At 43.9% G+C, this 72,089-nt stretch overlaps 1 protein-coding gene across 1 annotated transcript; it reads left to right on the top strand.

Annotated features, from left to right (window-relative positions):
- The first annotated feature begins 13,828 nt into the window (after positions 1-13,828).
- CHIC2 (cysteine rich hydrophobic domain 2) lies at positions 13,829-57,316 on the top strand. Its single transcript, XM_088475271.1, has 6 exons — positions 13,829-14,111; positions 29,925-29,979; positions 30,116-30,271; positions 51,838-51,894; positions 52,061-52,120; positions 54,708-57,316. The coding sequence occupies exons 1-6, from the start codon at positions 13,990-13,992 to the stop codon at positions 54,756-54,758; spliced, it is 501 nt and encodes a 166-aa protein (XP_088331397.1). The 5' UTR covers positions 13,829-13,989; the 3' UTR covers positions 54,759-57,316.
- The last annotated feature ends 14,773 nt before the right edge of the window (positions 57,317-72,089 follow it).

The raw sequence follows: 72,089 nt of genomic DNA, 5'->3' as shown, positions 1-72,089 counted from the left end.
TTTCCCGAAAATTCTTGCCTGCTGAAAGGAACTATGCTATCGGTGACCAAGAACTGCTTGCTATAAAATTATCACTTGAGGAATGGCATTACCTCTTAGAGGGCTCAGTACCCAATCACCATCTACACCGATCATAAAAATCTGCTATATCTAAAGTCTGCAAATTGTTTGAATCCTCGACAGGCTAGATGGGCGATGTTCTTTTCAAGATTCAACTTTAAGCTTGCCTATCATCCAGGGTCTCAAAATAGCAAGGCCTACGCTCTCTCCTGTTCCATGGAGGGTGATCTTGAGTCTTTCCCAGAACAGCCTCATCCGATCTTAGATCCCACTATTTTTTCCACTATTAATGTGACCCCGATTCCACCTGTCGGATAAACATTCGTTGCTCTTCATCTCCACAAGAAGTTACTACAGTGGACTCATGCTTCCCAGTTCTCTGGTCACTTGGGATTGGACAAGACTCTTGAATTTATCCAGCAGTCCTATTGGTGGCCCTCAATGAAAGGGGACGTTAGGTCTTATGTATCATCATGTGTCAAGTGTGCCCAGCATAAGGTACACCGACAAGCTCCACTCAGACAGCTCCAGCCACTAGCTGTTCTCAGACAGCTCCAGCCACTAGCTATTCCGTTTACACCATGGACCCACTTGTCAATGGATTTTATCACCGATCTTCCTCCATCTTGAGGCCACAACAGTCTGGGTTATCATGGACCGATTTTCCAAAATGGCCCATTCCGTACCTCTTACTGGGCTTCCGTCCGCACCCCTACTTGCCCAGAACTTTATAAAAGAGATCTTCAGACTTCACTGCTTTCCACAAGAGATCATCTCCGACAGAGGAGTACAGTTTGTGGCGAAGTTCTGGGGTTCACTCTGTTCAGCCCTTCAAGTGAAACTCCAATTCTCCACCGCATATCATCCCCAGACCAATGGTCAGACCGAAATGGTCAATCAGGACCTGAAACAGTTCCTTCGTACTTTTATCTCCTCCTCCCAAGATGACTGGATTGAGCTTCTCCCTTGGGCCAAATTCGCTCACAACAACCATTACCACACATCCACCAACTCAACTCCTTTTCTTACAGTATTTGGTCATCATCCTCGGGTTCCAGATTTCTCTCTTCTCCCAGCATTGGATGTGCCTGCCGCCAAGATGTCTCTTCAGCGGTTCTCCAACATCTGGAAAAAGGTTTGTTCTGCTCTGACTAAAACCTCAACCCGGTACAAGAAAATTGCTGACCACAAAAGACGAGCGGTTCCAAGTCTTCAAACTGGAGATATGGTCTGGCTTTCTACTCGAAACCTAAGACTCAGAGTGCCCTCAATGAAATTTGCCCCACGTTATATTGGTCCATTTCCAATCATCAGAGTCCTGAACCTCATGGCTTATAAGCTAAAGCTGCTTCTGTTTCTTCGCATTCCTAATTCATTCCACATTTCTCTTCTGAAACCATTGGTCTTGAACAGATTCCAGAAGGCTCTTCCTAAAGCTTCTAGTGTTCAAACTCAGCAAGGAGAGGAGTTCGAAGTTGATAGAATATTAGATTCCCGTTGTTGTTACAACCGTCTTCAATACCTCATCGACTGGAAAAGTTATGGTCCGGAAGAACGCATATGGATAAATGCTTCCGATGTCCATGCGCCCCGTCTAGTCAAGGCATTCCATATGAAGTCCCCTCACAAACCAAGAAAGTGTCCGGTGGCCACTCATGAAGAAGGGGGTACTGCCACAAGCCACCATGGGAACCTCTGCATCAGGCCCTCTGCTTACCTGTCCAGGCGCTGTCCTGCAGCACTCCGGCTCCCCGGCTGGTCGCTGCCTTCTCTGCACCTGCTCCTGTGTGGCCACTGTCTTCTCCACTCCCCACCGGCACCTGCACTCTGTCTCCCTCAGCTGGGCTCTCTTCCATGAGTGCTCCTGCCGCACTCCCAGTACAGATGGGCGCAGCCATCTTGGGCCTGAACACATGATGCTGTCTCCACCAATGGAGCAGCTCACCCTCTGGACCTGGCCAGTCAGCATCCAGTACCTGGTATAAAGGGACCTCCTGTCCCATTAGCAAATTGCCAGTGCAACTAGTTTCTTAGTTTACTAAGTGAGCCTTCCCACTGTGCTCCATAGGCGTTTGTTGCTATTCAGCTTAGTATTCACCTTACGGCTACCCAGCCGCTCCAAGTAGCTTCCGAGCTACCACCGTCACCTTACGGCTACCCAGCCGCTCCAAGTAGCGTCCGAGCTACCACCGTCACCTTACAGCTACCCAGCCGCTCCAAGTAGCGTCCGAGCTACCACCGTCACCTTACGGCTATGCAGCGGCTCCAAGTAGCGTCCGACCTACCACCGTCACCTTACGGCTACCCAGCCGCTCCAAGTAGCGTCCATGCTACCACCAACTCCATACAGCTCCCTAGCCGCACCAAGTAGCTTCCATGCTACCACCTCACGGCTTCTCAGCCGCTCCAAGCAGTCCGTACTGCCACCTCGCCCCTCACGGCTTCTCAGCCGCTCCAAGCAGTCCATACTGCCACCTCACCCCTAACGGCTTCTCAGCTGCTCCAAGCAGTCCGTACTGCCACCTCTCACCTCACGGCATCTTAGCCGCTCCAAGCAGTCCGTACTGCCACCTCTCACCTCACGGCTTCTCAGCCGCTCCAAGCAGCCCATACTGCCACCCGTCACCTAGCAGCTGCCCAGTTGCATCAAGCAGTCTCCGAGTTGAACCAAACTCTCCACCAGTCTTCTGTATCCTCTCATGTGGAGAAACTTCATAAAACCAAGTCTCCTCCAGAGAGCACTTGAGTTGAGTAATCCAGGTCCAAGGCCCAGTCTGGGAACACAGCCTCAAAATCCCACGATTGTGACAAGGATGTTAGAAAGTATCAGTCCGTTGTACTCTGTCTTATGCGGACCTTCTAGCCTTGCCCAAGTCACAGTGTAAATGAACATTAAAGGACCATTTCTGGTTTTATACCTGTTTCATTGTAAGAAAACTGTTTTGCATTTATGGTTTCTGGGCCTGATTCAGACCCGCTCGCGAGCACTGAGCACTCGCAAGCGGGTCGATGTTGGCCAAGTGCGCATGCACACAACGGAGGCGGCTCCGTCGTGTGCATGCGCAAGACCCGAATAATGAAGGCCAAGCCGTCATTACGGGTCTCGCACCAAAGGGGGCGTGCTGTCGATGGTGATTGACAGCACGCCCCCTTTGATGGGCGTGCCGGGGGCGTGGCTGCCCAGACGGAGGCGTTCCCATGGGAACGCCAACCGTCTGGGGCCGGCCCCACTGACATCACTAGAGAGCCAAAAGCACTCCAGGGCTTGCGGCAGACGAGACCCTACCACAAGGGTCTAGACGCAAGTCCGATGGTCGCGATGGTCTTGACCATCGCGACCATCATTTTGGCCACTCGCTATAGCTGTGGGTGGTCACTCACAGCTATGCGAATGGCCAGGAGGCCGCTCGTAAAATCAGAGGGACAGCCCTGATTCAGAGCAAGCGCTCTGTCAGAGCGTCCGACTCTGAATCAGGGCCACTGTGCATGAATTTGTCATCACCATTTTTATTCAATGGGCATTGAGACTTTTTTTTCTCATACGAGATTCCAAATAATATTTTCCTGTTTTTGTGTACTTAAAGTATCCACATGTCAGATTGGCATTGATTTTTGTAATGTTACATTTAAGCCATATATATGTTTCTTACCGTAACTCTGAAAACATTAAGTTGCAAAGGAGTAAAATTTACGGAAATGTGTAAGCTCCTAATCTTTGTGCGGATAGAACTGGGTGTTTAGTAGTGAGTGTTGGATATAATTTTGGAATGATTTTAAGATATTTTTTATACAAGTGGTTTTGCTTTTAATATTAACCCTTACGCACACAGAGGTCACGCATTTTCAAGTGAGGCTTGCCTTGACAGAATGCAGGTACAGTTTTTGTTTGACTGAAATGCTTGTCAATAGAGCCTATTTTTTTCTTAGCAGTTCTGTTGTGACCAACTAGAGGAAACTTGGACTTATGTTATGTTCCAACCATTGATGCCATACCTGATGATTATGATGATGATGATATTATTGCCATGACCTTGATCCAATTAATGTTTAATTCTTAAAATTCTTTTTAGTTTCCACAGACACTGAGGGCAGAATGTACGAATGGCATAATGTAGTCTAACCTCCGAAAACTTTCGGAGGTTTGACCACCTTCCCTATATGTATCAAGCTCAAGAAAGCAAAACTTCCAGGAGCTTGTACCCGATAGGCAACGCCATCTATAGATGGCGTTGCCTAATAGATGCCTACGAGATGCCTATCCTGAGAGAGATCTAATAGGATCCCTCCCAGAATCCTCCCTGGCTCTCACATGTGCTGGCTGATGGCCATGCATGCACAGTAGGACTCCTATGTCATAAACCCGGAAGTCATGACACCATAAAAGACAGCTCTTAGTGGCGTTAGATGCGGGTGCCAAACTCCAGAATGATTCACAATCCAATCCTGGCAGCCCTGCAAGCCCTATAGAAACCTATGGAGGTTGCAGCTGCTTTCGGAAATGGACGGACCGCAGCAGATGTCAGAGATAACTGCTGTGATTCCTCCATAGTACATTTCCTCCATAGTACATCAAGGGGATACTTAATATTTGCAGGTATCCCCAAAAAATTGATGTTTCCATGATATATGATGCAAATATTTAATGATAAATAGGCCTCTTAGTGTGAAATTGGACTATTGTACCTACATGTACAATTAAATAAGGGACTGGACACTTGAAATATTAAAACACCTAAAATTATAATATGGTGTGCTTGTATTTTTGGAGCTTTATATATTTCACTGTGGAGGACAAATGGGCTCTTCCACTGCATATACATCAAAACTACAGAGGGTGGTTCCCATTTGTTACCCACAGCAAGCCCTAATTAAAAAACAAATACAAAAAAATAATTTTCTCCATCGGTACTGATTACTGGTGGGGCATTTGCTCTAGAGCATTGCATGCATGGGATATCGTGATGTTCATTAAAAAACAAGGGGTTTATGTATCAAGCCTTGGACAGAGAAAAAATGAAGAGAGATAAAGTACCAACCAATCAGCTCCTAACTGTCAATTTACAGGCTTTGTTTGAAAAATGACAGGAGCTGATTGGTTGGTACTTTATCTCTCTCCAGTTTATTTCTCTGCAAGGCTCAGTACATCTACCCCCAAGTTAACATCAGATGTGACCACACCAGGATGGGCTTTCCCTGACATGGTCACATCTGATGCAACCAGTCAGAAACGCCCACTAGACGGCTGTGGGACAGTGTGGGGGGCGGCCGGTGTTCCAAGAAATGGGGGCGTGTCTGCCCCATTTTCCACGAGTGGCAAGGCCAGGGACTGCATCAACCGTCAGTGTCCTGGGCTCGCATGCCACCCAGCCTGAGTAAGCTGAGGCGGCCAGCCTGAGTAAGCTGACTCAGCTGGCTGGCGCCCACCATAGCGACCATTGACCACCGATGGTCACGATAGTGATCCCAGCCTGCGACCTCCATCGCAATGCTGGCATTGCAAATGCAGCAGCCCAGCATTGCAGCAGCCCAGCCCAGCTTGGGCGGCCAGCCAGCTTACTCAGGCTGGCTGGCATGGGAGCCCAGGACACTGCGACGGTTGATGCAGTCCCTGGCCTTGCAGCTCATGGAAAACAGTCATACACCTATTGCTGCATTTGCATAATAGCAAAGACGTACAATAATTACAAAGCTGCCTGTGTGCGGAGAGCCAGCTCCATGTTCAGTAACAGGACACTGAGCGGACGGGGCAGGAGCAGCACAGACAGACCTCAGCACCAGCCGGGATCAAAGTGTAGCGTAAGCGGATCTCTGTGCTATCCTGGATAGGCACTGGAGCGGTAAGAAAGAGGTTTTGATAGTCCGGAGGGTGACAGCACACCCCGCTTGATGGGTGGCCTCAGGACACCTCTTGTGGAAACTTGGCATGGAACGACTCAACTGAGGAGTGTGAATGTCAGAGGCAAAAGTCCAGGAACGTTCTTCTGGGCTGTAGCCCTTCCACATGTATTGTTAATTGTTACATGAGGATGTTAAATATTTAAATGCCCCAGTGTATGTGTAGCTTCTGATTTAAAATTTTGGTCTAAGCAAGTTCGCTCAGGATGTCTTCCAGTGTCTAGAACTACACTGATCTGAAGGCACAGGCTGACATGTACCAGTAGGGGGCAGGCAGAGCTCCAACAGAAGAGCAGTGAGTCGGAGGATCAACTGTCATACTGCACCTGCACTGTTAACCCGTGCTTGACTATAAAGAAAATATGAGTGAAGACATTTATTATGAATAAGTTGAGCCAATCCTGAGCTAAGGTTACAATACACTGATGCAATGTTCAATCAAGCTCTCATCTGCTTGGAGGACAAAATTCAACAGATGGTAGGCACGAGTCTGCATCAGCTAGGGCTTCCAACTGCTGACAGAAGTAACACTTCCAGTCTTAGTAAAGACATGTTACATTAAACAGGTGATAATGTTGCACAGTTGCAGAGATTTGTAACAGAAAATGCGCCCAGGCTGGTGTAACTGGAGGTATTGTCTTTCTAGATGCTCCAGGGGGAACAGGAAAAACAGTCCTCCTAAATCTAATCTTGGCCAAAGTTCGTAGCCAAAAAGCAGATTGCAACTGCAGTTGCCTCCTCCAGTATTGCAGCAACATTTCTTATACAACATTGTTTATACCTCAGTGTTGAGGTAACAGTGTCTAAATACTCTTTATGAATGGATAGATAGGTCTTTTACAGGATCAGTTATAAACGAGAACAAATTAAAAAATGAAGGCTGGAGATGGACTTCAAGGACTATTGCATCTAGTATAGGGCAGATGTACGTCCGTGCTGCTGCTGCTGATGATCAGTAGCACATGGAACAGTGAGCACACCGCAAGATGCGTACAATTCTGCATACGAGTTTACATATGATTTCTATGTAAGCAGGGGCTGTGCTACAATATGCAAAAGCCACAGGAGTAATCTTGTGTAAATAATTCACTGCAGAACCAGCATCGGATCACTTGCATGACCATCGGATAGCTGAGTAACCCTCAGGTTATGCAGGACTAGCTGGGATCCCCGGCGTTGCCCGGGTTGAAGACTGGACCTTAAAGTACACCTGCATGCTAACAATGGGGTAACTACCATGGGTGCAAGAGGTGAGGCTGCTATGGTGTCCGAGCTACCTCTGTGGCTCGCCGCTCCCCCTGTTTCCACTCATGCACACAATGTGGCCTGGTCCAGTCAGGGTCACTGAGGGGGGCCTGGGTGGCACTGGTATTGATTTGGTGCTGGCCAGCCAGCTGATTACAGATGGGGCACCGGCAGGCAGTCATGGAGAGACAACGTGAGGCAATCAGAGCTCGCAGACTGGCAGCCAATCAGCAGTGGCAGCTCCTGATTGGCTGCAGGTCTGCAAGCTCCAATTGGCTCGCGACCAGCGCCAGATTCAGATTGCACCATTGCTGTCTGTCCATGGCTGCCACTGCCTGCCGGTGTGCCAACTGTAATTAGCTGGGGTCAGCCCCAAATCCACACCTGCTGGCTGCTGATGGCACACAGGGGGAGGTAAGAAACTGCTGGAGGGAGACAAGGAGGTGAGTTGCTGGGGGGCATAATGTGTAAGGGGAAATACTGTGTGGCATAATGTTATAAGGGGCATTACTGTGTGGCAAAATGTGTAAGAGGCACCACTATTGTGTTGAATAAAGTGTTATATGGGGCACTACTACTACATGGCATAATCTGTAAGGGCCATTACTGTGTAGTGTAAGGGGCATTACTGTGTGGCATAATGTATAAGGGGAAATACTACTGCATAGCATGATGTGTAAAAGGGATACTACTTTGTAGCATAACCTGAATGACCTCTGGAGGAGGTCCCTTTTAAGATCTTGCTATGTGGCCTCAAAGTTCTAGTTTCGCCCTTGCATGCAAACACAGAGGGCTGACTAATATATATGGTCACTTCAAAAAGGACTAACTCTGGATTTTATATGAATTTGCATGCGGCATATAGTTTGACACTTGCTCAGACTGTGAGGTTAAAAGGATACTTTTGTAGCTTTCACACAGGTTTTTGGTTCAAACCTAGGCAAAAACTTAATCCTGGTCAAACTACACCACCATGCCAAATTTGGTGGAGCAAGGTCCAAAACTCTGGCCGTGCATAAAGGACAAACAGACAGACGCGCTTTCTTGCTTATTTATATAGATGTATGGTGGAATCACACTGCAGAGGCTAGGAAATCTGCGTCAGAAGACGCACATCCTGTCCTCGGCACACCATGAAAATGTGTTAGACATTCAGACCATATCGACATTCTGGAGTCGACAGTCTGAATTTCAGTCAGCCTGCAGGTTGGCCAAAAAAGGGATGCCTCCTTGAAGAGCATAACATTGGCATTGTGTCTATTTCTGAATAAGACCCTATGTCCAATACTGCAATGCCAGAATATTACATTATATTATATTTCAATAAATAAAACATATTTTGGCTTTAATACTGCCCTGTATTTAGCCATAAATTCATGAATGCAGTATGTAGGCTACTGTTACAAAGTACACAATTTATATGTAATATATTGCATTCAGAACAAATCTAGTAAATAAAAAAGTAATTCAATTTTAAAATCTAAACAAACTGATGCTATCAAAAAAGTGACGGAACAAGTAACAAAAGCTGAGCATGTCTTATAAAACTATGTAGAAAACAAATATTTAAATACTAGCGAACTGCAGGCTAAGACCGAATGACTGGAGAATCATGCTTATTTCATTAGAGAGTCGCAGTATTAAGAGCATTAGCCTCTGGAGTAAAGGTCTTTCTTACAAGTGAAAGAGGTACAATTACCCTCATTGAGAAGTTGATTTGTTCTCTGGTTGCTATTTTATTCTTTATGTAAGCCTCTGCATTTCTGAATGAATAAAAGCACATGCCAAGTATTTCAGGTCAGTTTCAGCTTATAATCACGTACAGGAAGGCAATGAATCCATCTTAGTTGCCTATTATGGGTAAAATTACCATTTATTTTTGTAAATAATTAGAATTTTAAATTTATAATGCACAATGTATTACATTGTTATTGCTGGAGTGCCATCATATTGCAAATGTATTTTACAGTTGTTTTATTATTTTCCATTAACTCACATATTTTACATAAAGAGTTCACTTCCTGCTGAAAAATACCTATAATACCTACACTATCTAATGTACCCAACCAGCTGGCCATTTAGGAGCACCGAAAATTGCAGCATTAGAAATTCTATCACAGTAATTTACTGATAAAAGTTTGCCAGGGAGGCTGAGCAATGCTTTGTCAGGTCACATATGTATACTGCATTGGAAGACTGAAAATAAAAGTAATATATTTTGAAAGAAAAAAAAAGATTTATTTTAATAATAAATGTTTACTTTTTCTGCAGGGGTCCTCTGCTATAGCAATCCTGTGATAGCAATGACAACATTCCAGCTGTAAATGTACCGCTGGTCCTTATTAAATAATTAAAGCATGGGGAGCTATCACCAAAAGTAGGCAGTGAAGGCAATTGCCAGAGATATCGCCAGCTGTGGGCTTCCCTATTGTAAATAGACCATGAGTTCCTCACAGTTCATTAAGATAGACACTTATATATAATATTTTTTTAAACTGTTCAACAAACCATTTGCTCTTCCAATTCATGCAGGATTTTGTCCTATTGTCAATCATACAAACGAATTATTCTTCCACTCCACTTTTTATTAATTATACATCCTTTATTCAATACACCTCTTAACATCCCCTAGCTTTACTTCCCTTGTGACTTTGTACTTGATAGACTTCCTGCCTTCTTTCGTGGGTAGCTAAGTCAGGGGTAGGCAACCCTTGACACTAGTGCCACAATGTGGCACTTGAGGATGTTCTGAATGGCACCTGCGGGGTCAGAAACACTCTCCTACTGAGCGTGCTGCATCTCCCCTCCTGCTTCACCTCGTTCCCTCACAGAGGAGACTAGTCCCAAAGAACCAAAGTGTGTCCTGCATACCCAGCAAAGCCTGGGCCCCTGGTGAGTAAACCTTATCACAGTTGGGGCCTGATTCAGAGCCACTCACTGCGGCGCATGCGCAGACCAGAAACATTGAGCCGCTTGTGAGCGCTATGCGCTTGCGAGCGGCTCTGAATGAGGCCCTTAGTCCTGCTCAGAAACAAAATTCTGAACCACGTTTCTGTTTCCAGGCTACAAATTATCAACATAACCTGAGCAAACTAGCTTCAAAATATGAATAGGAAAGCCACTAACCTTTTTGTTTTTACCTATCTATTATGCTTACTGATGGTGGCACTCCTTGTAAAGCTGAACATCTGGCACCTAGAGAGAAAAACGTTTCCAACCTTTGCTTTAAGTTTAAGCAATCAAACAGCAAGCTATTGCACTCACCTCAATTCAGTTGTTGTTTCTTACGCTTTATCTTACCTTTGTTTTTTATTTACAGCTTTACCCTTTATTTAGCCCAAACACCACTGTGGGAGACAATGGCTGTTCGTTCTTTTCTTTTTTATTCCATTAAACCAAAGGTTTAATGGAAAGCCAGAAATACTATATTAATTTAAGGACGGATTTTTGTCACCCAGCCCTGACTTTCCCACACTACTATCCCACACATGTAACATAGAAGATACATATTTCATCCCATAATGAATGTTTCCATCATGGTTTAAGGTCTAATCCTTGTCATACCATACCTCCCAACCAAGGCCGTAACCAGGCTGGTGCCACCTGTGCCTTGGCACAGGGCACCGCAGGGCAGGGGGCGCTGTTTGGGCCTGTCAATTTTCCTGTTTATTATCATTCTCACTTGTAGCTTCCTCTCCTTTTATCCCCAGCATCTCCTGGCCTCCCCTATCTCTTCCCTGATCCTTCCCCATGAGGCCATGGCCCTTTTTCAGGTGCACTATCTTATGTCCCAATTTAAAAAATGGGGGCGCCAATGCTCTCTCTGACACAGGACACCAAAAAGTCTAGTTACGGTTCTGCTCCCAACAGAGTTGATTTACAAGGAGGGACACAAGGAGGGGGTGTGGTCGACCCCAGATAGGGTGTGTGTCTCCCCTTCTTCTGCCAAGGGATTGTGCCTTGTGTTTCAAAAGAGCTGGGCCACCCTTACTCCAACCCGTTCCCTAGAAACATATCTTCAAATTGGGACTGTTCCACCTAAATCGGGACAGTTTGGAGGAATTCCATGCAAGTCATTTGATTCATTTGGATATTGTTGTGGTTATGTTGAGGCAGAGCCGTAACTAGACTTTTTGGTGCCCTGTGCCAGAAAAAAAAGCATTGGAGCCCCCCTCAATTTTCAAAGGGACATAATGCACCCAAAAAAGGGCCACGGCTTCATGGGGAAGGGCCAGGGAAGATATAGGAGAGGTCAGGAGATGCTGGGGATGAAATAAGAGGAAGCTACAAGCAAAAATGATAATAAACAGAAATTTGACAGGCCCAAACAGCGCCCCCTGACCTGTGGTGCCCTGTGCGATGGCACCGGCTTTACTACCCTAGCTATGGCCCTGTGTTGAGGTAACACACATAGAAAAGGGATCCTTGACAAAGGCCTAGTAAGGCCGAAACACGTTGGAGAGGCACAACATCCACACCTTGTACTCATACTAACTAATAACCCTGGAAAGGTATCTAAGTCTCCTCAGCAGCAGACCGAGTGGAGCCGCTGCTATACACACTGAGCCCAGGTGCCGCTTGATCTCGACACCCAGAAGTCTCGCGTACAGGCAGTGTACCAGCATCGCATCCAGCAAGGCTAAGGAGGTGCAGACGCCGACAGATACACAGGATAGCGGACACAGGACCACAAGGAGTTGTGCACAGAGGACGCAGAGGGTAACCGAGTGCACCTGGGGGACACGGGACGCCGCCCCACCAGAACACTACCTGCTATACCTTGCATACAGGACAGTGTAAGCTTAGACCAACCAAGAGACACACGACCCCCAGGAAGACATTTTTCACATGCCAACATTTAATAATAACCAGTATATTTCTGCATTCATTTCTCTCCCACTGACTCTTTAACCACTTTTGCGCAGGGGACACAATATTATGGTACAATAAAACTGACCCCCAGGACTCACAAATGCAAACATATATGTCCACATATGAATTCATGGCTATATGACTCATACAGGGGTATTCAATTTGGAGCGAAAAGTCAGTTTTTGCGATAATTTTGCACCAATTACGTCATTTTCGCTGGTTTTGGTTTTACACCGTATTCAATTTCAAAGACTTTTCACAGGTTCGAAAAAAAACAGGGATAACTTTTCATCACTGAATAGGTGGCGAAAAAAAGTGCAGAATTGGGTTTAGGGGTGCAGGCTTAAAAAAAGTAGCCTGCACATCTGGGAATGACATTTTAAAAATAACTGTTTCAAAAAAAGTTTAAAAAAAAATAGGGACACCCCAAAAAATGAATTTAAATATTGGGGTGAAAAAAAAAAAGGAAAAAAGTGTTTAACAATAGGGAAATAGATTCAGGGCTATTCTGCAAGTATGTGGCAGGAGTTTTCTAGAATAGGTTATTAGCGGCAGGTGTATAGTTGCAGAATTTTTTAAAACTTACTTTAGGGACATAAAAATATGCTAGTACCCATTTTCATGTACCCCAAATTTGATGGGACCACTTAAAAAAGCGAAAAAAATAACCTAAGTGCTCTTCTACAATACTTCTTCAATGTCGGGAAAAAAACACCTGCTGTGGCTATTTAAATCCCCGACTTTCATTTGCAGGCTAAAACAGGGGTACCCATAGTTGTCCCCCATGTTTTTACAGTTTTAGGGGGGTCCTACAATTTATTCCAGATAAATTTCGGTTTTTTTCGCAGATCCAACTTTGCAGGTTCCCGTTTTTGTAGGTTTTATATTGAATACGGGGATAAAGCGGCCGCGCGCCCGATACTTTATCCCAGGAAAATCTCCGATGTGGAGCGAAAAGTCCAGCACGGACTTTTCGCTCTCATATTGAATACCCCTGATAGTGTTTTTTTTTAGATGAAAACAATCCCCCACTGCGGCACTGTGATTCCGATCTTAATAAAAAAAAATAAAAAAATATATATAAATCTTTATAAGAACAACCTTTCTCAGTGTATCACTTGTCTAAGACTAGAGTTACGTCTCATACAAACTTTCAACACACTCGTGAATCGCTTAGCACAAAACTAAATTGTAACTACGTCATTTGATGCGAGATTGGACACCTCGCAAGGTAAGCTGCTCCTCAGACCAAACAGACCAGTGAATCCCTACGAGCGCTGTTACATAGAACCCTTGTCGCAAATAGGTTTGGTGACAAGGGCAGGCACAAGTTTTTTGACAAAAGTCTAAATGAGGCTTTTAATGCAGATATAATAATAATAATAATAATAATAATAATAATAATAATAATAATAATAATAATAATAAATAAAATAAATAAATAATATCAAATGAAATAAAACCTCATATTCGTTTACGTGGCACTTTCCAGTTTCTTAAACTGGGGAGATTAATTGTATAAATCCCCTTAAGTATTTTAACATGCTAAATAAATTATTTGAAAAACATGCTAGATTTTTATATCTTTCATAGCAAAAGATTATAAAGATTTTCTGTCTTTGAAAATAAATTTGAAAGTATGAACGCGAAGACCTGAACAATGACTATAGTATTGCCGCTTTCTAGGGAGACACTGTGGAACAATAAAGTTAAGAATACATGCAATAAAAAAAAATAGCAAACCTGTGAAGCGCTGGGTGCGTCACGTGACTTGGGTGACGTACCGGATGTGGCCACGTCGTGACGCAGCGGCAGGCTATGGCGGCCTCAGCTTCCTGGTAACGGCACCGGGCAGGAGCGGGGACACGGTGGCGGCGGTGGTCTCCGCTGCGCGCCCAGCTTGGCAGAAGCACAGGAATGGCAGACTTTGATGAGATTTACGAAGAGGAGGAAGAGGACGAGGAGCGGGCGCTGGAGGAGCAACTGCTGAAATACGCGCCGGACCCGGTGGTGGTGCGGGGATGTGGGCATGTAACAGTGTAAGGACTTCAGGGAGCTTCGGGGGTGAGGGGACTGGAGCTATGCCTAGAGGCGGCAGAGGATAGCGGGGGTGTTATGGAGCACTGCTTATACCGGGCAGTAGGAGGAGGAAATCAGTCTGTGGCTGATAGATGGGGCTCTGCAATATAACTGACTGTTATGCCAAGGGGGGATTTGGGGTGGAAGTCACTAAACAAGGCCAATGGCTGGGGTAGGGAGTCACCATGCAAGCCTATGGAGTGGGGGGTCAATGTTGCGTTACTCCATGGGCCTGGTGGAAGGATGTCCACGCTATTCCGAAGGCCAATCAGTGGGGGTATTGCCACATTAACCTAAGGGCTAATCAGCTGGGGGGATTGCAGGTCTAGCTGATCAGGGGAGATATTGCAGAGCTAGCCTAGGGTGTAGGTGGGTGGTACTGCTGCATCAACATAAAGGCCGGTTGGGTGGGATCGCTGTACTGGCCCAAGGCCCTGGTGGAGGAGATCACGATACATGCACACCACAAAGTTGAGTGGGGTATCTGGACACCATTTTATGCAATCAGAATAGCGGTATTGGTCTTAACCAAGATAATGGTTTACAGTCTGAACCTAACAAGCCTGTCACAGCTAGTGCAGTTGCTACATTTACAGACGTTGAAAGTCAGCAAAAATAGGTAATTGGTTCAGGCCGTTTTAGTTTCCTGTTTTATATAAAAAAAATAAAAATTTGGCGGTCATGTTTTCTGGGGATTCCAAGTATATCAGTGTGTTTGAGAGCGGTTTGCTTTTGGCTCTGATCTCTCCACCAAGTTTGTTTGGCAAAACTTCATATTTCACGGACATAAGGTATGTGCCGAGATCTCTGTGAAAGATGGCGTTTTGCCTCGTTATGAGATCCACACTTTGTGGAAAGATGGGATCCAATAGTGAACCCCTCAACTATTTTTATTGTTCGTTAATCTATTATTTTATTACGTTGTTTTTTTTGCCCAATGATATTTTGCAGCACTTTACAAATAATATATAATCACATCTACAACTAAATATTCAGGAAACACATTATACAGTTTTGTGGCATTTAGTTGCATTTAAATAATAGTACAATTTTTTTGAGAACATCTTGGTTACCAAACAAATTTTATCTATTGCATGAATGTTTAATTCTGTTCTTGTTTTATTTTTGCATGTTTGAAACTTGGGTAAATGGTCCAGTGCTAGAAATAACCGCTAAACATGTCTGGTCATTTTGTATGTTTTTGTTTTGTGCATTTTTTTTCTGAAAGTGTTTTTATCATCCCACTTAAATACATTTGTACTTTATCTATATTTTATTGTTTGCCATTGTTATTTGTGTTAGACAATCAATTTGTAGTATTCTACTGTATCTTGTCGAGCAAGCAGTGGTCACACTCAGTGACTGGAGTGCAATTACAGCTCTCAAAGTCTGTATTCAGTCTCCTGGATCTTAGTGGCTGGACTGTCCCTATATATCCGCTTGTCAGAAGAGTTGTCATCACTATTGGCACCCATTTGCTCCTGCTCTGTCCTAGGTGCAAGAAAGCTTTCAAAGGGCAGACTAGATGGGCCTAGTGGTTCTTATCTGCCGTCAAATTCTATGTTATGTTATATTGCAGATCTTTACATACAATTATGTTGGGTACGCATTAGGATGACGGATCGGTCAGTAGAATGATTTGCTGTCCTAGCAGCCAATTGGTAACCTTTTTATTATTTTCCTTTATTTGGTGCCACAAGTGTTCTGCAACGCCTTACAAAGTACATAAACAAACAAATAATTAGACCAACTTACAATATAATAGAATATAGGACATTGATAATATACAATACTACATTAGTGAAAACACCTAGATATGCAATAGAGCGTAAGCAACCAGGTGTTAGGTTCCTGGTGGGGGGGTATGAAGTAGATGAAAGTAAGGAGAAGCACAAGAGGGTAGAGGGCCCTACTCGTAAGAGCTTACATTCTAAAGGGGAGGGGCAGACAAACAGGTGTGACACAGATGGGGTAAACAGGGAGGAAGGAGCATGTTGCAGCAATTTAGGATGGGAGCTGGAAGGCTTTGATGAAGTAATAGGTCTTGAGAGCCTGTTTGAAGGATTGTAAAGACGTGGAGAGCATGATGGGGAGAGGGAGAGAGTTCCAAAGGTGGGGGGTAGCACGGGCAAAATCTTGGAGGCGGGAGTGGGAGGAAGAAATCAGTTGGCATGAGAGACTGCATGCACTTGTTGAGCGAAGAGGGCGGACAGGAGAGTGAAGAGAGATGAGGTCAGATGTAAATGGTGGAGGAATGGGTGAGGGCTTAGTAAGCGAGTTTGAGGACCTTGAATTGGGTTCTAAAAAGGGAAGAGGAGCCAGTGGAGGGCTTGTAGGAGAGGGGAGGCAAATGTAGAGCATTTGGAGAGGAAGATGAGCCGGGCAGCAGCATTGAGGACAGACTGGAGAGATGGGAGTTGGGGAGACCATATAGGAGGAGGTTACAGTAGTCCAATCTGGAGATGACCAGTGAGTGTATGAGGGTTTTAGTAGCATCCTGGGTGAGAGGGTCTAATCTTGGAAATATTTTTGAGATGAAAATGACAGGACTGAGCGGCTATGCATATTTGGTTTAAAGGAGAGGGAGGAGTCCAGGAAAACTCCAAGACAGTGCACTTTGGAGCTAGAGGAGATAGTTGTGCCATCGATTGTCAAAGAAAAAGTGGGAAGTGAGGTTATGTTGGAGGGTGGGAAATTGATCAGCTCAGTCTTAGACATATTAAGCTTAAGAAATCGCTGGGACATACAGGAAGAGATAGACAATTGGAGATATGACTGGGGAGAGGTCAGGGGAGGAAAGGTAGATCTGAGTATCATCAGCATAGAGCTGATGATCGAGGTCAAAAGAGCGGATGAGTTCACCTAGAGAGGATGTATAGAGGGAGAATAGTAGAGGTCCAAGAACAGAACCTTGGGGAACACCTACTGTAAGAGGCTGTGGCGGGGAAGAGGAGTCATGAGAGGAGACAGAGAAGGACCGGTCAGAGAGGTAGGAGGACAGCCAGGAGAGGGCAGTGTCACGTAGACCAAGGGAGTGAAGGATTTGCAGCAGGAGAGGGTGGTCCACCGTATCGAAGGCAGCAGAGAAGTCAAGGAGAATGAGTAGTGGCCCTTGGATTTGGGAGCAAGGGGGTCATTGACTTTTGTGAGGGCAGTTTCAGTGGAGTGGAGAGAACGGAAGCCAGACTGAAAAGGGTCAAGGAGGGAGTGGGAGGAAATGTGAACGCATGGATTTCCATAACTGAAATATTTAGGTGCTTGGAGGACTAAGGGGGTGGGGGATGTCACACTTTCATCTCCTGCAATCCAGTTCTTAACAGAGGGTCCGATTCAGACCCGCTCGCTAGATACGTTTGCACGCAGCCAAAGTATGCAAATCCTGCGGTCGCACAGCAAGACATGGCATGCCTACTATGTCTTGGCGTGTGATTGCGGTATGTATTTAGACGCCCACCAGCCTGTCACAAGATGCCCCCTTACCCTTAGTAACACACGTCATCTCCAGGAAGTGTATGAAACAATCAGTAACATCGGACCTATATGCAGCACTTGTGGTTGACCATACCCTACCGCAAGCACTGTGAGTGCTGCTGTGTCTAATTTATACATGTGACGTGTATGCTGACGCTGTCTTAGTTATGCACGCCTCTGAAACGGCGTTCAGACGCACAGACAAGCCTGCGTTCGCTCCACACCCCCGTTTCCATCGACCATCCCTTGTCACCACCCACAAACGACTCGTCCTGTTACTCATTCTAGCGAGGAGTCTGTGCACAAGGGGCGATCGCAGTGAGTGGTACGAGCACTGCGTCTTATACGCATGCGCAGATTGCAAATATCGGCAGGCTGCGTGCGAACGCATCCTAGCGAGCGGGTCTGAATCGGGCCCAGAGATCACTACTCAGAGACCTTGAAGTTGAATGGTTTTAATTCCCCTGGCACCGCCCCCAATTGCGATATAGTGGATGATCACAGCAGCTTTTATTGCTGGCTGTACAATAACTAAAGGTGATAAGTGCTTTTGTCAACTCGTGTCACGTACATATTTGGGACTTGAGGCTGTGCAGCTGGAAACCCCACTGTCTTCCGGGCTCTTAAAGTATCATTACCCACTCTATTAATTGAGAACTTGTAATTAATTATAATAATTACATTTAAATTGTGATGTAGGGGTATTCGAGCAGGAGAACCATTAACAAGCCGCAATCTTTGTCACCCCTTACTTTCTGCTGTGACTTATTGGAAAAGTAAACTATAATGTAGAATTCCTTATGCCCTACATTTCAAATTACAAAAAACACCTCCCACAGCTGCTGGGCTTTAGTAGCAAAGCATAGTGTTTCCTCTATTTCACTGTAAATAATAAGTGACACCACCAATTGGTTCAGAACATTTGTTACCTTAGAGGGCGAACTCCGGGAAGGAGTTTCCAGAGCTATTCAATTCACCGCACTGTAAATTCCCGACTAGGGGATTTCTGTTCGCACCCTCCTGCAGTGCGAGTTGAAATGCGACTAAACTAGGGCCGCAATACTGTTTCCCAGCTTAGCGCATGCTTTAACAGCATCGCGGCTTGCACTTGAGTCGGAGAATGGCGGTTACCATGACTTGACATCCGGATTAAGGTGTGGTAACCGACATCTCCCAACTAAGTGCAGGACGCAACACTGTCAATTGAGTTGCTCTTGGAACTCCTTCCTGGTGCTGTTCAAATCGCACTGAATTCAATCGCCCACCAAGAGCCTAAAATCAATGTTTCCCAATACCAATCATTTGAAAACAATATAACCTTATAACTCTTTGTAAGAAGCTTTCAGCTAGGCCAGAGTCCTGCTGACTTTTAGACCCCAAAAAAGCTCCGCACGTTTTCTCACATAAACATTGTGTTCTTGTGAAATGTTATTCTCCCCATTATTGGAGCTGTATTTTTTTACTTTATTGGCTTATAATTATCACAGTTGAGCAAAATATGACTCCTATGTGATGGAGTAACTCTGATGATCCCAGTAACTGAAGATACAACCAGAAGTCATACATTCACTCCCAAAAGATGAGAGGTTCGTCCTTTGCTCTCTCACAGTTCAAGGAGTAATTGTACAACTCAAAAGTCGTCCTTTCACTCCCAAAAGGTGTTCTTTGGACCCTGTACCTCAGGGGATCTGATGAGCAGGAGGTCATTCTTTTACTTCTAGAGTTTGTAACGTGGTCATCCTCACCAGTTATGGGCTTGATTGCTATGAGCTGCCAGTTGACCGCAATTGTTAGGTTCACATGTGATGCAACTGTTATGGCCATGAGAGGCTGTTCCTGGGATATGTAAAGTAAAGTGATAGCATGTGCGAGTGGCCATTATCTCTCCAAGTAAAATCTGAGCTATGTTGCCCTTAGTTAAAAATGGCTAACATCTTCTACGCATTCCAAAGCTTAGTATATTTCACAATATAGCAACCCCCAAAGGAACCTAAGGGGGGTGCTATTGTGATCAGAAACTGGGTACCACAGCAGATAACTGCTGCAGAACCCCCATCATACATCCTTGGGGTGCTCAAATTTTGTGGTTATTGGACTTTCTGGTGGAATTTTCCTCAAAATATGTTTAATAAATGTTACTTACGCAGTGTCATCACTCATTCTGTATCGCAAACTACAAAATCCTCTGCATATGAAAGGGTGCGCATGTGCATTAAACCGCTACAGAATCTCCTTAGGAGAAATCCTGTATCATTCATCGTTACAATTCCCCAGTACTGCAGTGAAGATGGCGTGCGTGTAGCTGCATTTATGGGATAGTCCACATGCTGTTGGTCCTGTAACTTAGCAAGACACCATCCTGAGATGGCATTACAGTGTTATTAAAAGCAGACATTTTCACTGCTTCATAAATTGACTGTTCGCTGTCTGTATAGTGGTCTATGGTTCTGGCAGTAACGTGCAAGAAAAAAGGCAAAGCTGGAGAAATCTGCTATAATCCTCATGGTAATCTGGTGATAACCCAGAGAACTGAATTTTACTTCTTCATAAATAGACCCCTAGATCTGTAGCAGTTTTAAGGCAGAAATCCATAATTTATGTCCAATTATGATGTAATCCATTTCAGCAAATGTGCCATTTTCCTGTCATTTGTGGTAGATCTAACAGTGATATGCTGCAATGTGCTATTGCAGAGGTGTACTGGCACTGTCCAATGATCTTGCTATATTTATAGGAGATGCCTACTTATTATTCCTATGCCCCAATTTATGATAACATTATTTATAATCATTTAACTACTAGTTACCTAATATAAAATACTTTCTACTTCAGTGTCCATAGGGTATCCACAGGATACCTTGGGGTATAGGCGATGGCGGCAGACATCCAGGCACCACAGAGTTAAATTTTCAGCCTCCCAGGATGCACTGGGGTCCCTCTCCTATACCCCGCCCCCGAGCCTCAGGCCACTTAGTTTTCGTAGGTGCCTGGCCGGACCAGTCGCACCGTACAGAGGGGGGTCTTTTTAAGGCCCCTGAATATTTCTTCGCAGCTGTGGCTGCACAACTAGAGTGCTCCTGCATAGGACAGTCAGTATTGACGTCCATGCTGTCACTCCTACACCCCGCCGGTACCAGAACGCCGGTACCGATCCGGGGATGCTGGTAGGTAGCTGGGGTCACAGCTAGCGGTGATCCCCGGCTACCTGGACTGTGGCCGGATGCACGGGGAACAAGGTAAGCGGCGGGGTCCCGCGGTGGGCACCAGCCAGTAACAGTTCTGTTTGGTCCCCAGGCAGGGGGCTCCCTGGGGACCGGCTGCGCGTGGGGCCAGGTACTGATCCTGCGCCTTCCACTAGACCACCAGGGACAGCGGGCCGCAGCATGTGCGGTACAGCGCGGCGTCCCAGGGGTTAATAGCACGCCAGGGGAGAACGCCTTCCCTGTCTCACAGCCGGCGTCTCCCCCGCTGCACAGTGCCATTCCACAGCGGTCTGAGCGGGCTGTGTCAGCGCTCCTCCCCCGGGCCCTGCCTTCTCTCTGCTCCTCGGTGGCCATTTTCTCACTACATGTGCTGGGGATGGCAAACGCTGCTGGAAGCTGATACAGATGCCATTGCGGTCCGGGTCCCCCGCATACCTCTCCTTCAATTAAGGTCAGTGTATGCAGCACTGTTTCCTACCAGGCTCTGGTCTGTGTAGTTGATCGCAGTGCTTGTAATGCAGGATGTTATCTGTGCATTGTATGTGACTTAAATGCTAGCGCTGTTTGCCTGTACTTTCATTTCTGACTGTCAGCCTTTTCCTATCCCTGTTCTTCTGCTACAGCCCTTGCGTTGCGGTGTCGCAGGGTGTTTATTACCTCACAGTAAACGTGTTTTTTCTGTGTGGGAGGTCACATACGCTCCGTTCACACTCCTCATGTCGGAAAGTGAACGAGGATATCCTCTTCCAGCTATAATGTACTGATATCATGTGCAGTTAGCGGAGGGATATGTAGACGCTGAGGGTTTATGGAGGGCATGTTGTATTATATATCACGCCCCATTTCTATCACTGTGCCTGCACAAAAAAAGGGGACCGCCCTCGGCTGGCTAAGATGCCTTACAGCCTTTGTGGGCAACGCCCCCTGCGTTTCCCCATAGGGGTTATCGCAGCCTGTGGTGGTCTCATCACATGCAGGGGTCCCTGGACAGTTGATGGTACCCCAGTGTATCCTGCTTTTCGCCCCCCCAGGTCTCGCAGGAGCCTGTGTGGGTGAATTTATTGTCCAAATGGTATAACACCTGATAGACGTTTTACAGGGGGAGTCACCATTTCGGCCTTCTAAACGGCCTTTCGGGTCTCAGACGGGTAAAGACATGACGTCTGATGACTGTGACATTATTGACTTTTTCAGACACGAGCCCCTTAGTGCAAAGGAGGCGTAGTCTGGGTCTAAAGTCTATATACCTGGCCTTCTACGGGCAGTCCGTGCGGCTTTGGTTATTACATATCCCCCGTGGCTAAATTCAGATATGCCTTCTTTAAGGATAAGGGTGTTGCCACTGTAATTCCTCTATCTGGTCAGGTGGATCATTTAGAGGAGGCGTGGAAATTCCAGGTAAGCGGTTCCAGCCTCAAAAACGGTTGACCTTTTGCATACCCTTTTTGCGGATAATTACATTTCCGAATGGGAGTTACCTTTACGGGTAGATTCTCATGTTACACGCCTAGTGAGGAGTGCTACGTTGCCCATGCCCTCCAGGTCCTCTTTGAAAGAGGTTCCAGATTGCAAAAAAAATCCAATATTCCCTTGCTGGAGGGGCTTCCAGGCCGGCTATGGCCGTGTGCTGGGGGGACAGAGCCATGGAGCGCTGAGTAGGTAACTGGATCTCTGCACACTGACTCTCCAGCAGAGCAGGTGGATAGTGGCAAATTCTCAGAGACTTTGCCACGTTCATAATGAGACGGTCTTACATATAGCCTACTCCTTTCCAGAATCTCCTCGGCAGCAGTAGCGGCTTGCCGCTCCCTGTGGTTGCGCTCTTGGAAAGCGGACGCAGATTCCATTTGGAATGCTTTGCCTTTTACGGGACAAGTCCTGTTTGGCCCTCGTCTGGACGCAATTGTGGCCCTGCAGGCAGCAGCTACGTCTGCGTGTCTGCCATCGGCTACAGTCCCATCAGGGTCTGGGACTTTGTCTTTTCGGCCCTGTGAGGCCAGGGTAAGTCTAAAATACAGCTTTCCAAGACAGTCAGTAGCCAGGAAATCTGCTCAGCCATAAGAACAGGCTTAGAGTACAAGACGTCCTACTCCCAAGTTGGACTATAAGCCTTCAGCCTCACGGGACGGGCCTCCTCTCGGGAGCCCCCAGAGTTGGAGGCCGGCTTCTCCAGTTCGCCCAGTGCTGGTGTCTGACCACCACGGACACTGGGGTAAGAGAAGTATTTTCTTGAAGGTATGTCCTCTCTTCCCGGTAAAAGCCTCCCAGACGGTTTTTCGTTACAGGTCTTCTGTCAATTCAGGACAAGGCCCTGTAATTTTTGATGGTGTTACACTCTATGCTCCAGGCAGGAGTTATAGTACCTATTCCGTTGCCCCAAAGGGGAACGAGGTATTACTCCATCCTCTTTCTGGTACAGACACCCAATGGGGCTTACCAGGACATTCTCAACCTCGAATCCTTCAACAAATTCTTAAGGGTTCCTCGGTTCGGGAGAGGGACCCTGCATTCCATCATTCAATGGAGCCTGGGAATTTTGTGGTGTCGTTGGATATATTCAGGGTGACTACCTGACTATCCCTCTTATCTTAGCACACCAGTGTTTTCCTCAGGTTTGCAGTGGTCGATAAGCGTTTCCAGTTTCTGGCATTGCCCCTTGGTCTGGCCTCCGCGCCTCACGGTTTACCAGGGTCATGGTAGTTATGGCAGCCCACCTGCGGATGCAGGGGGTCCGCTTGTTACCCTATCCGAGTGACCTCCTGTTGTTACCACGGTCTCCAGAGATACTTCAGTGCCATATGCAACGGACAATATCTGTGTTGCTACGTTAGGGCTGACTGATAAACTGGAAATGGTCCTCTCTGATTCTTCAGAGGATGCTCCATATCCCAACATCTGAGGATCTTTGTGATTGAGGAAAAGATCTCTGCAGACAACTGCGTACCTTTGCCTGTAATGCAGAGTCGCCGAGTGTCTATTCACTTGGCAATGTAGTTCCTGGGTTCCAGGATGTCGCTGTTCGACATGGTGGAGTACCCAGCTTCTCTCTAAAGAACTTGATCCTCTCCGGATGGGATGGGTTGCCCCATAGGATAAAGTCAATAGGCTTTCCCCGGAGGTTTGTCTCTCTCTGGCCTGGTGGCTGCAGAAAGCTCACCTAAACAAGGGGCACCCCCTTTGGGATTGCGGACAGGGTCCTTCTGACGACGGACGCCAGTATCCGTGGCTGGGAAGCAGAGACGGGTCCACACTTGTTCCAGGGCAGGTGGACACCAGTAGTTTTTGCGCTTCCCATAAACATCTGAGAACTCTGAGCAGTATTCAAGGTTCTCCAGCATGCAGGACAGGTCCTCCACGGAAATACTGTGCAGGTACAGTCTGACAACGCCATCATGATGGCTTATGTAAGCCACCTAGGAGGTTCCCGAAGTCAGGCGACACTAACAGTGGTGTCCTAAATTCTGGCTTGGGTGGAAGGCTATATCCCTGCCGTCATCGGCAGTGTTCATTCAGGAATTCTCAGATGGAAAGCAGGCTTTCTCAGCCGTCAAGACGTGCATTCAGGGAAATGTCCTCTTTATCAAGAGGTGTTCAATCTTCTGGTGAACAAGTGGAGCCTTTCAGAGATGAGACTCTTCTGATAGACGTAGGTAGGTCCAGTGGACCTTCCAAGTTGTGTACCTCGTCCCTCCGTTATCCCTTCTTCCTCCAGTAATAGCAAGAAGGAGGCACGCTCCTGCTGATAGCTCCAGCGTAGGCCAGATGGCACTATAACTCAGATCTTCGGAGCCTCTCAGTTTACACTCCGAAGCTGTTGCCTCCACGCCCGGACCTGTTGTCTCAGGATCCTGGCTGATACCCAGACCTGGGTTGTCTGTCCTTGACGGTGTGGCGGTGGAGACTGCCCTCTTAAGGTCTAGGAGTTTTTCCAGCTCTATAGTTAACAGGGGCTCTGTCCATGCTAAGAGCTCGGAAGTTTTTATCTGCAAGAATTTACCATTAGGTATGGTATACTTTCTTTCAGGTGTCGCCCTAGAGGCTAGGCTCCTCGGGTATTCCGGATATCCACAGGTTGGCTTTTCTACAGGTGGACTTAGATAACGGTCTTCGCCTTGCTTACCTGAAGGTGCAGGTTTCTGCCCTGTTAGTATGGTTTCAGTGTAGGATTGCTACTCTTCCTGATGTCCGCACCTTTGTGCAGGGTGTACGTTATATTCAGCATCCCTTTGTTCCACCTGTGGCTCCTTGGGATTTGGCTGTGGTCCTTAGGGCTCTCTGAGGACCGCCATTTGATCCACTGGGCTCAGTGGATTTCAAATGGCTTACGGCTAGGACTGTATTCCTTCTGGCTCTTAATTTGGCCAGTAGGATCTCAGAATGGGAGGCTCTGTCATGTAGGCCTCCCTTTTTCTCATCTTTCCTAGGAACAGGGCAGTGCTTGCCTGTCTGCTGGTGAGGCCTATTTGGCTGTGGTACGGGCGCTAAGAATTTAAGTTGACCGTACCAGTCCATTTAGGAAATCAGACTCTCGGTTTTGTCATTTCTGATTTCCATAAAAAGGGTTGGCCTGCCACTACGCTAACTTTGGCAGGATGGATTCACAGGTCTTCCTGTTCCATCCTCTATTAAAGCTCTTCCACTAGGTCTGTGGGTCCTTCGTGGGCAGCTCGACGTGGCGCCTCAGCGGTGATTGGCAGCTACGTGGTCATCTGTCCATGGTTTTTGTAAGGTATTATGCTTTTGATACCTTCGCCTCTCAGGATGCTTCCTTGCGGCGGATTCTCCTTACAGCACAGGAGCGTCCCCACCCTTAAAGGATACTGCTTTGGGACATCCCCAAGGTATCCTGTGGATACCCTATGGACCCTGAAGTAGAAAATATGAGATATGGTAAGAACTTACCCTTGTTATCTCTATTTCTACGAAGTCCATAGGGTTCCACAGGACTCCCGCCCTGTCGCACCTGTACTGCAGATGGGCTTTGATCTGGTCACCGGTTTCTCCGTCTCCTTCTGGTGAGAATGTGATTCTTGTGTGTTCCAGACTGTCTTCTCTCTCTTTTTTGCTCCTGCTCCAGCCTATGGCTTGTTACGAAACTGAGTGGCCTGAGGCTCGGGGGCGGGGTATAGGAGAGGGACCCCAGTGCATCCTGGGAGGCTGAAAATTTAACTCTGTGGTGCCTGGATGTCTGCCGCCATCGCCTATACCCCAAGGTATCCTGTGGAACCCTATGGACTTCGTAGAAATAGAGATAACAAGGGTAAGTTCTTACCATATCTCATATTTTCTGAACTTGTATTTATAATTGCTATGCCGCCACTTTCTGCAGAAATGGCTAAAGGACGCAGTGTCCTTCATTAAGATTGTATAATAAAATGTTTCCCCCTCATTTACTCCTATGTATGAGTCTTAAATCATTTTTGTTTAGAGTCCTCTTTATTATTCGGTCCTAGATTTGTTTGAATCCTACGGCATATGTCTTCCTGACTTTGTTTGGTCAAATTACTTTCTTTTGATCATTGTGGAAGAAGTTTACATTGGCTGTTGTAATAGTTTTCACACTATTGTGAAACAAGAAAATTCTACCACACAGAAACATGACATGTTTCCTCTTTGTGTAGCGCAATCTTGTTTTCATACTTGAAGAGTATATTTTTCATGTTAACCTCTTATATTAGATAAGTGTTGTCTTTTCATTGGTAGATTGCATGTGGGATTTTGTTACTTAAAATGGGCATACACTGCCAGATAAAATGCCTGTCAGACTGACAGACATTTTATCTAGCAGCCTGACAGCCTGCAGAGAACGCGGGCATACACTGTGAGATATCTCAGTGTATTAACCCCGATATCTGCGCTCCACCCCCAGGGAGGAGACATTTCCCTGTGAATGAACAGGGGAAATGTCTGTCAGGCGGCTGGGGATACACTGCCCTATGCGGCCAACATTCAACTTACAAAATATTGCATTGGACAGGCATGCTGGACAATCCTGCAGGCCTGACCGATCAATATTTTACCCTCGGTCGCCCACACTACAATTATCATTGGGATCCGCTGATATTGGGCAGATCGCCCCGATAATTGTATAGTGTATGCCCGGCATAACTTTGTTTTTCCTGGTACCCCAGTATTGTTTTGTTACAGCATCTTTCCAAATTGCCCTGTGTAGTAAGCTGGTGGTGTTTAAATGGGATGAAATCGGGAAGCCGGCTGACATTATACCAACAGCCGGCTTCCCGACTGTCTTATCCCGGCGAGGGTGAAATGACCGGCGTCTAGATGTAGACGGCCGCTCATTTTACCGATGCCGGGAGACCAGTGCCCGGCATCCTGATCGAATGGATGCCGGGCGCCGCGGGAGGGGAGGGTTAGGTTTAGGGCTCCCGGGGGGGACTTAGGGTTAGGCACCCCCCGGGAGGTTAGGGTTAGGCTAGGGGGAGGGAGGGTTAGGCACCCCCCCCCCCGGGGGACTTAGGTTTAGGCAGCGGGGAGGGGGGGAGGATAGGCACTTGGGGGGGGGGGGGGAGGTTAGGGTTAGGCACCCCTAAGGGAGGGTTAGGGGGGGTAGGTTAGGTTAGCAAGTACTTACCTGGTGACGATCGGGATTTCCAGCGCTGTCGGGCTCCCGCTGCCGGGATCTCTTCATCTGTCGGCCTGACGCTGCCGAGATTCGAACTGCCGGTCATGCGGCCAGCGGTATTGCATACCGATTCCGTTCAAATACATGTTAATAAATAAAATAGTTTGAATATAAGTCAGAATAATTACTTACCTCCAGGAATAAGAAAATCCACCAAGCTTCTATTTCAGTAGATGGAAGAGGTGTTTTAGAAGACTGAGTCTGCTAATATGGAATCTCATTCACATTGCATTTATCCTGGTAGTAAGGCTGCATGGACAGCTTTTTACTATATAAATCATCTAGTCCAGCCAAACTGTGTTCTCAAAATATTTTTAATCTCTATTGGGGTCAATCCAATTAGGTGCGAGTTGGGAACTTCAAGCCATTCTCACAACGAAATCATACTTCGAATTCCCTCCGAACAGATGAAAATGTATGGGAAATCTTTGTTTTCCCATACACCCCTCTCAATAAACTTGCACTTGGAGGGGTTAAAAATAGCATAATTAGTTAGACATCAGACTTTAGTTTAATGAAAAACACATAATTTTTCCACCATTAATAAGTGTAAAAATCAGACATTTTATATGGTCCTAATATCTCGGTTGTCACTGTTTTTGGGGTCCAGGATGGTTTCCCAACTATATTTTATGCACGTCTCCCAGGTCACATTTTGTAGAAAAGTCAAGCAACCTCTCTGACATTTATAATTGGATCTAGCGTTTCTCAGGCGATGTATGAGAGTTTCATGAGGCAAAACTCGCTCCAGATTGGATTGAGCCCTATGTGGGAAAGAGTAATAAGCAAATCTTTGCTGCTCACACAAGCTAATGGTTTCTGCATACTTTTACATTCACGAATTATGGATAAATGCCATACAGTCAAGTGCTCTATTTAAAAGGGAAATTGTAGATAACTGGAGATACTGACAGGGAGATAACTATAGCAATTCAATGAGTGACAACAGGAATGAGATACCTAAGAAATGGTCGAAGCGCTGACCCTTTGCTGCCACCAACATCACATGGTTTCTCTCGCACCCCATAGAGGAGCATCAGAAAATGTGCAGTGTTGGAGACTGTACATCCCTTATAACTGAAATGCCCCCCTCTTAAAATATAATTCATTTAGACATCACCCAATAAATTTGCCATATTCTGTATTATTCTTGGTGACCATTAACATTAATACAAAAACTTATTACAGTATAGTTGATTGCAAAGGGCCAAATGGGTTGTACCCCCATGCTGTCAACATTTCTGAAAAGTGACTGCCAGAAATTAAATAGCCACGTGAGCCCTCGTGTTCAGGGCAACACACATTAATGTGGTGTTTGGCCTCAGGTTAGGTGATTCTGCATAGGCCTTTTGGGACTTTCAAATTAAAATTTTTGACTGCAATTAAGAACATGCACAATACTGCAACTTCAGTAGGTTACTGCGGTTAGTGACTTTGCTCAGATCAATAAGTATTATCACTGTGTTGGTGAATTACAGAGAATAAGGGAAAAGAGGTTCTGAAGTAAATTTGTCAGTTTAGATTAATGTATGGCATTTTCTTTCATATAGTGTTTATATATGGTATAAAATTATACACAAGTTTCTTTTTTTTTTTTTTTTTTTTTTCAGTCACAATAAGTATATGGGGGGAATTCAATTAATCGACACTGATGCAATGTCCAGTACAGCACATTGCGTCCATCGCGAGTTTTCCCTCGTACCTCCATAGAGGTGTGAGGGGAAAACTTGCACTGTTGCCACTAGTGTAACTTGCCAATGTGGGCACAGGCAGGCGGCACATTGCACAGGATTGAATTCCCCTTATGGTAGGTTTTTCCATTTTGGAACTTCACCTGTCATTTCTTCCTAGCCAATGAAATAACTGGAAAAATGGAGTGCATGCATGGTACAAACACATTTCTATTTCTTCCTTTTTTTTAATATTAAGCATTATAAATGGATTGCTATTGCATTAATATCTATGTAAAATGTATTTTTATAGGACCTTCCCACAAAGTACTAGTAATTGTACTAGATTGAGTTATGTAAAAACACAAATTTGAAAGAGGGTGTTCTATCCTTTTTACATGTTTGTGAACACACTAATGTGAAATGTATACTTCCCATGAAGATGCTGGTTTTCACTACCGGTTCTGATGCTTAATGCTGCAGGGAGTCCCACAGGTGACCTCTTAAGTATAGACCGGTTACTAGTATACAGGGTCACTCTGCTTAGTACGCAGCGTGTCTTTAGGACATAAAGCTGCTGAATAGTGGCAACTAGAAAGTATCTGTATATTCTTATGTACAAAATTACACACTCGCACTAATAAATAAAATATTTTAGTTGGAGAAACCCTTTAACTTTACATTTTGTCAAACTCAGCACTTTGATAGATTATTTTCTGTGCCGTACTGGTGATGTGTTGTATGTCCTTATGACTTGTCTAACTTTTTTTTTATTCTTTCTTTTAGATTTGGCCTTAGCAACAAATTTGAAGCAGAGTTCCCATCATCTTTAACTGGCAAAGTATGTATGCAGTGCATGGCACTGAGTAGTGAATGAGGAGAGAACTTTTTAGTTAATTTTTTTGTCTTGTCTTTCTGTAATGTGAGTTAATTTTTATTTTATTTTTTTTATATATATATATTTGTTTCATACCTAGGTAGCTCCAGAGGAATTTAAATCCAGCATTAACAGAGTTAACAGTTGTCTTAAGAAGAACCTTCCAATTAATGTCCGCTGGCTGCTGTGCGGGTGTCTTTGCTGCTGCTGTACACTGGGATGCAGCATGTGGCCAGTTGTGTGTCTCAGTAAAAGAGTAAGTTATTTCATTATATTTGTGTTTACTTACCATGTGCCATTTGGAAATAAGTTTGCTGCTAAACCAGGGCTTGACAAATCCTGGGGGCCAGGTTGCCATGACGACCAGATTTTACTGGGAGGGAGGAAGCAGGTTTTTGTCAGCCCCAGCGGAGATTTCGTGGGTGTGCCTGTAGTATTGTGGCGGGAATTTCATGTACATTAGTGCATGTGCTGAGTGTCGTCTGCGGTGACTGCTGTGCCTGTGCTGACCCGGTCTGCGCTAATCTGCCTTTTCGTCTCCGTTGTCTGCTGCCACCTAACTTCGGTTGCTTAGTGCTCTCCGGTAAGAGGGTCTATGCGTGGCTGGGGATTGCGGCTTCGGAGTGGTAGTGGTGTGGCCATGGTGGAAGGGGAGGGGAAGGGATAGTCTGGCGGGGTGTTTTTGCCTGGGGGGGAGAGCGAGGGTTAGCTGTTAAGTAATTTGGCTGTGGGGGGTCTAGCTGCACAGCATTGTGGCAGCGGAGGGGTTTGCCTGGGGGTACCCCCTTATTGGTGTGGTCATGGGGGTTGGTTGCCCGGGTGTAGGTTCTCAGTAATGTGGCCTTGGGAAGGAGGAGTGTGTGTGTGGGGGGGTACTTTCTGGCACCATTGTGTTATAAAAATGTGGTCTGTTATTTCTGGTGGGTGGGGGGAGCAGGGGAGCTGTGCAGAGCAATGAGGGGGCCTCCATTTTGCTACATCCATTAAACTGTGGCCATTTTGTGGACTAGCATAGTGTGTGTAACAGCTGTATAACACCCAGAGCTGTGCTCCTTACTCCGTTTTGTAATTATTATTTTTTTTGGGGACGGTAGTCTGGGTCCTACATTTTCACCCTGGCTCCTACATTTTAGAAAAATTTGTCAAGCCCTGTGCAAAACAGTAATTTGCATGTTTGGTAACTGAGTGTGCCGTTTGTGCTTGTCCTGCCCGGTGAGGAGGAGTTTTACCTTTTGTGCTCATATTTTATTGCCGCTGAGAATGACTGACAAAGGGTCGATTCAATTCAGCGGGAGTTGAATAGCGCCGGGAAGTTGGTCCTGGAGCTATTCAATTCGGCGTGTTTAGTCCGACACTTGCAAGAACCGCCATTCGCCGACTTAACTTGTAACTTAACCTGGGTGTTTAGTTGCGAGAATCCACATTCTTCGGCTAAAGTGCCGGCCATGAGGCCTGTCAGCGCCACGCTAAGTTGGAAAACTTTAGTAGACAGTGGGGTCAATCCAATAGTTCCGGGAGCTCCCTCCCTGTGCTATTCAACTCCTCCTGAATTGAATCGCCCCCATAGTGAGGGAGGCTTAGTACAAGGTGACCTTGATCTTCATGCCTGGTGCCTTTTGTGGGTTATATAACCTGTGGAATTTATTACCCAAAATGGCTCCACTAACCCTGCATTAGGTTCATTATCCCTGTTCACTGTGTTCATTGTTTCAGTTTTACTTCTTGTTGTAATACTAAACCTCTGTGCTATGTTCTTGATGCTTGTATAGCGACTGAGTACTGCTGGAGAAAAGCGCAATATAAAGTTATTATTAATCATTGGGGGCGATTCAATTCAGCGCGATGTTGGATAGCCCCGGGAAGGGGAGGTGGCAGGCCCAGGGCTCTCCTCAGTTTAGGTGGTGGTCAGTTTAGTGGAGAATATTGTGGGTTGGAATGTGATGCTGCTGTGTCATATAGATACACATTTTTATTTTCCTTCCAAATATTATGTACATTTGTTTTGTTCCTCTAATGCATGTAAAAAATTTATCCAAATGGCCCCTGGTATGTAGAAATATAAAAAAATAATACTAATGCTTTTTATAGTTTAGTTATGTGAATGGTCTATTCTAACATACTGATGCATAAACCACTTACAAAAAGGTCCCTGGTGTTGTATGTACAAGTATCTAGAGGCTTATGTACGCACACATATTGAAGAGCAAACGCTTCTTGAATCATAGTGATTTTAACCTTGCCTTGTAGGAAGTTTGATATATTAATTCACGCTTCTCTAGGCTGTGCCGCAGTTTTTTGTTTCTTAGGACTCTATTTACTACAATCCGCATTGGTAATGCAGATTGTAGTGTGATATTACCGACTGAATTCGCATTGCGAATTCAGGCAATATCACAGGGATTTACTACAAATCCTTTGCAGGGACAGAGCTTGCGAGAAAGCTCTGTCCCTGCGAATCCCCTCCGCACACTAGTCACGGTATTTTCGCAAAAAAATACCGTGACCAATGCCCCGCGCATGCACCGACAGACTGTCGCTAAGCCCTGCCCCCCTCCCTCTCGCGACCCCTCTCCCTAAATTACACTTACCTGCGTGATCCGGGCTCCGGTGATGTCTTCCATGCCCTCCGGTCACGTGATATCCCATACTGCACTGAGACCCGATCACCGGATGACCGGGCTGCAGTGCAGCATGGGAGACCACCTGACCGGAGGGAGGACATCACCCGGAGCCCCGAACTCCGGTCCTTGGAGTCAGGTAAGTATAAAAAAAAAATGTTTTCACTTTTTTTTTTTTTTTTTTAATCTATTTATTTCTTTTTTACAATGAATCAGCGGGTGGTCCGTTTAGACCACACAGCTGATTACTGGGGCCGACTCCCGGCTCTGTTCTCCCCGTTGCAGGAATCCGGTAAGCGGGGGACACCCTGGATAACGCCACCTTATTATCTCAGGGCTTTCTCCGGTATTTTTTTACAATTTATTTTTAGTAATTCTAGTCGGATAACATTTTCCATTACAATTATGGGAAATGCGATCTGCTTACTAAAAATAAGTGATACCTGGGGGGTTGGAGTAGAATTTTACGAATCCTACTCCAATTGCTCTCTGGTAACTGTAGGTGAAACTAAAATAATGTGAAAAGGGTGTGAAAACACCCTTTTTCACTTTATTTTAGTAAAAATAATGTTAATAAATAGAGCCCTTCGTAATTTGAGTACTTCATTTTAATATCTGTGTGTGCTAACTGGTCTATTAACCAGAAGTAGGTGACTGTGGCCCAAACAGTAGCTGATGAAGCCTGTCTCAGATTAGAGTTTGTGTGAATCCTGTTTCACTGCCCTGTTTGTGGCTCTGTGTCATTATTGCTTGTATTGGGACATTGCTGGTGACTGGGGATTGTCCCTCATGCCCTAACTCCATATTCACTACCTCCTGCACATGTACAGAAAATGGGAAGCTGTGGACTAATGTAGGGCACACGGATGATTTTCAGTCTTTGCGATGAAGTCTTGAGATTACTTGCTCAGAAAAAATAGTTTTTGTGCGATTAACCACTCAAAAGTAAAAAAAAAAAAAAAATGAAATAAAATAAACTTCCAGGGAACTGATGATTTCCTGCTTAAGATCTCCTTATTGAGCATTAGTTCATAGAGTTTACTACCACTCACTATTGATTAAGCAGGTGACCACCGTGATAAAAAAAACACTTGTTGGCGTGGTAAATGCTACTTTCACATGGGAATAATCCTTTCATTACAGTTTAGTTGCTAAGTGTAACAACTACTTAATCAGCTACTGCTGTTCATTATTAACATTTACATAACACTACCATATTCCATTGATCTTTACCATTGGGAGTAAGCATAGTGATAAAACAAGACTGGGTATTAGATAGACTGAGCGTTTATTGGGGACGTGCTAGCAAGCTTCAATCTATGGGGATGATGGGGTCACTCTTAATACAAGTAGATAAGTGCCACATATTTCATATTGGTTCAATCAGATTGCAAGGGTACCAAGTACTTCGTTTACTATACAATAAAGTCACACACAAATGCTGGTTTGTGGAAATGTGCTACAGCTTGAATGGCATAAGAATCTGTTTCATCTGATCATTTGGGATTCTCATCATTATAATGGCTAATACAGACAGGGCTTTACTGATAAGAAGTAGGGGAATACTTGGAAAGCATGTACACATGCTTTCCAAGTAATAATGCTTTTACAATAACTACATTGGGTGCCTAACGTGTGACAGTTAAACTAATTGTTGGATTTAGCATTCGGACACTTATTAGATCTCAATATTATACATTTACCAGCTTGAAAATCGAAGGTTGTTTGTTTTCAGCACAGGCTTGCAGGGGGTATTTTTGATTTCTGCAGTTATTGATACTTTGGAGGGTATCCAATTAGCCCCGTAGCTGGCACTTACCAGGGATTTGGTTTTGCCTGCCTGAAAATCCCCAATAAGGCGTTTTTCTCCTGATCGTGGCAGAGTAAAGAGATAGGTCCGTGACTTTTCGCAGATCCTATGTATTTTCGAGAAAAAAACATTTTCGGCCGTAATAAACTGGGTATAATTGGATAGCACGATAAAAAAATCAGCGAATAATACCCAAATATTGGCGAAACTAACTCATTTTTACAGCCAAAATTTTTTCGGAGCGAATTGGATACCGCCCATTGTGTTAATTACTGAAATGGCAGCATGCACAAAAGCCTTCATAGTGTTCATTGAAGAGCAGCTATCACAAAAGGGCAATCCTTTGCGTGCGTCTGCAAAGGGACGTGTTCACTAGAAAGGGTGTGTCCTTCAGACACGTTCCCTTTTCAACGCTGTAGAGGGCATGCCCGGCACACGGAGATGTTGGGCTTTCCCCTAAGCACTCCCCGCAGTGTGAGTAGATGCCTAACGGCAACACTATTTAATTAGGGTCATATAAATATAATATATATATTTCTTAGCAGTTATTTATATAGTGCACGCATATTCCGCAGTGCTTTATTATCCTTTATTTATATGGTATAAATTTATAGCTAATATTTGACCATTTACATCAGTCCCTGCCCCAGTGGAGCTTACACTCTATATTCCCTACTACACGCGCGCACACATAACACACTAAGGTAACTTTTTGTCAGGAGCCAATTGACATACCAATATATTTTCTGATTGTGGGAGGAAACCGGAGTACCCGTAGCAAATCCACGCAAGCACAGGGTGAATATACAAACTCCACACACTGTGATGGGAATCAAACCCAGGATCTCTGTGTTGTGAGGCAGTAATGCTAACCACTACACAATCCATGCTGCTCAATAGTCAAATACTGAGTACTTCTCCATGTCTATATTGTATTGCTGTTATTGTGATGACTTTTCAGTTATTTTAGTAGAACTTTTTTCTGCAATTTATGCACAAGCAAAACATTAAAGCAGCATCAATGTATTAGGTTTTCCTTTTTTATGTTAAGCATTGCATTTTATCTTTATAGTGTGTGTGTGGTGTTTCATCATGTTGTTAACTTGTGTCTCAAATTTCTGGTGGTAATGTTCTGTTTTTTGCATCATATATTGTGTTTCTTGGATATGTGAATGTATAGGTTTAAGAGATTGTTGCTTGATTTAATTTTCAACTGTCGTACATTCAGAAGTTTTCCAAAGTAAGCCATGCTATTGTGCGGGGCCATTGTCTGTACGGCTATTAACGTGCCCTTGTTGTGAGTTTAAAAATATTACTCTCCAATCGAGTGTCCTATTCTGGTTTTGTGTGCTGTCACCTGCCCTTCGATGGGAACCAGTAATGTGTCAAGTGTAGAGATTAATTGGGTTGCACGTGCAGGAGCCCTTTACTTTCCCCCGTCACAGCTGAGAAAATGAAATGGGTAATGATGTGCACCACAGCCTGATCTTCAGGTCCCAGCCTAGAATTATGAAGTCAGCGTTTCTTGTATTGTGTGAAGGAAAGAATAGTTGGACATCTCTCTGGACTGCACGTTTAGGGTGTATTCAATGCCGTCTTTATAATTTGCAGCATGCTAGCATGTGTATTGATAATCCTGATGAACATGTATTTAAGTGAGGTGGGCACATAGTGAAATGTTTTTAGTGATTTATTTTATTCCAAGGAAAATACTGGCTGAAGTAGGATCTTTACCATGACCATAGACCTATATAATGATACCATTTAGATCCCTATTGCAACCCATGAAAAGTGAAGTGCGGCATTGAGTGTTTTCAAGTGTCCCCAAGGCGTTTCTTTGGAGTTACATGAAATCATTAAATTCTGTTTAAAAATAGTGTGCAGTGTAAACGTGTTGTAGCTCTACTATATGCAGGTAGTGCAAAAGTAGCATTTACATTTAGTCTTTCTTTAATACATCTCTTGCTATTGATTTAGCAGCGGGTGGGCAGGCAGATGCCTGCTCGGCGTAGAACCTATTGCTGCTTTATACCATTGATAGAGTAGCCTTTCAGAGTCAATGAGCTTCTGTCAATATAAGCCTGTCAATGCTACAACTCCATAGACTTGAGAGGCGGTGTAAGGGGTCAGCCCTTTTCTGGTTTGCTGTGATGCAAATGAACTGTAATGCTTAAACAACTATTGGAATTTTTATGTCTGCTCCTTGTTCTTTCTTTTTCTCTATTTTTTTTTTCTTTTTTTTTCCCTCTCTCTTCTCTTTTTCCTTTTCCCCCTTTTACAAAGTCATTGACGAGACATTCAGTGCTTTCTAAATTGGAAGTTGCATTGTGCTAAAGACCCAGTACAGATTTACGGAGGGCTGAAAGCAGTTAGATCATGTTCTTTTCATGGTGCGATTAGAATCAAATCGATTTCCCTACAGCCTTCAGCATTCAGATGGCAATTTGAACAAAGGTTGGGGCTAGACAAGGGACAAAACGACTGAACTGAATGTTAATTACACTCCACAGCCTTATTTTCTTTTGATTTGAAGCTGACTGGCAACTAAATTAACACAAAGTGTGACCATAACTACAGCCCCATTTTCATTTAAAAGGGGAACAGCCTCTAAAAGACTACTTTACAAAAAACAAGCAGGGTCTACTGATCTTTGTCATCTTGGGGCACGGTTTCACTTTACAAAAATGCTTAGATAATGAATGTAATAAATTTTATAAAAGTGACTCTCGAGTCCAAAGTAAACTCTTAGGTTCCCACTCAAACAAAATATCTTCCGAGAGCCCAGGAATCCTTTTGGCTATTCATTTCAATTTAATTATAATTGCTGATCATGCTGATTACTTTTTTTGTTACACGCTAATGGTAATTATTTGACAGACATAATTGCATATTAACGTCTGGTGGCAGAATATGACAATTAACTTGGTGATTTGGAAATCCGCTCAAATGTCCCTGTGTTGGAAATATTAATGTGGCTTACCGCGAGGTTTGTTTGTTGTCGGAGCTGCAGTCAGTGTGGTGCAGGATGGGCTTCGTTTCTCATCCCAGACTGCAGCTGCACTCCGTTATTTGTTTAGCTGGGCACTGAGCTGTCACTTTGCACCTGCAGCTGTCTGTCTTTTTACACCTGGCGCCATGATTTATTCTCCCTGGTCTTGGACTTCTGTAATGTACCAGCACAATAAGTACCTTGCAATGCATCTGAACACTCTCCCCGCAGCCTTTATTTCAGATGACCAGGATTTAAGTGCTCGTTCTCGATGAAAAGTGTAAAACTTTTCATCAATGAGAGAACCTGCATCAAGAAAATGCATTGATATTCAGCGAATCTGTGGTTTGTTAATGAATAATAGCTGGCATGTTTAAGATTCTACATTAAATGAATGAAATCCTTACTAAGAAATAGGCAGCTGGTGTAATTTCACATGCTACTTAATATATAGAAACTTTTTTGCTCATGATTTCATAAGAAGTTGTCAAAGTTCTAAATGTTGCTGGGAACTCTCAAATGGCTGATAATGGACAGATGACAGTTTAACGCTGCTTTATTTTATTTTGCTCGCTCCCCACTATGTACTCTACCTTTCCCCATCCTTTTTTTTTTTTTTTTCTTTCAATATAATTTTATTGATAACTTTTTACATTGTTAATCTAACATCCAAAATATATTTTCAAAGAATAGCATATCATAATACACAGGTACAGCTCTCGGTAACAGATAATCAGTCACATACACGTGAGGACAGATGTATAATTGGTCATCTCTAGTAAAGAAAAGGGGGCATCAGACAATCAACAAATAAGATCAGTGGTACTTTCATATTAGTTTCAATCCTAATAACATATGTTATAGTCCCATTCAAGATCCAAACATAAGAACAAAATAAAAATATGCAGTTCAATATTAATAAACTAAAAAGAAACACCATTAGTCAGAACCTCTAAGTTCTTCCATGATGTAAGATGAAAACATTTCCTCAAGTTATCTTTCATTATGGTTGTCAAAGTGTGAATATATGGGAGCCAATTGTCAAAAAAAACTTTTCAGCTAACCTATCTTTGTGGATTGATGCCTCTGTCCAATCCATCATAAATAGGAAATAATGTCATTGGTGGAGTATCTGTAGGAATCCATTGAGACAGAATAGTTTATTTAGTAGCAGCTGCCAATTTAGTGAGTAAAAGGCATTTACCTTTTAGAGTGAGTCAAGGTGTCAGTCTGAGAATAGACATTCCAAAATGCCCATGACTTAGAAATCCTAAAATCAATTTTTAGAACATTAATATAGGTTTGAAGATTATCTCAGAGAGTTTGTACCTGGGGGCACTCAAGAGTGAAATAAGCTCTATGTAAAAAAATTTTCATTCAATGAATTTATCATGAGAAATGTAGCAGGGTCTTGATACAATGTGTTAAAGATATTAATTCCTGCCCAAACCTCTGATATTGAAATATACAAGTGAGATGAGACCAAGACACCCTATCAAATGCCTTGTCTGCATCACAGCTAATCACTAAATTCTCTTTATTATTATGTGTTGTGACTACGACTGTGATTAAAGTACAGAGGTTATGTACCGAGTGGCGACCACGAAGGAAGCCAGTCTGTGCTGGATGTAGCGTCTTTTGGAAGAAGTACTTGAAGTCGTAGGGCCATTATCTTAGTATCTTTAAATCCTGATTGAGCAGGGTAATGGGTCTATATGAGGAGACTAAAGTGGGGTCTTTATCAGGTTTAGGTAAAAGTATTATATGAGCAGTATTAATATGTGAGGGAGCTGGGTTTCCTTCAAGGATCTAATTATACAGTGTCAGAAGGTGTGTAGTGATATCTGAAGAGAGCATCTTGTAATACACGGCTTTGAAGCCATCCAGGCCAGGCTTCTTACCTGATGGTAAAGACTTAATTACTGAAGAAATCTCCAATACTGTAATTGGGGTAAGGAGTACTTCTGTATCCTCGCTATTAAGTTTATACAACCCTGCTTGTCTTAAAAACTCCACACCTTCTGAAGAAGCGTCAGGAGGCGCCTGATATAATTCTTCAAAATATTCTAAGAAAAGACTCCTCTTTTTTTCAGGGATAGTAATGTGTTCACCGGATGAAGTGGTTATGGATGATATACAGTGCCTTGCAAAAGTATTCACCCCCTTGGCTTTTTACCTTTTTTGTTAAATTACAACCTGTATATTTTTCTTTTTTATCTGAATTTTATGTGATGGATCTGCACAAAATAGTCTAATTTGGTGAAGTGAAATGAGAAAAATGTATATAAAAAAAGAATCTTTATAAATAAAATTCTGAAAATTGGCATGTTCATATGTAATCACCCCCTTTGCTATGAAGCCCCTCAAAAGTTCTGGTGCAACCAATTACCTTCAGAAGTCACATAATTAGTGAAATTAAGTCCACCTGTGTGAAATCTAAGTGTCACATGATCTGTCAGTATCACACCTTTTCTGAAAGGCTCCAGAGGCTGCAACACCACTAAGCAAGAAGCATCACACCAAGAAAACCAAGGAGCTCTCCAAACAAGTCAGTGACAAAGTTGTTGAGAAGTACAATTCTGGCTTGGGTTATAAAAAAAATATCCAAATCTTTGATGATCCCCCAGAGCACCATTAAATCCATCATCATCAAATGGAAAGAACATGGTACCACAACAAACCTGCCAAGAGAGGACTGCCCACCAAAACTCAGACTGGGCAAGGAGGGCATTAATCAGAGAGGCAGCACAGAGACCAAAGGTGACCCTGAAGGAGCAGCAGAGTTCCACAGCAGAGACTGGTGAATTTGTGCCTGTGACCACAATAAGCTGTACACTCCATAGAGCTGGGCTTTCTGGAAGAGTGGCCAGAAAAAAGCCATTACTTAGTGATAAAAATAAGAAGACATGATTTGAGTTTACCAAAAGGCATGTGGGCGACTCCCCAAATATATGGAGGAAGGTGCTCTGGTCAGATGAGACTAAATTTTAACTTTTTGGCCACCAAGGAAAACACTGTCTGGCGCAAATCCAACACATCCCATCACCCCAAGAACACCATACCCACAGTGAAACATGGTGGTAGCAGCATCATGCTGTGGGGATGCTTTTCAGCAGCAGGGACTGGAAAACTGATTCGAGTCGAGGGAAAGATGGATGGTGCTAAATACAGGGATATTCTTGAGCAAAACCTGTTTCAGCCTGCCTGTGATTTGAGACTGCGACGGAGGTTCACCTTCCAGCAGGACAATGACCCGAAGCATACTGCTAAAGCAATGCTCGAGTGGTTTAAGGGGAAACATTTAAATGTGTTGGAATGGCCTAGTCAAAGCCCAGATCTCAATCCAATTGAGAATCTGTGGTCAGACTTGAACATTGCTGTTCACAAGCGGAAACCATCCTACATGAAGGAGCTGGAGCAGTTTTGTCTTGAGGAATGGGCAAAAATCCCAGGGGCAAGATGTGGCAAGCTCATAGATTTATCCAATGCGACTTGCAGCTTTAATTGCCGCAAAAGGTGGCACGCTGAAGTTCTCGGTTATGTTGTCCTAAATGTTGTTGGATTCACAATATAAAAAACTAACACAATTTCACAGTTGTAGGCATGTTTTGTGAATGAAATAATGCACACCTTCAAACAATCCAGGTTGTGAGGCAACAAAACTTGAAAAATTCAAAGGGGTGAATACTTTTGCAATTCACTGTATATTTAATTGATGTAGCAGAGCGTACCAGGTTCGCTAATTTGCCAGAGCGATTTCCCTATCTAAAATATTTATTTTTCTTAAAATTGAATATTCATCTGAGCCTGCTCAGTGCAGACAAGGTCATAAAGTGCCTTAGCCTCCTTTTAAGCACATCTATTAGACTCAGGAGTATTAAGCAAGGTTGAATATGCCATGGTGATGACTTTACTGGCCTGTTCAAATTTTTGTGGAAGAGTTTTAATTTTTTTTCTAGAAGCAACATATGCTAATTTAATATATAAAGGTTCACGTTGCGCGCCTACTCTCTAAAGGTACTGTGAAAAAGTAGATTAGGGTGCTGCCTAGGGTTTAACTGGAGGCTTTTTCTTCCTCCATGCAGTTCTTAATGGAAAAAGAAAATGTAAACCTATTTTGGCGCTCACCTAATTGTATAAAAGCTAGCATGAGAAATAGTGTGTGTATGTATGTGTATATGTATATATATATATATTTATTTATTTTAGGGGTGAGCGGGTTCGGATTTCTGAAATCCGAGCCCCCGCAGATCCGAGTCAGGCTCGACTTTTCCCGCCTGACTCGGATCTGAAATCGAGGCAAAACGTCATCATCCCGCCTTCCGAGTCTCGCGGGTTTTGGAACCTATATAAGGTACCCGCGTCGGCGCCATTTTCTCACTTGGCTGTGGACAGTGAAGAGGGAGGGTGGGAGTTAGGGCTGTGTAGTGTAGTGCAGAGTAGTGTGCTGTGCTGTGCTGCGCTGTGCTGCTGTTGTCCACTACTTCAAAGTCCATAGGGGCTGGCTGTGTTGTGCTGTGCTGCTGTTGTTAATAGGGGCTGTGTCCACTACTTCAAAGTCCATAGGGGCTGGCTGGACTGTGTTGTGCAGTCAGTTCTCCATAGGGGCTGTGTCCACTCCAAAGTCCTGTGCAGTGTCCCAGTCCTAAAGGGGTGCTGTAGTGTTGTCCAGGGGGTGCTCCCCCCAAGTGCTAAAAAAATTATATTTTTTGTGTGTTTGTGAATTGTGTGCGCAGTAGCCGCACGTGCATCAACAAAGTAGTGCCAAGCGTGCGCCTGTATCATAAGTAAAGGGCTGGCTGTCTTGACCGTTAAAGGGTGCTGTAACCCCCAAAGTACACAACAAAGGAGCAGCGCCAAGCGTGCGCCTGTGTCCCATAAGTAGAGAGCCGGCTGGCTCATTTCTTAAAGGCTGGTGTAACCCACAAAGTGCACTACTCTCCAGCAAAAATAAAAAAATATTTTCTGTGTTTAGCCGCACGTATATATCAAATCGATATAACATAAATGGAGGACCAAACTTTCTCCGATAAAAATAAAATAGGGAAAGATCAAGAACCACTTCCTCCTAGTGCTGAAGCTGCTGCCACTAGTCATGACATAGACGATAACATGCCATCAACGTCGTCTGCCAAGGCCGATGCCCAATGTCATAATAGAGGGCACATACAATCCCAAATGACAAAGTTCAGGAAAATGACCTTGAAAAAAACATTTAAATCAGCTGAAGAGAAACGTAAACTTGCCAATATGCCATTTACGACACGGAGTGGCAAGGAACGGCGAAGGTCGATCCCTAGTATGTTCATGACTAGTGGTTCAGCTTCACATGACGATGGAAGCCCTCCTCCCACTAAAAAAATCAAAAGAGTTAAGCTGGCAAAAACACAGCGAAGAACTGTGCTTTCTAAGAAGATATCACAAATCCCCAAGAAGAGTCCAAGTGTGGTGGTGGTTGCGATGCCTGACCTTCCCAGCACTGGACGGGAAGAGGTGGCTCTTTCCACAATTTGCACGCCCCCTGCAAGTGCTGAAAGGAGCACCCACAGTCCACTTGCTGATATGCAAATTGAAGATGTCACTGTTAAAGTACAACAGGATGAGGATACTGGTGTAGCTGGCGCTGAGGAGGAAGTTGGCGAGGAGGATTCTGATGGTGATGTGGTTTGTTTAAATCAGGCTCCGGGGGAGACAGTTGTTGTCCGTGGGATGAAAAAGCCCATCACGGTCATGCCTGGGCAGAAGACCAAACATTCCACCTCTTTGGTCTGGCAATATTTCTATCCAAATCCGGACAACAACTGTCTTGCCATATGTACCTTATGTAAAGGTGGAATAAGTAGGGGTAGGGACGTTAACCACCTAGGAACATCCTCCCTTATACGGTACCTGTAGCGCGTTCATAATAAGTTACTGTCAAGTTCAGAAACTTTGGCTAAGACCGTAAGCAGTCCAGGGACACCTAAATCCCGTTGTCCTGTTGTATCCAAGCGCCTGCAAACCACACCGTCAACTCCCTCCTCGTCAATTTCCTCCTTAGTCAGGATCGGAAGTAGTCCTGCAGGCCATGTCACTGGCATGACTGACTCTCCTATCCCGGATTCCTCCGGAGGATCCTGCATTGCTACGCCTCCTGCTGCCGCTGCTGCTGTTGCTGCTGCTGGGAGTCATTCATCATCCCAGAGAGGAAGTAGGAACACCACTACTTTTACTAAACAATTGACCCTCCAACAGTCCTTAGCGAGGAGGATGAAGTACGACAGCAGTCATCCTGAAGCAAAACGTATAACTGAGGCCTTGACTGCTATGTTTGTGTTAGACGTGCGTCCGGTATCCACCATTAGTGCAGTGGGATTTAGACAATTGATGGAGGTAGTGTGTCCCCGGTTCCAAATCCCGTCTAGATTCCACTTCACTAGGCAGGCGATACCGAGACTGTACAGAAACGTCAGAAAAAGTGTCCTCAGTGTCCTGAAAAATGCCGTTGTACCCAATGTCCACTTAACCACGGACATGTGGACAAGTGGAACAGGGCAGACTAAGGACTATATGACTGTGACAGCCCACTGGGTAGATGTATCACCTTACGCAGCAACAGCAGCAGCGTCACCAGTCGCAGCATCTCAGAAACGCCAGCTCGTTCCAAGGCAGGCTACGCTGTGTATCACCGGTTTCAGTAAGAGGCACACTGCCGACATCCTCTTAGTGAAACTGAGGGAAATCATCGCCCAGTGGCTTACCCCACTTAGACTCTCCTGGGGATTTGTGATATCTGACAACGCCACCAATATTGTGCGGGCATTACATCTGGGCAAATTCCAGCACGTCCCATGTTTTGCTCACACAATAAACTTGGTGGTGCAGAATTTTCTGAAAAGCGACAGGGGCGTGCAGGAGACGCTTTGGGTGGCCCGAAAAATTTCTGGCCACTTTCGCCATTCAGCGACTGCGTGCCGAAGACTGGAGCGCCAGCAAACACTCTTGAACCTGCCCCGCCATCACCTGAAGCAAGAGGTTGTGACGCGGTGGAACTCAACCCTCTATATGCTTCAGAGGATGGAGGAGCAGCAAAAGGCCATACAAGCCTATACATCCACCTATGACATAGGCAAAGGAGGGGGTATGCACCTGACTCAAGCGCAGTGGAGAATGATTTCCGTGTTGTGCAAGGTTCTCCAGCCCTTCGAACTTGCCACACGTGAAGTCAGTTCAGACACTGCCAGCTTGATTCAGGTCATTCCCCTCATCAGGCTTTTGCAGAAGCAGCTGGAGAAAGTGAAGGAGGAGCTAAGACGGAGCGATTCCGCTCGGCATGTGGGACTTGTGGATGAAGCCCTTCATTCGCTTTGCCAGGATTCCAGGGTGGTCAATCTGTTGAAATCAGACAACTACATTTTGGCCACCGTGCTCGATCCTAGGTTTAAAGCCTATGTGGTGTCTCTCTTTCCGGCCGACACAAGCCTGCAGAGGTGCAAAGACCTGCTGGTGAACACACTGTCAGCTGAAGCGGAACGTGACACGTCAACAGCTCCTTCTTCATTTTCTCCCGCAACTGGGGCTGCCAGGAAAAAACTTAGGTATCCTAAGCAACCCGCTGGCGGTGATGCAGGGCAGGCAGGACCAAGTTTGGACATCTGGTCCGGACTGAAGGACCTGGCAACAATTTCTGACATGTCTACTGTCACTGCATATGATACTGTCACCATTGACAGAATGGTGGAGGATTACTTCGGTGACAGCATCCAAGTAGGCATGTCAGACAGGCCGTACCTGTACTGGCAGGAAAAAAAGGCAATTTGGAGGCCCCTGTTTAAACTGGCTCTATTTTACCTGAGTTGCCCCCCCTCCAGTGTGTACTCCGAAAGAGTGTTTAGTGCAGCCGGGAACCTTGTCAGCGAAAGGCGTAGGAGGTTGCTTCCACAGAATGTGGAGAAGATGATGTTCATCAAAATGAATTATCAGCTCTTCCATGGAGACCAGCCTCCAGAACGTACAGAGGGACCTGTGGTGGTGGATTCCAGTGGGGACGAGTTAATACTTTGTGAGGATGAGGATGTACACACTGAAGAGGGTGAGGAATCGGTGGATGAGGATGACATCTTGCCTCCATACAGCCAGTTTGTGCAGGGACAGATTAATTGCCAGCTTGTTTTGTGGGGGCCCAAACGAACCAATCATTTCAGCCACAGTCGTGTGGCAGACCCTGGCGCTGAAATGATTGGTTTGTTAAAGTGTGCATGTCCTGTTTATACAACATAAGGGTGGGTGGGAGGGCCCAAGGACAATTCCATCTTGCACCTCTTTTTTTTTCTTTGCATTATGTACAGTTTGGGGCCTAGTTTTTCAAACTGCCATCCTGTCTGCCACTGCAGTGCAGTATCACGCCTAGATGGGTCACGTGTTTGTGCCGCCCACTCGTGTCGCTTAGCATAGTCATCCAGCTACCTCGGTGCAACCTTTTGGGCATAAAAACACTATTGTGAGGTGTTCAGAATAGACTGGAAATGAGTGGAAATTAAGGTTATTGAGGTTAATAATAGCATAGGAGCAGAAAAACCTACAAATTCTGTGATTTTAGCTGTTTTTATGCTTTTTTTCAAAAAAATACAGATCCAAAACACAAAACCCAGAACCCAAAACACGGAAGGGTGGTTTTGGCAAAACCAATCCAGATCCAAAACACGAAGAAAGATCCAGATCCAAAACCAAAACACGAAAAGTGGCCGGTGCACACCCCTAATATATATATATATATATATATATATATATATATATATATATATTTATATATTATTTATTTATTTATTGATATAATGTGGAGATAAAAATAAAGTACAAAGTTCAAATTTGTCAGGAACAGTTAAAATATTTTTGACCTAAAATTAAGACCTTGTGGGAAGATGTATCAAAAAGAATTTCAGAATCGAAATCAACTGAAGCAATAAAGACATTATAAAAGTACATTGTAAAATACATAAATAATAATATGAAAAGTAAGAATCAATGTAAGGTTAGGGGCTCCCGGGGGGGGGGGGGTTAGGCACTCAGAGGGGGGATTAGGGTTAGGCACCCCTAAGGGAGGGTTAGGGTTGGGGGGGAATCAGGATAGTCATACTTATCTTGGACGATCGGTATTTCACCCTTGCCAGGCTGCCGCTGTCGGAATTTGAACCGCCGGAAATGCGTCCAGCGGTAATACCTACTACACCCTTTCCTGGTGTCCCGAGCTTCATGTGGGAAAGTGTTTTGGTGCGATCTTACCGGTAAGTCGGCGGCTGTGCTGGTCCTTTGTGGTAAGTGTGCGGGCAGGTAGCTGGAAAGCTCTCCCAGGCCTCGTCGCTGATGAGCTCTTCTCAGCGGCGGTGTCTTCGTTTTCCTCGCGCCGTCCATATATTACAAATTCGGGGTTCCTCATCTGTGTCCTGCGGTCATCTGGGTGGGTTGGTGTCTTGTCCTGTTTACTGCTGCCCTCCTGTACTCCTCAGAGCTACACCATATGCTAATAAATGCCAGCACATTACCGGTTTGGATGCCTGCCAAAGCAAGTTAATATCTTGGCTATGAATTATGTTATCTACATCATTTTGGAAATGTTGTGACATTTGGCGTTAAGGTTAACTAATCTGGAAATCTCCAGTTAAATGAGGAGAGATGTGGCATCTCCAATGTGAATTCAAACCACGTAGGAGCGTGATCCGAAATTAATATATCTGTAACTTCAGCAGTCACAAGTCTATTCAGCAAGGTCTCGGAAACCAGCCAGTAATCGATTTGGGAAAATGAATTATGCAGGTGAGCATAAAAAGTGTTCACTTGACACTGGATGAAGGTACCTCCAAGGATCAATTAATTGAAAAGAATCTATCAACAGGTCCAATCTAGATAATGCGCCTCGCCTACTCCCAACCTTCTTCCTGTTCCCAGAGGAGTCTAATAACTGGTCCATGACTACATTTAGGTCACCTCCCAAAATCCGTGAACACTCCACCTAATCCTGCAAAGCCATAAACACGTCTGAGAACAAAGATGCATTGGGCTGAGGGGGTACATAAATGCAAGCAAAAGTAAATTCCTCTGATTTCTATTATAACCTTCAAAAACATAAACCTTCCCTCCGGAACTGCCCACTCTTGCACTATGAGAGACCTTTGCTAGTCAGAATAACCACTCCCCTTGATTTAGTTTTAAAGTAAGCTCTCCGATATTCCTGCAACCATGTATCTCTTAATGAGTTAGGATCACCCTGTTTCCAGTGGGTTTCTTGGAGGAATTTCTTGGAGGAATGCTATATCGGGTGGCAACTTTTTGAAATGCCATAACACCTTCTTTCTTTTTACTGGCGTGTTTAACCCCTCCACATTCCAGGATAGCAATTTGAAAGATTTTTTAGATCTGGGTGTTTGGACACCAGAATGTAATGTGTTTGGCATTAACTGATTCCTGTCCTGACATTTACCAGCCGAAAGCTCCACCTGTGAAATTCCTCCCCCCTGTCTCAGCCTGCAGCGGAAAAGATATAACTGCAAAAACTCGGAGTATGTACCTGCAATTTTATAAGTACCGTGATTTCTACAAATCCCTTGACTATAATAAACTCCAACATAGACAATCTATCAAATATTTCACTTTTACGATCCCAAGATAGCAATCCAGCAGATCGCCCTAGTTTTAGCAAATAAATGACAAGATGAGAACAATAATTCCTATAACTAGTGAATACACAGTGCAAAGACACCTCAAAAATACAATGTCCGCTGACATTTGAGAGCAGTAACAGCATTGTAAATAGTAATAACATAATTAACGAAAACATTTGCGAAGATGGAAAAGATCCATCCAAATACATACTTATCAAGTCTCCTTCTACTCAGTCATTATCCTCCTTGGCAAAGCATGGAGAAGTTGAGCTCAAGGACTGAAGAAAGTTCTGTGCTGCCTTGGGTGTATCAAAATAGACAGGTTTGTTGTTGTGGATGACCCGTAGTTTCGCCGGGTATAGAAGTGCAAAGCGAACATTTTTAGCAAACAATGCTTTGCAAATGGGAGAAAACTTTCGTCTTTTGGTGGAGACCTGATACGAAAAGTCCTGAAATAGTAGTAGTTTGGAATCTTCATAGCCAAGGTTAGTAGCTTTCCGATAGACCTCCAAAATCTTAACCTTGTCCAGATAATTTAACAGCTTAAATATGACTGGTCCAGAACGGCAGTCTTCTTCACAACAAAGACCACGCCCAATTTTGTGTGCCCTTTCCACTAATATAGGAGAAGCAGTTGTGTCCAGCCCCAGAGATTCAGGAAGCCAAGAAAAAACCAAAGCAAGCTCTCTGGGCTTAACAGATTCTGTGAGGCCTTTCAGCCTCAAATTGTTTCTTCTGTTCCTATTCTCGAGGTCCTACAACTTGTCATTCAACGCTGATATAGTGGAATCTTGAGAATGCAGAAGTGTCTTTGCCTCGTGCAGTTCATCTTCTAATGTAGAGATACGTTCCTCTACCTCATCCAGTCTCGTGGAATGTTGCTTTACGCCTCTGTGAGCAGTGCCAATTTGATGTCCAGAAGAGGTGAAATAATATCTGATATTTATTTTGGCCTTTGGACAGACAAAGAACTGTATATGTTGGTATCAATGATAGCATGTAAGGGGTCCTCTCTTCTGGGTGAAGCAGGAGACACAGAAGCATCTGAAAGGGCCGCTTTCTCTTTAGCTTGCCCAGATTGTGAACCCTTCTACCCCCTCTGAGGTTGAGCCACACATGTCCATGATGATATAGTGTAGTGCACTTATAGACTGTTAAAAGTGTGCAGCCAATAAGGAGCCGCAGTCAACCGGTAGCAAGAGGCAAATGTCTGAGAAAAGTGTATATATAAATGTATATAGTTGCCAATTGTTTCTAAACTACACAAAGCAGCAGAGGAGTGTTATATCCCAATTATAATGCAATATGTTTGCCCTCCTTTTTATTAACAATAGTAAGGGTGCGTGGTGGAGGCAAATGTCTCTGAGAAAGGTAATCGAGGTACTTGCCTTGGTTTACTAAAGAAGGAAAGCTTTATGACGAGATATATAAAAGCTGATATTCTTCGAAATATACAAAGCAGCAGAATAATATAGTATTACAATGCACCCTACTGTGGTAAGTGATAAGAGGCGTGCAGTGAAGAAATGAGGAAGAGTCCCAATATAAAGCTGCAGAGATATACTGGGTCAGCTGCTATCCTGTTTATCTGCGTGGTGCAGCAAGCAGTCTGCCTAGGCGGAAAGTCAATGCAATGTACTAGGCGAAAAAGTTACGCCTTTGAATAGCATGCGGAAAAAAGTGCAGAATTGGGGTTTTGGGGTGCAACGTTGCAGGAACCCCCATGTAGCCTTCAGACAGTCCCCCAAAGGTAAACTGTCAAAATGTAAAAAAAAAAAAAAAAAAACACACTAAAGGACACCCAAAAAAATGACTTTGAAAAAGGGGGCAAAAAAAAAAAAAAGATGGGGTACAAAGTTAAAAACTAGCGAACTTTACTCTGGGGGGCTCTCCAAGTATGCCCCAAGTGTTTTTTTTATTGCAGGTGTCTGCGGCAGGTGGATTTTTCACGATTTTTTCAACTTCACTTTAGCAACTTTTAAATATGCTGCCCCCCATTTTCAAGTACCCCAAATTTGCTGGTATAAGTTTATTTTCTGAAAAAAATACTCCTAAATACTATTCTGCATCACGTATAGAAAAATGCTATTTAGCAGCTATTGAGCCCCGTTTAAAAACATCAAATACTTTCAGCAAGCCAAATCGGAGGGTACCATAGGGAACCCCCATGTCAGAGCATCTTTTGGGGGGGGTGACAGGCTGATTTCCCCAAATCTGACAGGACTTTCCGCCTGTTCAAGTTTCGCCGGGTTCCGTTTTCACTTACTTCCAAATTGAATACGGGGTAAAGCGGGCACGCGCGCAATACTTTTCATCTTACGAAACAGGCGAAAAGGCCGGGCCGCAAAGAAGTACCGCGGCTCAGCTCAAATTGAATACGGCTCTTAGTTTGATAGCATGATGAGCTTTTTTGAGATGCTTGTGCTTGATTACCAGCTTTAAGTTCTTGACAAAGAGGTTGTGGTGGAGGGTTGTGAATATGGCATTAAAAGATCTGGGTTATTCCATGTCAAGTGGACAAGACGTCCCCATCTGACAATTTAACATTTTTATAATTTTGATAGTTGCACCCACCCCCACTTTGAGAATCATGGTTTTGCCACCTTTTGCATATTGAAAACTAAATGATTTCCAAAGTTAGTTTTACATCATGGTTGGCATATATGTCAGACTATCAAAATTGGAGATGATCAGGTGGGGACGATCTTCAAAATTGGTCCACAATACATTTGCATTATAGAAACATTTTTTAGAATTTCGTTGGTCCTTAAAGTGATTTTAAGTTTAGATTCAGGGCGACACCATATTAACTCCTACTTGAGCTCCATATTTATATTTCTCTTTAATGTCCCAGCAGAAGGAAATGATGGTGCTTAGGGTTGTTTATCTTTTTGGAGGAAAAAAAAAAAAAAAAAATTCCACCTACTCTCTTCTACATTTCGTATTTCTATAAACTAAGGGGGCGATTCAATTAAGAGCAAGGTGAATAGCACCGACAAGTTGGTCCCGGAGCTATTCAATTCACCTTGCAGTTTAGTCCAACTTAAGTTTTAGAATGCTGATTCTCGCGTCTTAATCTGGGTGCTTAGTCCTGAGAACCGTCATTCTCTGACTAAAGTTCCGGCCGCGAGGCTGTTAGCGCTGCACTAAGCAAGAAAACAACTGGCACTTTAGTTGGATTTCTCCTCGCACCCTCATTAAATTACTGCATTAAATGTATAATATGCTGGTAGTCAGAGGTGGCTAAATTAATGCAGATTTCAGTAGCCATTCAGGCACATCTAGGAACCACCAGGGAAGATATTCATCCCTTCACATAAATTGAAATCTGTCTTTAACTTAAGGTGCCAGCCCAGCCCTGCTAGTAGTGAAACAAATCATTTTCTTTAGTTTTAAGATTCTCTTTTCAATGTGACGCAATAAATTTGATTGTAAACTGTAGGACAATGGTTGTAGTTATTGTCATTACTACAATTATCCAATCTGTAAACAATTAGAAGCACATTTATGGGCTATTTAGATATATTAAGTTGTTTTCAGTGGATTTTGGAACTTTTTCCCGTGGGTATACTTATTGTTGTTTCAGTTAATATTTAACAACAACCCTTTGATAATATTACAGACCACCCCGAATCCAGTCACTGTCCTATAGTTCCAACCTTCTCATACAAAAAAAAAACAGTTGCAAAGATTTTTTTTCTTGTTTTTTTTTTTTCCTTTCCTTTCTGAATCTACTCAAGGGTAAAATTCTCCCCATTTGTCTTACAGACACGAAGATCGATTGAGAAGTTATTGGAATGGGAAAACAATAGGTTATACCACAAGGTGAGTACCATGGGGAGCAGCTTCACAGTGTTGAAGCTTGAATTGCACAGTATGGAAACAGATGCTTTTGTTAGGCAAAAAATATGAAAGGTGGATAAATGGGGTAATGTGTGTGCCGCAGTAAAATAGAGCTCATTTTTCTTCCTTTGCCATCCCTCTCTTCCAGCTGTGCTTGCACTGGAGACTGAGCAAAAGGAAATGTGAAACCAATAACATGATGGAATATGTAAGTTAAAGGGCTGTTTTGTGAGTCTCTCTATTAAATGATCATTTATTTTGCCTCTGATCTTATTCTTTTCCCGATTATTAATCAGCAAAGGTGTCAAGAGCTTAATCACCCGAGCGGAAGGATTTTCTCCGGTTCACAGATGCATAAACTTTTGTGTATGGCTGATTTATAAAGTTATGAAGAGCTTGAAGACAAGGGTTGACTGTGCTGTGAATAAAAAAAATAATGAATTAATTGCTGAAATAAAATAGCCCAGGCGTGCATTGATGGGGTGTGAAATTTGCAATTGTGTATGATAGTTAAGCACATCTTTGAGTGAACGGCAAGTTTTTGAATCTTGATTTGCATTGCACTAAATAAGCATATTCAAGTTCACTTTTATTGTATAATGCATACATGAATAATAACCTATACCTCTTTGAGATTGTTACAGTAAATACTTTACACTTTTATCTTTATGGACTTGCTTGAATACGATTATATAAACTAGTTAATTGTTTTTCTTCTAGTTGAAACTCCCTTTTTGGAGAAAATTTGAATATCAATGTATATTGAATATCAAGATTTTGCTCACAAATTAAGGTTAAGGATTGTGCAAATGGGCGCTTGTCCAGCTTAGAATAACTTCTAGCTATTGTAACATTTATATTGCAGCTGGAAGAATGCTACGCTTAAATCTCACGGCTTCTAATAAGTGCTTGCTGTATCTCGGCATGTAACAGGGCCCGCCCAAATATAATATAATGTATTGTATTCTATTGTATTGGAGAGAGGTGTTTTTTTTGTGTGTGTGTGTTTTTTTACCTTTTTCTTTATTGGTTGCACAGGAAACTTGTCAGAAATGCTGTATTTAAAGCCAAAAAATTGGAGGGGAATTCCAAGCAGCGCAAATTTAAGTTACCGGGATGAGTGCCTGGAGTTATTCGATTGCCCGCATCGCGGCCGGTTCTTAAGTTGGGAGTTGCAGTTTACCGTGACTAATGCGCAGATGTAGTTGCTGCATTTTCAGACTTAATTGCCGAGCACAATGCTGTTGCTACATGTGATGCTGCCCCTAGGCACTAGTTAACTTTTTGTTTGCATCTTCCTTCCTTTTTTTTTTTTTTTTTTTACTGGGCCAGATGTTTTGTATTTTTTGTTATATGCACAATAACTAGATGTTGCATGAAGGTTGGTATATATGTGGAACTTGGTAAAGTTTCAGCTCACACTATGCAATAGTAGTGGAGTTGTGACCCTGGTAGTGGAGGTAGGTGAAACTCACCGACTCCGCATTGCACAATCAGCAATGTTTAAGTACTTGCTTTGGAGATATGGGCAGCTAAATTCCAGAAAAAAGTTTAACACAACGGATTTTTTTGGCCTTGTACTGTCAAAAAAGTAAATTTTTGTAATCCTTGAGGCAGTGATTTTTTATTTTTTTCAAAATCTGCATCAAAACAGTTGTATAAGCCTGTGTACTTTCACAACTTTTGATCTCATAGATCTGCCACAGCAATTACTTGAACAACGCTGATTGTGCATCGGGGAGTCTGTGACAGTTTTACCTACCTCAACTACCAGGGCCACAACTCCACTACTATTGTATACTGTGACCTGACACTTTACCAAAGTTAGTTCTTCATATGTACCAACCTTCATGCAACATTTCATAAAAATTGGAGATGGTCAAGTGGGGACGAATTTCAAAATTGGTCCACTTGACACGGAATGACCCAGCCTAGATTTAAAACAGCTTTGTTTTAAGGCTAAACCAGGTCGTTTTTGTTTTAAAACGAAGTGCTGCTTTAAATCTACCAACTTTATTGCCGGAATCGTGCCAGGACCACATTCAGCTTTAGCAGTGTTTAGGAATGTACACTTTATTGTTTGACTCCATGTATTTATACTATGTGCATTTCCCTATTTACAGTGACCAGCTCTAACGTGATACTAAGTATTATTACATGTATTGATAAGGTTTCAATTCCAGGTTTGAACTTTACTTTAGGCTAAGCATGTATTTTATTGACTGACCCCTCACTGTAGAGTTTTACTGCATAGCTAAGGAGTTACTGTATAATTCCTTGTCATACTTAACTTCTGTACATAGAATCAATATTCATAAGTATAAATGTTCAATAGACCCTAAAGACTTGGTCATTAATTAGTTCTTAAAAGGCCATGATTAGCAGTAAGGCATACTTTCATTGTAAAGGTGCCATCAAAGGAATTGCCCTATTGTTTGGTGATACAAATGTAGTGAACTATATCACTTACATTGGCAGTTAATAATTAGCTGATGCTTACTTTAACAGATTTAGTGACCTTTCAACCATATGTTTGTATCCTTCTTTTCATAGCTTGTGGGTGTTGTTGTTTGTTGCTCTGAAACACCCACTGTGTAGCATCGTCTAATAGACTGGGAACTCTAAAGGGTTTGCTTTGTGTTTGTTTGATTTGACCTTTTTTGCTGCTTTTTTCCTTGGTCTGGTGTGTTCTGAGGCTTCTTGAGAGTTTAACTAGGCAATAAATGTCACATTTGTATTGGTGATATGATTGATAGGACAGAAAGCTGATTAATGTTTTTTTCTTCTTTTAACAGGTCATCTTGATAGAATTTTTACCAAAGACACCGATTTTTAGACCGGATTAGCTGTCACTGTTTTTTTTTTTTTTTCCCCTGATCTTTTTTCCCTCTTTTTTTTTTTTTTTTGTTTCTAAAGAGAAAAAAAAGACACTTTTTTTGTTTGTTTTTTATGTTCGTTTGGACTTCTTCCAGTACCCTGTATTTACAATGGTGCCTTGCTTGGTGCTTTCCCAGTGGTTACATCGCAATGGTTCTACTGAATCTTGTGGTTTATTTTGTATTATAAGGAAATTATTATTTTTTTTTTTTCACCAGAATTATAGCTTCTCGCATACAGTTTCACCATGGAAAGTTCAAGTTTACATACATGGGATATTATTTATTTCAAAATGTCTATTTTGACTTTTTTATATTTCTGTTGACTTGTCACCTGCAGAGCTTTTTGTTTTGTTTTTTAATTTTTTTTTTCATTAGCATGTTCCACTTTGGGAACCAAGATGTCAATGCACCATTAGGAATTCATGTCTGCCCAAGATGATTATCCTGTCAGCTGGCTCTGAATAGGATGTCTTAAATGTTTTAGCTGATATGTTCATTATGGATCTAGGAAATACTTTGGAAAATGTGCATGCTGCGTATTGCTGGAGCTCAGGATCATATAGTTGCGCTACAATTACACACTTGTCCTTATTCTGAATTTCGGGGACTCCCCACCCCATTAAGGTTTTATTTACATGCTGTTGGAATATCGTATCGCCATGAATATCTTTTCCTAGTTCTCACTATGTTGCCCTCTAGTTGACTACATCTCAGATACTTGACTTACAAACGTTCTAAATATTATATTACTTACCTATGTTGGTTTACGTAGTTTGTCGGTAGACATAAACTTAAAGAAATAAATACAGAGACCTGCTTATTGTTGCACAGTAAAATCAATACAAAATTTTTTTTTAATTTTTTTTTATATATATAAATCTGAAATCTTCAGATTTATAATATTTTTATTTTACCTAGGTGTTGTCTTAACATCGCTAGTTCTAAAACTGTGGTCTATGTGTAGCATTTTAAATACAGATTCTCTGTTTGAAACTATAAAGAATTGAATGTTTATTACCACTATAAAATTACTTTAATATTTATTTTATGGTATATACATTGACATTCCTAATCAACCATGAAGTTATATTTGTAGGTCTTATATTTTGTCCATTATAGATGTCAAACTGGTTTGATTTTTGGAATTTGTTTTACCTTTTTTCTTTTCTTTACAGCCTTCATTATAGGCACCATTTGCTTTATTTTTTGGTTAAATTCATTTCCAAAAAGTCATTACTATTAATCCTTTCATTGTCAGTAATGCAGAATTTCCCTGATTGCCTGTCTCACACTTAGGTGGCCTATAACTTAACATCACCTGTTGTCTGCGCCCATCATGCGGCTGTTCTCTGAGCGAGCCGAAGGGCACCATGCTGACTTGTATCAAGGTTTAGATTATCTCTGCCATGCTGCCCATAAGGGAAGAGCATGTGTTGACATGCTGTACAAACTTGTATAATGGCTCAGACTTCCTATAATATGCATGTTTTGCATCTCTGTAAGGGGTTAATTATCAGGATCCGAACAGACCACGATAATTAATATTCTAACTCAACGCGAGTGCCTGTGCAATTCATCATTGCTCCGAAGCAAGGACAGCTGATCCGAAAATCGTCTGTCTCCGCGAGCAGGTCACGCAGGTGCACAAAAGTCCCAATGTCCGGCAGAAGGAGCCAGACGGGGGCAGAGGGATCCAAAATGATCCCTCTTCGCGACCCGGGACTGGTTGCAAGTGGAAGCAAATGCCATCTGAAAATGGCGAATGCTCTCGCAGTTAAGCTCCGAAAATATTGTATTTTTGGAGCTTGATTAATTCTGTCCCCATACTAGTGTATGGGGTCAGCGGGCCATTTCGGAAGTGAAAGGTAAGCCTGCTTTACCTTCTTGATGAATGGCCCGGACACTTAATTTCTACAATTGCAGGTGAAATTGTTCTTCACCTGCTTTTGTAGAAATTAAGTGATGATGAATAGACCCCTAAATTAAAAGTCCAAAACTAAAGTACATTTCTTTCATGGTTTGAATTCATTTTGTGAAAGTTACAGGTTTCTACCTAAAGCTGGCCCATGGACTTGCCTATATGTTTACTTGATTATGCTGCGAAATAGTCAACCCACCAAAAACTTTTAGTTTACTTGGGTAAAGTAAATATAGTTAACCTGATGATGTATATATAATGGTGGGGACTCTCCTGAGGGGTACATTTGGCACTCCCCTGGCAGCGAAAGGGTTATTGCACGGATCTCCGATTATAACAAAACAATGGAGGGTGGGGTGTATATTGGTGGAAAAGCAGGCATTTATTAACATTGGTTTTAAAGTTAACATTATAGCTCCAGATTTTAAGCTATATTTTCCATCTGGTGCATAATCAATGCTGGCAAAGGCTGTGCACTTCTCAGTTTTAATTAAGGAAAATAATTTGTACAAACAGGTGTTCATATGTTGTTGCTGTAAGATGCTTGGCTATAGTTACATTTTGTCATCCTATTTGTACACTATTAAAATGGGAGAATTAAAAATAAGGTACAGATTGTTTTACTTATTTAATGGGTTACAGACATTTAATGATTTGTCATGGTATTATTACAAACATACTAATATAAATACTATGATCGAACATTCCACATACAGCAAATGGAAGTTGTCTTCAATCCTATTGTGTGAAATTAACACACTATAATGTATTAATGCAGTAATTGTAATATATTTCTTCTAATTTCTATAACGCTGGACCAGACAGAACAGTTCCGCTATTCACAAGTGACAGTGGGGGTTGTTTTCTGTGCTAAAATTATGTGAGGAAGGCATTCAGTTTGCAGGAGAGATGCATGATAATGTAAGGCGTTAACAAATCAATTTGTTGAATTTTTATTATTGACTATGCTTAACATTCTAGTAACTCTGCTGGAAACATTTTTTTAAATAAATTTGAAATAAGACTCTAAAAACAACTTATTCAACCTCAAACAAATGGAAAATATTTCTTACATCAGATTGTATCTGAATGTGTAAAAGGCTGGGTCCCTAATTATAAGAAAGCTCTGGCAGATTGAGCATTGGTAATATGCTACACAGCCAGCTGACTTAGCAGAGTGCTATAACCTAAAATGCTACCATACATTTGCTTTCAGTTAGATCTATTTATTTTTTGTCATTAAATGGGTAAAGCTAACCCAATAAGTAAAATACCGTAGAAAGGACATACTTTTTCATTTTAATCATCTGATCAAAATTATCCCACGTTAAATGTTTATTTGTTCAAAGATTATTAGTTCGCTCAGAAGGGCCATTGTAATGGATGTTCATTTTTGTGACCTTCCTCTATTTAAAAATCAAAAATACTCTTCACTACCAAACTCTGATCTTGGGCTACTGTAGCTGGCGTTAAGCTGGCCACACACTAAACCAACTTACATCCAACCAGCCAACTTGTTGATTGGTTGGCATGAAAATCTGGTAAGGTATAATCAGCAATGTGCTCCCAAATGCTGGAAAATGGACAAAAACTGTTGTTTGAACAAATTGTTTAAATCAAACATTTAACAAACTTGTCTGACGCCATATTCATTTGTTTTCTGTCATTTAGGAGCAAGTAGCTGATCATCAGTTACTCCCATACGTTATCAGATTTTCACTCCAACCAATCAACTAGTTGGCTGGTTGGATATAAGTTGGTCTAGTGTGTGTGGCCAGCTTTAGTCTATAGCTGCCTGTGGGCTACCTCCCCGCCTTACACTCGACGGGTCCATATCCGGAAGTAAAGTGATGGCAGTACAACCACTTCTAACAATTCACCTGGATGGGGTTTTATTGGAACCCTTGTCCAGTCCAGAATCACTTGGTAAAATCCATACTTTAATAATATCTTATTTCCTGCGAAATGTGGCGGTCAGAGATTATATTTAATGAGGCAAACTGCGGATACTGGTAAGCATGCCACATAATCTAGATTATCACAAAGAACTCTATTTGAAATATCAAACAATCCGAAGGCCGCTTGTGGACATTGAAAACTGTAAAGCTGCATACACACACGGTTTTTTGAACGATTATCGTTAACGATATTATTTATCGTTCAATCGTTGAAAAAATCGTTCATAGTTTTCACTCAAAGTGAACGATTATCGTTCATGCGCGTTCATGTTTGTAGTTCAGTCAGATTGCCAACTCAACGATTTTCTTTAAGTTAATATGCAAAAATCGTTTGTAGTTCAAAAAAATCATTCATTACACATTAAAAAATCTGACAGATCGTTCCGAAAATCGTTGGTAACAAAATCGTTGTGTGTGTATGCAGCTTTAGAATTCATATTTACGGGAGCAAAGAGGAAGCCACAGCTCTCTAGAAAGATTATACATGCTAGTTTTAAGTTTAAGACCACCTAAAGGAGCCAGAAGAGAACAGAACTTTATTAGCTCAAATGAGAAACCTTGCATCTCAACATAAGAACATTACCCCAACAGTGAAACATGGTGGTGGCAGTAGGAGGGTGTTCATGGTAAAAAAAACACCAACAGTCCATGATTCGAAGTAGTTCTGTAAGGAGGTATGAGGCAAAGTTCCTCGTCTAAACTGATGTGTGGGACTGATCAACAGTTACCATAACTGTTTGAGGTAATTGCTGCTGAAGGAGGTCACATCAGTTAGTGTCACATACATTTTCAGTCGAATTTATTGTTGGCATATATATTTGCATTCAATTGTTGATCAGAATGGTCTATCATGTGTCTTGTTTCAATGGGTTCTCTTTCTTCCAGTAATTTTTATGGAACCAAACTGGTACTGTAAATCTGAAAACTATGGGGGCTGCTGTTGGACATGGAGTGACCCCAGCAGATATGGAGATCTCTGCTGCGGCCCCTCTTTCATACATTTGGGTGATACTCAATATTTTCGGGGGGAAATGCCACAAATATTGAATGATAGGCCCTAAAAAAGAACAGGTCAGTGCAAAACGGGTACATTTTCTGCTGGTTTGTGTGCGCGTGCATGGTTTTTAGGGGTGTTTTTGTTTTAGAACAAATTGTAGTTCACACACACTTTTAGACCTACTGCCTTGTTGTAGAAGATGGTCCATCCAGCTACAGCAGCAGTATTGCAGACTGATCGTGGTGTGTAGACCATTAAGACTTCCCCCATAAAATGGCAATCTTTGCATATGCATCTGGTTTCCCCATGTCAATTTAGCAGAAGTAAAACCTTTACAGGTGAGGTTGCTGGGTTTTCTATATACACTATATGCATATTGCATTTATTCAATGTTTATAATTAAACTATAAAGTCCTAATGTATTACTAAAGGTATGGTCCACTAAAAGAAATTACTGACGCCTTATAACAGGTTTGGTACGGGATGCCGGTGGTCAGAATACTGACGCCGGCATCCTATCAGGGTTAGGATATCCTAACCCTATCTCCCAGCCCCCTAAACCTACCCTCCCCTGCCAACTACCTCCTTTTATAACTTATCTATTAATCCTAGTGTATCCAGGATTAAATCTACATTTGTATATTTCAGGAAGAAAATATAATTCCTTCCAGAATAGATCGGTAGCATTGATCGTTATGTCACTGCATACACTGCGTGTTAGCCATGATAATCCCACTGTTCAATTTAAAGCAATTTGCTTATACTGACGTTTATACTAATTGACTAGAATGTGTGGTTTCTCCGGCTTCTTTCTCCTAGTAAAGTAGGATACAGGGCAGTGTAATGTGCAGGCAGCTTTGTAATTTCACTAAGCTACATTGTATCACAGCTCTTTGAAAAGCAGCACACGAGAGATTTCATGTAGGCCATTGTTCACTTTTGTGGAAAGAAAAGTAACTGTTCATTGTGTGCTCATTTCTTCTTCCCCCTTCCAAATATCTCTTTTTAGCATTGTGGTAAATTCTTCCAGGCAAATGCTTACGCCATGCTGGCTACTGTTATCCTAAATACTCTCCGTTCTTCCTTTGCAATCAAGATTATGTTGCTAAGGAGATTTTGCTTTTATTGGTGCCATTGATTTGTGTTAATACGTTTTGAATACCTCTACGTATTCTTCCACAGACAAGGCCAAAAGAAAAACTTCCCTGAATTTGGGCATTTACATCACAAATAGAGCATTGGTGTAATGAAGCCGATATAAAGTGGGCAGTTGAAAGGGAACTAAAGAAGGGCACTGAAGTGAGTAATGAAGACTGGGCTAGTTCAGATCTCTGGCCTTCTCTCTCCACCCTCCCCCCCCCCCCCCCCCCTCCTTTCTCCATCTGCAGCAAGGAGCTCCGTGTAGCAAGAGAGCGCCCCCCTGTGCATAGACCACCCACTAATTACAGCTATACAGAGTCCAGCCTATTAACTCTTCACACCATTCTCCCATAATCTATATAATGAACCATTCTTTACTATAATCTACCTTCTACATAGTTGAATACTTGATCTAAGGTTTTCCTGCAATAATTTTAACTTTCCCAACACTGGAATACATTTTCATGAAATTTTTGTTTTAGTTAATATTTATTTATATGATATTGTTTATCAGATATTGGAAGTTAATGCAAATGCGTGTTTTGTTGTTGGTATTTTTTTTTTTTTTAGGAAGTATATACTTGTGTTTGCGAATCGGCATGGACCTACAGTATGGTTTCAGGTCAAATCCAGCCAATATAGGCATTGTTTCATTTGCAGATTTTTTTCTTGTTTGCCAATTTTCGCTTAATTTTTTTTTCCGAACTTCCTGTGTCATTTTGACTTGTGACAAAGGGATAGGGAAAACTAAAAACCTAAAATCCTGTACAGTGCTGAACTGTAAAGTTGAGGTGAAACTGATCACTGCATTGATCTTCACGTGAAAATGTCATGTGGTGCCTTTCTTTGCTCTTTCTAATCTCTGGCACAGTACTTCTATGTTAACCCTGTGGAGCAATGTGCTAACCAGTACTCTGTTGGACACCGTATTTATATGTGGGTAGTCCAAACTTTCAGAAAGCCTGGTGCGGCCAATATCCAGGGACTGTAGTGAGATAAGGTGCACCCACTGAGCAATTGCTGTACTAGATAATACTTAAGAGTACTCAGCAAGCACGGACACACCACAAGTAACGCGCTGGCCGCACGTAACCATAGTATACCGAATTTAACTTATGGGAACATTTTGAGAAACAAGCATTGGGGTGCTTCTGATGCCTCAAGCTGCCTATACTGATCTGAGGTCCTAACCTAGAACCGATAAAAGAAAAAGGAGTAGTGCAGTAGTATGTAGCACTTATGGATGTGGGGATCTTGGCAAATGTGAGTGTAAAGCAAACCAGAAATAAATAATAAAAGGATAAGGTCTTCCCTTGATAATCTTGAGGTGAAGTTCGGGATATTGTCTATGAGGTAATATGAAAGAGAAAACAAGTGGTGTAATCTGATTATGTAAGAGACAAGTGCCATAAAATTTTAAAAATGGAGGAGTGAATAAAGAAATGAGGAAACCACTATTTTTCACCTCCTCCTTTGATGAACTGTATAACAATGATATATTAAGGAGCCTTCATAGATGATCCCATAGAACAGGTGCTAACATAACCCTTTCACTGCTGAAAGCGTTCTCACCCCTGTGCTAAGGCCAAATTTTTGTCACATTCTGACATGAATATTACTTGGGGGGTGTTTGCAGTTCCAGCACAAAATGCACTTTTTAAGAAGACTTTGTCTTTTCACAAAATACCGTTAATCTTTTTTTACTTATTCTAACATGTCAAAATAAAAAATTACACAATGGACAAAGTTTTTTTTTCTATTGAGATTCAAAGAAAATTAACCAATATGAAACATTTAAAGAAAAAAAAATGAACACCTCAAGGAAATACTTTGTGGTTCTTGTTTCGACATTAATCCACATTTCCAAAATAGCAAGAAGCAGGCTTATGTGTCATTCTGCATCAAATCAACACAATTTCCGAAAAAATTCTACCTTACATTCTCTAATTTCAATTTGGTTTATTCGATCTTGCCATGGATGTAAGGAAAATCCTCAAATCTTATGCTAAGGATACTTGTTTTAAGTTATATACTCTTTTCTACTTCAGGGTCCATAGGGTATCCACAGGATACCTTGGGGTATAGGTGTGACGTCAGTCGCAGGGCACCAAAGAGTTAAGCTTTCAGCCTCCCAGGATGCACTAGGTCCCCCTCCTATACCCCGCCCCCAGGCCAAGGCACCTCAGTTTAGTTTGGTGCCCGGCCGGAGTCGGGTGCACCTGTTGGAGTGGGGGCTAGAAGAGCCCCTGAAGCTTTTTCTTCATGCAGCTGTGGCTGCACATCTGGATGAACAGCATGGACAGTCAGTCCTGACGTCCATGCTGTCTTCCCTACACCCCGCCGGTACCAGAACGCCGGTACTGATCCGGGGATGCTGGTGGGCGTCTGGGGTCACAGCTAGCGGTGACCCCAGATGCTCCGGACCATGGCCGGATTCAAGGGGGACAGAGGTAAGCAGCGGGGTCCCGCGGTGGGTCCCCGCTGATCACATGGTCCTAAGTCCCCAGGCAGGGGGCTCCCTGGGGACTGGCTGCAGCGTGGAGCCAGGCGACCAACCTGCGCTTCCACTACCCCCTGGGACAGCGGACCGCAGCAGAGCGGTAGCGCTGCGGCGTCCCAGGGGTTAAATGCATGCCAGGGGAGCGCGCCTTCCCTGTCTCACAGCCGGCGCCTCCCCCGCTGCACACAGCCCTCTCTGCACTGTGCTGACTGGTCCTGTGTCAGCGCTCCTCCCCCAGGCCAGCTTCTCTCTGCTCCTCGGCGGCCATCTTCTCTGCAACGCATGGTGAACGCTGCTGGAAGTCTGGAAGGAAGCATCGTGGTCTGGGTCCCCCCGCATACCTCTCATCCGCTGTGGCTCAGGTCTGTGTATGCAGCGCTGTGTCCTACCAGGCCCTGTGTCTGTGTAGTTGAGTGATCAGCGCTGTTAGTGCAGGAATTGTTATTTCTCTGCATTGTATGTGACTGTGCTAGCGCTGCTGCCTGTAACTATTCTTCACTAAACTGTCAGCTTTATTACTGTCCCTGTTCTTTCTGCTAAAGCCCTTGCGGTGCGGTGCTGCAGGGTGGTCTCTCGCCTATTTAATACTTAATTGGTGAGAGAGGTCACATACGTGGTGCCATCATGTCTGAAAGTGATTTTCCCCTCCGGCTACAGTGTACCACGTGCAAAGTACCGTTAGCGGAGGGGGAGGGTAGCGCGGAGGGCCTTTGCCGGCAGTGTTGTCCATGGCGCGGCCTATTACGGTTACAGCACCGGTACAGGAGCCGCCCTGGGCTTGTTTCGCTCAGGCGTTAACAGCTTTAGTGGGCCAGTTAGCTCCGCAGCCCGCGTTTACTCCGATGGGTTTGTCCCAGCAGTCTGTGGTGTCGTCACCCATGCAGGGGTTCCCACGACAATTGGTGGTACCCCACAGTCTCCCTATTTCCCCGCTCCCGGGTTCTCAGGAGCCAGCGTGGGTTAACTCCCTGACGAGTTCTTTACAGCACTTGTCGGATGTATTGCAAGGGGAGTCTGTGATGCGGCCTCATAAAAGGCCGGTGGCGTCTCTGTCCGCTCCTTATGAGGATGACGAAGGGACGTCTGATGATGGGGAGATTCTGGATCCTTACGATCAGGAACCTTTCCATACTAAGGACGCTGATGCTAAGTCCAAAGTATATATTCCTGGACTTATTCGGGCGGTCCGCACAGCCTTGGTGATTGAGGACGAAGTTCCCCCAGCGGCTAAATCTAAGTATGCCTTTTTCAAAGATGTGAAGGGCGATGCCACAGTCTTTCCTCTTTCGGGTCAGTTGGTGGACCATTTAGAGGAGGCGTGGAAACAACCTGGCAAAAGATACCAGCCGCAGAGACGCCTGGCGGTGTCTTATCCGTTCGCGGATAATTATTTTGCTAAGTGTGAATCCCCTCCACAGGTGGATTCTCACGTGACCCGTCTTGTCCGTAGTGCCACATTGCCGATGCCATCCATGTCCTCCCTTAAGGATGCTACGGACCGCAAGGTAGAAATCTGCCTGAAGTCCGCTTATTCCCTTGCAGGGGGGGCAGCACGGCCGGCTATGGCCATTTGCTGGGTTGCCAGAGCGATGGAGCGCTGGGCGGATTCATTAGAGGCTTCTTTTGAATCCGACTGTCCGGCCGAACAAGCGGAGTTGATTGGCAATCTCCGTGATTCGGCCACCTACATCAACGAGGCGGCTCTAGACATTAGTACTCTGGTGTCTAGAATTTCTTCAGCAGCGGTAGCTGCTCGTCGCACCTTGTGGCTGCGATCCTGGAAGGCGGACGCAGATCCAAGAAAGGTCTGGAAGCGTTGCCGTTTACCGGAGAAGTTCTCTTCGGTCCGGATCTGGATAAGATTGTGGCCACGCTGGCGGCAGCCAAATCTGCTTGTCTCCCGTCGGCCGCTGCTCCTTCTGGTTCTGGACCATCGTCCTTTCGGTCATCTAGGGCCCAGGGCAGGCCCAAACCACAGTCGTTTCCTCGACAGGCTGGCCCTAAGAAATCGGGCAAGCCCCGGAAACAGGCATGGAGTACCAGACGTCCGGCCCCCAAGCCAGATGACAAGCCTGCGGCCTGACGGTCCGGGTCTCCCCTTGGGGGATCCCAGGGTGGGAGGCCGCCTGCTGCAGTTCTCCCGGTGTTGGTCGTTCACTACGACAGACACTTGGGTTCTGGAGGTGGTCTCTCACGGGTACGCCCTCTCCTTCCGGCACAGACCCCCGGCTCGATTCTTCACCACGGGTCTACCATCAGACCGAAACAAGGCTACGGAGCTGCGGAAGGTATTGCACACTATGCTCCAGGCTGGAGTTATAGTGCCTGTTCCATTCTCCCAGAGGGGCCAGGGTTTCTATTCAAATCTATTTTTGGTACAGAAACCCAATGGGTCATATCGTCCGATTCTCAACCTCAAAGCACTCAACAAGTCTTTGCGGGTCCCGAAGTTTCGGATGGAGACCCTACGGTCCATCATTCTGGCGCTGGAACCTGGGGACTACATGGTGTCATTGGACATACAGGACGCTATGGCGGTCATGGCGGCTTCTCTGCGGCTGCAAGGAGTCCGCATGTTGCCGTACTTGGACGACCTGTTATTGGTGGCAGGATCTCCAGAGCTCCTGTTACACCACTTGGACCTGACCATTGCACTGCTGCAACGGCACGGCTGGCTAATTAACTGGCAGAAGTCCACTCTAATCCCGTCTCGGAGGATTCTGCATCTTGGAGCCTTATTGGACTCGGGACAGCAAAGGATCTTCGTGACGGAGGACAAGATCTCTGCTTTACAGTCAAGGGTGCGCAGTTGTCTGCACAGCCGCCGGGTGTCCTTACACTCGGCGATGAGGTTACTGGGCTCCATGGTGTCGGTGTTCGACATGGTGGAATACGCCCAGTTTCACTCTAGACCTCTGCAGCACCTGATCCTGTCCAAGTGGAACGGGCTGCCTCAGTCTCTGAAGTTCCAGACGATTGTGCTCACCCCGGAGGTTCGCCTGTCCCTTGCGTGGTGGTTAAAGATGACCCACCTCAACAAGGGACGTCCGTTCTGGGTTCCAAATTGGGTCCTGTTGACAACGGACGCCAGTCTTCGGGGCTGGGGAGCAGTTTCGGGTCCACACTTGTTCCAGGGCAGGTGGACACCGACAGAAGCGGAGCTTCCAATAAATATCTTGGAACTCCGTGCGGTCTTCAATGCTCTCCTGCAGGCACAGCGGTTTCTCCAGGGTCACCCGGTGCAGGTCCAGTCGGACAATGCTACCACCGTGGCCTACATAAACAGGCAAGGAGGAACTCGCAGTCGGGCGGCTCTCGTAGAGGTCTCTCGGATCCTGGTTTGGGCGGAGCGCAATCTTCCGGCCATATCAGCGGTCTTCATCCCGGGAGTGCTAAATTGGGAGGCGGACTTTCTAAGTCGCCAGGACGTTCATCCAGGGGAATGGTCCCTGCACCCGGACGTTTTTCAACTACTGGTGGACAGGTGGGGTCTTCCAGAAATCGACCTCATGGTGTCCCGGCACAACAACAAGTTGCCGGTGTACGGGTCTCGCACAAGAGACGAAGGGGCGTCTCTGGTGGATGCTCTGTCCGTCCGGTGGACGTTCAGGTTCGCATACCTGTTCCCTCCGGTCTCCCTTCTTCCACGGGTAATTCGGAAATTCAAACAGGAAGGAGGGACGCTCCTGTTGATAGCTCCCGCGTGGCCCAGACGGCACTGGTTCTCAGACCTTCAGGGTCTGTCCGTGGACAGTCCTCTGCGGTTGCCGCTACGACCGGACCTTCTGTCTCAGGGTCCTTGTCTTCACCCGGACCTGACTCGGCTGTCTTTGGCGGCGTGGCTGTTGAGACGGCCATGCTGAGGTCCTGGGGGTTTGCCAGCTCTGTGGTGTGTACCATGTTACGAGCTCGGAAACCGTCTTCCGCGAGGATATACCATCGCGTGTGGCATACGTTCTTCCAGTGGTGTCGACCGAGAGGTTATGCACCGCGGGAGTTTCGTCTGTCTCGGATTCTCGCCTTCCTGCAAGCGGGACTAGATCATGGGCTTCGCCTTGCTTCTTTGAAGGTACAGGTTTCGGCCCTATCTGTCTGGTTTCACCGTAGGATTGCTACAATCCCGGATGTGCGCACCTTTATGCAAGGTGTTCTCCGTATTCAGCCGCCCTTTGTTCCACCTGTGGCGCCTTGGGATTTGGCTGTGGTCCTGAGGACTCTCCAAGGACCGCCGTTTGAACCACTGGGCTCAATGGATATTAAATGGCTAACAGCTAAGACTGTTTTCCTTCTGGCCGTTGCTTCAGCCAGACGTGTTTCTGAGTTAGGGGCTCTTTCTTGTAGACCCCCTTTCTTGGTTTTTTCATGGGAACAGGGCAGTGCTCCGCACTCGGCCCGAGTTTCTCCCCAAAGTTGTTTCCCAGTTTCAGGTTAACGAGGAAATAGTTGTTCCGGCCTTTAACTCACCGGGTCTTTCCGTGGGTGAGGCCTCTTTGGATGTTGTGCGGGCCTTAAGGACTTATGTGGACCGCACTTCTTTGTTTAGGAAGTCGGACGCTTTGTTGTCCTCTATGGCTTCTGTAAAAAGGGTTGGCCTGCTTCAAAGCAAACTTTGGCAGCCTGGATCCGTATGGCTATTTCTGAAGCTTATCTTCATGAGGGCCTACCGGTCCCTCCTTCTCTGAAGGCTCATTCCACTAGGTCTGTGGGTCCTTCGTGGGCAGCTTGACGTGGTGCCTCGGCAGTTCAGATCTGCAAGGCTGCTACGTGGTCTTCTGTCCATACCTTCGTGAGGTATTACAGGTTTGACACCTTCGCCTCTCAGGATGCTTCCTTCGGGCGGCGGATTCTCCTTTCTGCACAGGAGCGTCCCCACCCTTAAAGGATACTGCTTTGGGACATCCCCAAGGTATCCTGTGGATACCCTATGGACCCTGAAGTAGAAAATATGAGATATGGTAAGAACTTACCCTTGTTATCTCTATTTCTACGAAGTCCATAGGGTTCCACAGGACTCCCGCCCTGTCGCACCTGTGCTGCAGATGGGCTTTGCTCTGGTCACCGGTTTTCCGTCTCCCTCTGGTGAGAATGTGATTCTTGTATGTGTCCAGATCTTTGTTCTCTCTCTTCCTTCTCCTCCTCCGGCCTATGGCTTGGTAACTAACTGAGGTGCCTTGGCCTGGGGGCGGGGTATAGGAGGGGGACCTAGTGCATCCTGGGAGGCTGAAAGCTTAACTCTTTGGTGCCCTGCGACTGACGTCACACCTATACCCCAAGGTATCCTGTGGAACCCTATGGACTTCGTAGAAATAGAGATAACAAGGGTAAGTTCTTACCATATCTCATATTTTAAAACTGCAATTTTTGAAATAAAAATTTGCTATTAACAGTTTTATTTAAATTGCCCTTGCAACTCACCTAACAGAGTTGGGGAAGGTCTCATTTAAAAAAATTTTATGGGATTTCATCTGATGTAAAATTATTGAAATATACTATTATATATTTTGATTCTCAAAATGACATTTTTTAATTTTTGGAAAAAAAAAAAAATATCCTCAAAAACTGTTCATAGTGTTGTTAATAAATCCCCAAAGTTTTATTTTGGGATCACTTACTAGAAGAGCTTTCATTTTTGAGTGATTCATGAAAATTGTATTTGAGGCACTACACATCTGAGAAAATCACCAAAACAATATTTTCTCTAATTTATTTCATTAGAGGAATGCATGTTCCACTTCAAGTGTGTTTGGGGATGAGATTCTACAGACAGTGCCTGCTCCCACTTATGCGCAAGCTCACAAACTTAAGTGGAAAGACACTTCAATTGTGTTGAAAAGGCGCGCCTTTTACAATTCCCAAGACCACGACAAGGGACATGTTGGGTTTGGATGAGCTATAATTATCAAAGAAAAAGCCCATTGGTCACTAATTTAAGCCCACCTAATCTGTTCCTGCACCATTTGTGTCACATTTGAAAAAGCGGAGTGTTTCATTATAGTGGAGTAGCAGACTGGGAGAATGTGTGCTGGTAGCAGGGACGAACAGCAACTTGAAGAAGGGGTGCTGGGAGGAAGAGAGAGAGTAGACTGGAAGTACTGTACTCACAAGAAGAAGCCTCAGTTGCCAGGCAGAGAAAAGAAGGTACAGCCTTTGAGGCTGCTGCTGGTCTCCAGGTCAGAGGAGCATTTGATGGGCGCCTGAAATCAGAGCTCAGCACATGTTTCTCTCACCCCTCTGTAGAGTCGCATGGAAATTATTTCGCAGTAGTGCATTGCCCCAGTAACTGCTGGACCCCAATTATCTTCCCGCCACCTGCAGCTGCTGCCAGGACAGTCAAAACAGACGATGACTGACTTGGCATGCAGCTGCATTGCGCCCTGCACTCTAAATAAGTGACATTGCTGTCGCCATAGTCCCATAGTGTATGTAACTGCTGTTTATTACAACAAATAGTGGGTTGCATTACTTCTAGAGCTGTGCGCTGACCCCGTGTATTGGTTTTGATTTTGGATCTATATCTCCTCGTGTTTTGGATCTGGATTGGTTTTTGCCAAAACCGCCCTTCCGTTTTCTGGTTTTGGATCTGTATTTTTTTTTTTTTTTAAACAGCTAAAATCACAAATTTTTGGCCTGTTTTTGTTCCTACGGTATTATTATCCTCAACAACATTGATTTCCAGTCAATTTTGAACACCTCACAATATTGATTTTTATTAATCTAGTTTAGAGCCAAAAGGTTGTCTGGCTAGCTGGCTGACTAAGCTAAGCGACAGCAGTGGGCAGCACTAACATGTGGCAGTTCAGCTTATAACATGGCACAGAGTGGCATTGCAGTGGTAGACAGGATGGTAGTTTATACGCCCCCTAGCAATTTTAAAAATCAAGAATGTTTTCCTTAACTAGGTCACAAGTCTGACGGAGTTGGAATGTTTATGGAATGAAGACAGGGAAAGGACGGAAGGATGGATTAGTTTTTTAATTTATTTTAATGTTTTGATTCTTAAAAAAATGTATGATGGAAGATCAATCTAGGATCAAGTTCTTCAGTTATTACATTTTATTTATAGGGTGCCACAAGTGGTCCGCAGTGCCGTACATACAGTAAAGGGTACACAGAACATTACATTACAATACAATAACCAAAATATAAACAGAACACAAGTAACAATTAGCAACACAATTCCCCATACACAGTACAGCTCTGAAGGTGAAGGCGGTCATAGAAGTGCTAGAGAAGAAGGCTGTGAGACTGAGGAGGAGGACACTGCTCCTAGGAGCTTAAAATCTAGGAGATTGTAAGTTCCTAAAAGACATCTTTGATCTGGAGGAGACTTTTTTTATTTTATTTTTTTTATACATCATGATCTAATAAAAATAAATTGAGGTGGAGGTGCTGCTAGAATATACTGTAAACAGACGTTTCCTCAGGGAGGTTGTTAGGGATAATGGGACCAAAACTTGCTGTTTACATCAGAGTAAAGCAGCCTGTAGTTCTCCGGCTGAATTAGAACTCCCAGCATCTGTGATGTTTGCTGGCCCCTCTGGCAGTTATTTGTCAACAGGTGGTGTGCTTCAGGTTACCTCAGCCTGCTTTATGTGACCAATATACACAACAAATGTTTGTGTTAAACGTATTTGCAGTGCACTTTATTACACACATCCTGGCAGGAAGATGCTCATATTTATCCACCCCATCAATTTGGTGGTTCAGAATTGTCTTTAAATAAATGAAAGGGGCATGCAGTAGATGCTGTCTGTGGCCATTACAATTTCTGGACATTCATAAACTATAAAGTTAAAAATGTTAGGCAGCAATGCCCCAAACAGCACATAATGCAAATAAGAGGTGCAAGATGGACTTGCCTTGGGCCCTCCAACCCACCCTTATGTTGTGTATATATAAAACGGGACATTCATAGTTTAACGAACCAATCACTTCAGCGACAGGGACTGCCACTCGTGGCTGAAATTATTGGTTTGTTTGGACCCCCCACAAAACAAGCTGTCAATGCGAAGCACACATTGGTGGCAATGATACCATACACAAACTGGCTTTACAACATTGGTAAGATCAGATGTCGTCATCGGCATCCCCATAAGCGTGTACATCATCTTCACACAATATTAATTCGTACCCGCTGGAATCCACCATTACAGGCAATTCTGTAGATTTTTTACGTAATTTCTAGTAAAGGTCTTCCTTGTGGAATTTGTAATTCATTTGGATGAACATCATCTTTTCCACATTTTGGGGAAGTAACCGCCTACACTGATCACTGACAAGGTTCCCGGCTGCACTGAAAACTCAGAGTACACACTGGAGGGTGGGCAACTTAAGTAAAGCAAAGCCAGTTTGTGTAAAGGACTCCAATTTGCCTCTTTCCTGCCAGTAGTGAAACGGCTTGTCTGACATGCCTATTTGCATGCTATCCCTAAAATAATCATCCACCATTCTTTAAATGGTCTTTATCAGACAAAGTCACGGTAGACATGTCACTCATTGCAGGCAGTTCTTTCGGACCCAATCAGATGTCATTCGGTTTTGCTGACTGATCTGCATTACCACCAGCAGTGGGTCTATAAGGAAAATTTAGTTTTTTCCTGGCAGACGCAGAAACTGAAGGAGGAGATGCTGCTGTGTCACGTGCCGCTTTAACTGACAATTTTTTTCACCAACAGCTCTTTGCATCTTCAAATATACGTCTGTATGACTTAAACATAGGGTCAAGTGTGGTCGCCAAATATAGTGATCTGACTTCAAGCGATTGACGACCCTTTGATCCTGGCGA

The sequence above is a fragment of the Taudactylus pleione genome, unplaced genomic scaffold (assembly GCF_031769625.1).
Source record: "Taudactylus pleione unplaced genomic scaffold, aTauple2 ptg000169l, whole genome shotgun sequence".
Lineage (NCBI taxonomy): Eukaryota > Metazoa > Chordata > Amphibia > Anura > Myobatrachidae > Taudactylus > Taudactylus pleione.
The sequence above is the reverse complement of the archived record's forward strand: the minus strand, read 5'-3'. Positions and strand labels throughout refer to the sequence as shown.

Excerpts from the sequence above, each read along its gene's own strand:
- CHIC2 (XM_088475271.1), top strand. The coding sequence starts at position 13,990 with ATGGCAGACTTTGATGAGATTTACGAAGAGGAGGAAGAGGACGAGGAG. Across the intron at positions 51,895-52,060 it reads ACAATAGGTTATACCACAAG|CTGTGCTTGCACTGGAGACT; the intron begins GTGAGTACCATG and ends CCTCTCTTCCAG. Across the intron at positions 52,121-54,707 it reads CCAATAACATGATGGAATAT|GTCATCTTGATAGAATTTTT; the intron begins GTAAGTTAAAGG and ends TTCTTTTAACAG.